This window comes from Nylanderia fulva, unplaced genomic scaffold (assembly GCF_048542155.1).
Source record: "Nylanderia fulva isolate GAGA-0341 unplaced genomic scaffold, ASM4854215v1 Scaffold120, whole genome shotgun sequence".
Classification (NCBI taxonomy): Eukaryota; Metazoa; Arthropoda; class Insecta; order Hymenoptera; family Formicidae; genus Nylanderia; species Nylanderia fulva.
This window is the reverse complement of record NW_028189410.1, coordinates 307,073-369,633: the sequence shown is the minus strand read 5'-3', so window position 1 is coordinate 369,633 and position 62,561 is coordinate 307,073. Positions and strand designations below refer to the sequence as shown.

The 62,561-nt window shown below is 29.0% G+C and overlaps 3 protein-coding genes, 1 long non-coding RNA gene and 1 other non-coding gene across 10 annotated transcripts; 3 read left to right on the top strand and 2 right to left on the bottom strand.

Annotated features, from left to right (window-relative positions):
* Positions 1-7,225: 7,225 nt before the first annotated feature.
* Positions 7,226-15,603, top strand: LOC114936320 (protein sevenless-like). 3 transcript variants are annotated; one of them, XM_085479501.1, is made up of 8 exons: positions 7,226-7,361; positions 7,456-7,917; positions 8,140-9,564; positions 10,362-10,787; positions 11,730-11,947; positions 12,164-12,634; positions 13,486-13,821; positions 14,004-15,603. In XM_085479501.1, the coding sequence occupies exons 3-8, from the start codon at positions 9,012-9,014 to the stop codon at positions 14,043-14,045; spliced, it is 2,046 nt and encodes a 681-aa protein (XP_085335627.1). In that variant the 5' UTR covers positions 7,226-7,361; positions 7,456-7,917; positions 8,140-9,011; the 3' UTR covers positions 14,046-15,603. The 3 variants fall into 3 exon arrangements, with proteins under 3 accessions (XP_085335627.1, XP_085335626.1, XP_085335628.1); XM_085479500.1 differs by lacking the exon at positions 7,226-7,361 and having other exon boundaries at positions 7,434-7,917; XM_085479502.1 differs by lacking the exon at positions 7,226-7,361 and having other exon boundaries at positions 7,545-7,571.
* Positions 15,604-19,716: 4,113 nt separating this feature from the next.
* Positions 19,717-19,837, top strand: LOC114930735 (5S ribosomal RNA). Its single transcript, XR_003819517.1, has one exon. It is a non-coding gene; the product is annotated as a 5S ribosomal RNA (ribosomal RNA).
* Positions 19,838-29,731: 9,894 nt separating this feature from the next.
* Positions 29,732-38,650, top strand: LOC114930724 (tubulin beta-1 chain). The gene is made up of 2 exons (XM_029302575.2): positions 29,732-29,919; positions 36,988-38,650. Exons 1-2 carry the CDS (start codon positions 29,863-29,865, stop codon positions 38,272-38,274), a joined length of 1,344 nt encoding a protein of 447 aa, XP_029158408.1. The 5' UTR covers positions 29,732-29,862; the 3' UTR covers positions 38,275-38,650.
* A 930-nt stretch (positions 38,651-39,580) lies between these two features.
* On the bottom strand, positions 39,581-43,522 carry LOC114930725 (uncharacterized). 4 transcript variants are annotated; one of them, XR_014923995.1, is made up of 10 exons: positions 43,435-43,486; positions 42,863-43,055; positions 42,559-42,750; positions 42,338-42,433; positions 42,051-42,209; positions 41,692-41,927; positions 41,402-41,562; positions 41,122-41,280; positions 40,219-40,512; positions 39,581-40,059 (listed from the first exon to the last, which is right to left on the bottom strand). XR_014923995.1 is itself a non-coding variant. In XM_085479497.1 (10 exons), exons 1-3 carry the CDS (start codon positions 43,465-43,467, stop codon positions 42,633-42,635), a joined length of 315 nt encoding a protein of 104 aa, XP_085335623.1. In that variant the 5' UTR covers positions 43,468-43,522; the 3' UTR covers positions 39,581-40,059; positions 40,219-40,512; positions 41,122-41,280; positions 41,402-41,562; positions 41,692-41,927; positions 42,051-42,209; positions 42,338-42,433; positions 42,559-42,632. The 4 variants fall into 4 exon arrangements, 3 of the variants coding, with proteins under 3 accessions (XP_085335623.1, XP_085335624.1, XP_085335625.1); XM_085479497.1 differs by having other exon boundaries at positions 43,464-43,522; XM_085479498.1 differs by having other exon boundaries at positions 41,789-41,927; positions 43,464-43,522.
* A 16,567-nt stretch (positions 43,523-60,089) lies between these two features.
* LOC114930722 (uncharacterized) lies at positions 60,090-61,079 on the bottom strand. The gene is made up of 3 exons (XR_003819510.1): positions 61,016-61,079; positions 60,673-60,818; positions 60,090-60,236 (listed from the first exon to the last, which is right to left on the bottom strand). It is a non-coding gene; the product is annotated as an uncharacterized LOC114930722 (long non-coding RNA).
* Between the last annotated feature and the right edge of the window lie 1,482 nt (positions 61,080-62,561).

The following is a 62,561-nucleotide window of genomic DNA, read 5'->3' as shown; positions in this document are numbered from 1 at the left end:
GAACCCTGTATTTTGATTTTTTAATTTTAAGGGAATATGCTTCAAACAATATCATTAGACATAATTAGTTTTTGTATGAACAATTTTTGAGATCTTTGATCGTCATTAATAACACTGTTCAGGAAAAAAAACACCGGTACGAGACTAGATGTTTCTTATAGTATTTTTGATGCTCAACACGAATCTGTCTGAAAAATTGCTCCATCACGGCACAATTTAAAAAAAATTGCAATTGTAAGAAAGTGCTATTTTTTCGAATTTTGTCATATTATAACTACAATATATGTGACGTACTAAAGAAGTTTTCTTGCCATTATACAAAGTATGTTGACAATTGATTTTGTATTCATTGTTAGTGACCTAAAAGACCTTTAAGAATAAATAAACATATTTTAAAACTGTCTGTAGTTTGCGTCAACCTAAGAAACCGCTAACTTCTGCAATACCTTATATTCAACTGTGGATATCATAACCGACACCGAAAATTCTTACTGAGAGTTGAAAGTCCTAATTTACTTTATTTTTTCTCGTTCCAGTGTTCAAAAACCGTCATTTCTTTGTTGAACAGTGTTATTAAGAATCAATTTAATTTGACGTTGGGTGTACATAATTAAAGGAAATATATTAATTTTTCAATATCAACAAATTTATAAATTGATGGTAAAAAATCATTATAATCGATTTATGCGAAAAAATTGAAAAAATCACATTCAAAAATAAAATCTCGTAAATTACACGCGCACGCACATGTACATGCACACTTGACTTATTACAATAAATCTATTGGAGAACATAAAGACATTATTCGACTGCATTATCTCCTTCTTTCTCTCTCATACACATACATACAAACACCAAGCGCATTCCTACTTTTTTATTTTTTTTTCTTCTAATTCTTAGTAAAATAAATTTCTTGGTTCCAGCTCCCGCCTTCTAAAAAATTTGAAATGGAGAATCTTAACTGAAGCACAGTCGTATTTTGAACATTCAACCGCCATGATGTCTTAAATGATATTATATAAGTGCATAATCGCTTTTTTTGACCAAACGAGTTTTGAAATCTTTGATCGAGATTAATATCGACCAATTTTATCGTCGTTTGTCGATCTATATTATTATCAATAATTTCCATCTATTTTTTTTTTATCTAATCGAAAAAAGTTTTACATATAGTTTTACATTTTACATCTTTTTTGAAAGAGGCAAGTAATTTTTGCGGTAAAGGAAGAGTATAATAAATTTCCGGCAGTTTCGTCAACGTAAATGACCAATGTGTTGACGTGGTGTCTATAAAAATCATATTAACCGAATATAATCGAGCGTAACTGGATTTAATCGAAGCTTATAAAGTACCCCTTCCCCAAAAATATCAAACCACACTTCCCGCCTTTGACACAATTGTTAGCTATTGTGTTGTCTATATATTCAAATGCCAATTAAAATGATTGAGTGTGCATTAGTCAGTAATTGTTGTTCAGTTAAGATTCTCGTGAAGGAGAATCCAGTAAAAATATCTGCAAGAGAAAAAAGTTATCATGTTCGGAACGTTAAAAATATTATGTATTTTATTAAAAGTGTTAATGCTAACGAGAACGGCCTTCGCGGTATCTTTAGAGACTGAAGATATTCATATAGTACAGGTCAGTCTTCAAAAAAGGATATTTTCATGTGCCTTGATTTAAACTTGGTGTAAATATGAAATTTTTTTCGTAGATAAGAGATAAAAAAAAATATATTTTATGTTACTGTAACTAATGAGAAATTATTTGTGTAATTTAAACTGTTCAATAAACGTAACACGAGAATTTTGATACTACAAAAAATATACAAAAATTTGTTTAATTTTGCGTTAAACACGTACACATTAAAAAATAATATTATATAGCACAAAATTAAAATTACATAATTAAAATGATATATATTTAATCTTAAACGTAACATAGTATAATTGTTTTATTTAAGAATAAATATTTTTAAGAATAATAATTTCGTGTATTCTTTACATTAATAAAAACATATAACATTTTTGTATAATTACGTGATTATTTTTATACATGATTTTTCTTTAACTTTAAAAAATTTTTTTTTATATTTTAAACATTTTTACTTTTTTAAACATGTTTTAATTTTTTTTTTATATTTTTTAATTTTTGTGTATAAAACTTACAATAAAATCTTTTTATTTAACAAAACCAAGTACTAGAGTTTAAATAAGTTGTATGAATAATAAAATCTATTAAATCTCATGTAGAAGATCTGTTTATAATGCCCTTTCAGTATTATTAATTTCTCTGGATCAAATATTTCAAGGTCAATAATATAGCTATAGTTAAAATTATAGCTAAATAGTTATCATTCACTGTGTCTATTAATTTTATTGATTGTATCAATGTATATAATAATGTATATGTATAATAAACGTGAACATATACATATATTAACATATACATACATGCATATTTGAAGCGAAATACAAGTTATGCAAATGTTTATGGCATTATGCTCTTACAATTTCACTTGCGTTGAAACATAATAATAAAACAATATCATGAACCGACTTAATTGGCAAAAATATATCTATTTATTTATCTTTGGTACACACCGTTCTAGCCTTTGGTTTAGGCCTCTATATAATAATAAAATATAATAATAAAAATTAAATTTATATGAAAATGAAAAATAATTAATTAGGTCATAAAAATATAAAAAAAATTTAATAAGAAATTTTAAATACAGAAATGTCAAACATTTCTATGATCACAAAACAATGATAATGAAATTAACATTAATGTTGAAATATAAATCTTAAAATTATCAATGAGATAACAAACGCTTTCGTGAAAATAGAAATCGAATTAAAGTAAAGTCTTACTTGAAGAAATTATTGTTATTAAATAAACTAAAATTCATAAAAACTGAATTATTAAGACAAAACTTTCAATTCAACAATCGAAAAGAAAATTACTTTATTTATGATTTAGTTACTATGAGACACATTTATAATTTTTTATTGGTTTTTATTTTTTATTCAACAGAATACATCATCTTTCAAGTTCTTCACACTTAATAATTACCTGTTACGAGTCCAGAAGATATATATGCAGAAATATTTGAACAACGTGACTGAAGACAGTGTAGTCGGTAAGAATAATTAATTTATAAACATGTTTATATTCTCAAAATTTCCTGATTAATTGCAAAAAATTGTATCTACAAAGTAAAAATAAAATCGAATTGCATAAAATTATTTACTGAATGAAAGATTTTCATTTTTATACAAATTCAAAAAATGAAAAAATTAAATTAAAAAAAATATTTCTCAACAAGATGATATATAAATAAATTAATTAATAATTTTTATTCGAATAAATTAATTTGAATGAATAAATAAATTAATAATTTTTATTCAAATAAATAAATTAATAATTTTAATTCGAAAAAGATAGAGAAAAAGAGCGGTGGATGCACTCTGTTCACAAAATATTTTAAAATAAAATCAATCTTATTCTTTTGCTAGTTATGTCGTTTCTAACTGGTTGCAAGTTTATATTTCTATATTTTTAATCAATAGAAAATTTCGGAAAATACTAAACACTCTATAATCATTAAAATATTTCTATTCAATGTATGATATTTGATATTGCTTGTTTTTCGAATTTCAACTAACTGGCAATCAGTAAAATCAAGACGGATGGTACGTCAGTTTCAAGGAAGACGTAATGTTCGTTGAAACTGATTAGTTGTGCACAGAGCATTTTTTTTCGTATGATATGTCAAAAAAATGAAATAGATCTCAATCCTTTCTTGTCAACTGGACCTCTACAACCTGGCTCTTACTAGTCCGTTAATATTCTAATATGCTTTTTTGAGAGCCTTACTAAAATCTTTGGAATATATGTTTTCGTTAAAAGTCATTGAAAGATCGTTGACAATTACTGTCTCTTCTATTATAAAATATTCATTTTTTGCCAGGACTAGTAATTTTATTTCTACGTCTGAAAACGCATATAGATTAGTTTTATTATTCTTATTTGATTATTTAAAATCAATACTGGTAAGACGTTAATTTTTAGTTTGTAATTAATATTTAATTCTCTTTTGATTTAGAAGTATAATTTTAGTCATCGGATTTTATGTATTATATAGAATAAGTATGGTAGTTATTGTGCCCTTAGTTTATTTTCTCACATAATACTTTCACATAGTAAAATATAGCATAATAAAATTTACCCGACTAAGCTTATTTTTTGTTCTAAGTTGCCAAAAATCCTAAGAAACAGCGAATACGAATTACACATCAATATACAGGGTGTCCGGCAACGTGATGTCCACACTGAAACTGTGTATTCTTGGTGTCATTCTAAGTTGAAAGTCTTAATACACATATGTCCTAAATGTCGACTGTTTTAAAGTTACAGTGAAAAGACAAAATTGCATATAACAAGATAAGTATTATTTATTGAAGATGATAATTTTATTTACTAAACGATAATATATAATATAATAATTAACTACTTTATAAACTGTGCGGTAATGTAAATCATAAAGATGTTTTTCTTGCACTTGTATGGTAACATACACAGTTTATAAAGTGATGTTTTAGGATAAGTAAAACTCACGTATTTATATTGTAAAGATCGAAATAAGTCTTTATTTGACTCAGATACAGAACACGACCTTAGTTTAACCAGAATGCGCCATCTTCTAACTCAATTTAAAATGAACGAAACAATAAGACAGTGATACAAACTAAAATAACTGACACTATTATATTAGACGCGAATTTTTAAAACCTAAATTGCAAAAACATATTGATTGCAACATAAAGTAGTTAATTATTATATATTATTATCGTTCAATAAATATAATTATTATCTTTAATAAATAATACTTATCTTGTTATGCAATTTCGTCTTTTTGCTGTGTAACTTTGAAACAATCGACTTTAGAGCATTTAAGGGCATATGTGTATTAAGACTTTTCAATTTAGAATGACACCAAGAATAAACAATTTCAATGTGGACATCACGTTGCAGGACACCCTGTATAATTGATTAATGTATACCACCTATATATAAAAAATATACTGTTTTATTAAAACTCGTATAGATTACAAAGAAATAATATTTTAAATAATTTTGAAAACTTTCTTTTTATTTTTAATGAATCCTATAACCGCTAAAATTTTTAGATGTGTACAATAACTGTACAAGTTTCTTTCATTTTTTGTCGACGTGGTAGTTACTGTGCCCTCTTATACTGCACGGTATATGGTATAATCGGCATATTTAAAGCACAGTATATTCTGAATTTCCACACAGTACTTGGAATAGTAAAAAATCAAAAAAAAAATACAGTAAATGAGACGTGTTACAGTACTCATGTACTGTAGTACATGAGTACAGTAAATGAGATCCATTTTTGTGATTTTTTGTTATCCAGTAACTAGCTTGAATCTCTTTTAATTTTATTTTAATTATTTAAAAAATTTTTTAAATATTTTATTTACAAAAAGATTCCTTATATTACAAAAAACATTGAATTATAATTTTAATACTTTAAGACGTAGAAAAAAAATTAAGAATCCTTTTTAAATTTAAAAACATGGAGGTGTAGCTAAACGGACACAGTAATCGGCACATTCATCCTACTATTTTTTGTCAACAATTAAACAATTATTTTATTTTATCTTTTATCAATTACCGAAATTGGAAGTTTAACATAATAATTCTATATACCAACTATATTATTTTAAAACTTCTAAAAAGTTTTACTTATTGTATATACCCCATTCTTATATATACATATTTATGATTATAATTCCGTATAATTATGATATTTGAAAGTTCTCAAGGAAGATAGCACACTATATCCAGGAAGCATCCTAAATGAATCATTTCCTCTTCGGACATTCGTAGAATTCAATAATAGACTAACTAAGAAAAACATTTGTGTGACACTAAGGTAAAGAAGAATCCAAATTCTTAGATTGTATATTTTTCATTCTTTTCAATTTAACGACACACACAATATATACATATATCATATATATACACACTTCTATAATTGTTTGAATGCTCTTATATATACATTTGTCCTAAATTCTATTGTGAATCATAAAACGTGTAAAGTGACCTTATATAAAAAACCTAACTCTTAATGTACTTTTTTTTTATTACGTTCTATGCTTTACTTTGTTTATCTTTTATATCTTATATCTATCACGCGCTGACGTGAGGTTTTCACGATTATAATTTTAAGGATTTCAAACAATTTATTTTTAAATAGACCATTTTCACGTGTCCCATTTTAAAAAGCGCACCTCAATAATTCTTCAACAAAGCATTTTCAGCAAAAATGTTTCAGATAAAAGTTGTATAGTTTCGAGGGCGACATAAGAAGGTGCCATTCATTCGACCTTGAAAAGTTATTTAAAAGCCACGTAAAGGTCAACTTTAATTTCTTAAATGGAATCATCTATTTTTCATTGTATATTCTTGTGGCTTATCTCGAGACCTTTCCAAATCCCTATAATAAAGTATTTTTCATGAAGTATTCTTTGAGTTAGAATGGTTTGAAGTTAACAATTTTTTTAAATAAAATGTAAAAAAATCAATATTTATACCTTAAGACTTTTATGCACGGAATGATGAGACCCATCAATTGGTGTAAAGAAAATACATATAGTTGCTTTAAAAAAGATGTGTGTAATTTGTATATATTTTTTAAGAGCAACTATGTGTTTTCTTTACACAAATTGATTGATCTCATTATTCCGTGCATAAATGTATTAAGATATGTTTAACGAAAACTGCATGAATATTTTACAAGATATTTTACATTTTGGAATAAAATTGTTAGCTTCAAATCTTTATAACTCAAAGAGTATATTTCATAAAAAAATACTTTATTATAAAGGTTTGAAAAGCTCTCGAGATAAGCTACAAAAATAAACAATAAAAAATAGATGATTCCATTTGAGAAATTAAAGTTGACTTTTACGTGACCTTCAATTGATTTTTCAAAGTTAAATCGATGGCACCATCCTATGTCCCCCTCAAAACCATACAATTTTTGTCTGACAATGAAACATTTTTAGTTTGTTGAAGAATTATCGAGATGCGATTTTTAAAATGGGACACCCTATATATATATATATATATATATATACATACATAATTTATTTATTTTTTATCATAAATTCGCTAAAATTAAATTTTGCTAAAAATAAAAAGATTAAGATATCTTACTTTTTTATAGATCGGAAGAATTTAAATATCAATATATCATCATACTATATATAATTCAGTATTGGAGCGAAGATCTAAATCGGACAATTCAAATAAATATCACGAATGCTGGTATGACTTTTCCATTAGAATACAAAATATACGATTTAAAAGCTGATACAACTTACTATTTTAATGTAAGAATGAGGAAATTGATTGATCGTAGTTCTTTTGTTAATTTCATCAATGTGTCCACCATGGACGAGAATCCGATACCTCTATTACTCGTCATCCCGTGGTATTCATTTGGTGTGGATATATTGGATGTAGATTTACAGATAGGTATTGAACTTGATACACAAATTATGTATAGAGATATCGTTTACTCAGCATTGGAACATAAAATATATGGAATCAATGACCAGTCAGAGCTAATAACATCGGATTTTAATCCAACCGCAATCCAAACGAATCGAACAATAGCAAAGCTCAATGACACTGCACATCAACTCTGCTTTGATTGGATTCATAGAAAACTTTATTGGGTACAAAAATGTACAACGGGAATCTGCATTATAAAGCTAGACTTAACATTGTTGGAACAAATAGGCATAGTAAAATATGATGAAATAAATATATCCAAGGAACAAGATCGTGCAATGTTTTTACATGTACTGCCATCATCAGGGTACATTAAGTTTTATACATGTAAAAAATGTTACTAACTTTGATTTTTTAATTAAAACTTGAAGTTATTGTATAATTTTTTAATGCTTTAATAATTGTTTTTTTATCACAAGGTATAAAATCATAAACTCACAAAGAATTGTAGAAATTTCAATATAATCTTATATTATTTTCTGATATAATAGATATGTTATTAGTAGTGAATAATATGCGTACTTTTCAGATATATGTATTGGTCACTGTTTGGCTCGTCAGAAGTAATGCGATCGGATTTAGATGGAAAAAACATGAAAACTCTTAGAGAAGACAATAAATGCTTTCGTAACGAACTATATCTAGGGTCCTACATCACCTTACAGACTGATACAACAAATATTGAGCCGCTATTATATTGGAGTAGTGTCAGTGACTTTGTTATAACAAATCTTGATGGTTGTAAATATTACAAGATTTCAAACTTTAAAAATATAAACAATTACAGATATTTAACGTTTGACAAAACAAACATTTACTTGTACGATACAAACGAAAACGTAATTTACATTTTTAAAAAAATATATCCTCTTTTCGAATACAAAGAACATAAATTGGAATATGTACGTAGAATACGTTACCGAGAAAATGTTGCTTATCTCAATAAATTTATATCACTTGATAAAACTTTACAAACATATCCCCAGACGAAATGTTTGATACCTAACATGACAAATTATCGTATTGAAGTGTTAAATAAAACCATACACAGTATCAATGTAAGCCTTCCAGAACCGATTCTCAATGACGGATGCGAAAAGTACGACTTACCAACTACTATATATAACATCTCTAGGAGTTATTTAACATGTTTGGACAATGGCAGTAATAAGTTCGAGCAATGCAATGTGACGACATACAAACGGCATTACGAATTCAAGAATTTAATGCCGTTCACAGAATATACGCTGAAACTAGCACTGAGCAATTTTTACGTCCGCAAGTTATCAATGGACTTGCAATTCGGCTCGGATGTGAAAGTGATAACTACCGGAAAGCTCGACATGGCCAGAAGATGTGACGGTTCAAGTTTTAACGCCAACGTTAGCGATAGTTTATTGGATGCCATCCAAGAAATTAAACTGCGTGACAGTGACCTACGAGGTGCATTGGATGGAATTTTCAAATAAAACGCAAGAAATAATACAAAAATCTTCCATCACAAAACTTATCGATACGCTCGAACGTACAACAGATGGAAAGCTTTTCACGACAATCGGATCGCTGCTGTCAAAACATAATTATCAGATATATGTGCGTGTATATCCATACAATTTTAGTCAATTCTTCACTGACAGTTTAAACAAAACAATCTACATGTCAGAACCGAATAATTTAAGTTTAATCGGAGTCAGTACAAATAGTATGAATATCTCATGGATTTCTGGCGTCAATTTGACGATGCACACGAAATTCCGTCCCATACTGGAATACAAGGACGATGTGATGCGGGAGTGGCAAATTGCAAATATCAGTGAAAGAAATAATAATAAAATAATATATTATATAAAAAATTTACAACAGCAAACTCTATACAATTTCCGTTTAATCCTGAGATACCCCAAATATATGGACTTTGTATGGCCTAAAAAAGGATTTAGATTTGAAACGCATGGTGAGTAAACCATACAATGATAATATGTATATGATATTACATGTATATGGGACGTTTCACGTCAAGTGGAACAGACGTCTGTGTAAAATTTGTGAAGTCGGAACAAGATGTTTGAGGGCTTAAAATTTTCATTATTTTATGTTGTTTAAGAAAAAATACCTTTTAAAAAGTTTAAAGTACCCACTCCAATATGATGGCTAGAATACATGATAAACTTACTGAAAACATATAGTACTGAATAATTGAAAGAGAGTCAATTGCGCCGGAATATCTCCTTCCAATCTTAATTGTTATTATATGACACATGTTAAATATTAATCATTTCATTTTTTTGAACACATTTAAATAGTACTAAAATAACGATAAAACTAGAAAGAAGAAATTAAAAATTTTTTTCAATTTCTGACTATAGATTCTTTATAAACAACTTGAAAACCCCCTAGAGATACCGAGTTTCATTGAAATCGAATGCGTTTTGATCGATAATTATATGTTTTCAGTAAGTTTATCATGTATTCCAGCCGTATCATATTGAAGTAGGTACTTTGAATTTTTTAAAAGGCCACGTTTTTTCTTAAACAATTTAAAATAACGAAAATTTTAAGCCTTTAAACGTCTTTTTCTGACTTCACAAATTTTGCTCAGACGCCTGTCCAACTTGACGTGGAACGTCCCATATATACTTTAAGACTTTCTTAAAAATAAATTTTAATTGGAAATTATAAATAATAAAGTTCTATAATAATATATTCTAGAATAAAACGAAAATATTTAAATTGTACTTTTGTATAATAAAGGTGTACCAAGTGCTCCTGGGAGACCCATTGTAACAAAACTTCCAAATTTGACGTATCAATTAAACTGGGAACATGCGCAAGCTCATGATTCACCAGTGATTTTGTATCGACTGGAGGGTTTAATTGTCGAAAATAATGACAAAGAAGTCAATCGAACCGACAAAATCAAACATTGGAATTTATACTATAATGGAACAAATAATTATTGCTGGATAACGACGAGAGAAATGAATCAGAAATATCTTTTTCGTGTGCAGGCTACAAATGCTTATGGTTCTGGGAATTGGAGCGGCGAATCAAGAGTCGTTGATTTAACATCAAATCTGAAATCTAATAAGAACGAAATATTAACTGTGCAATACGTAACGTTAATATTAAGCATTGTCGCTACCATCGTAATCTATAATGTTTACTACTTTTACTGCTGTGTGTTCATTTTTTACAGATTTAAAATAATTATAATTAAATACTATAATTAAAAATTATTTTAAACATGATATCCCAGTAAGCAAGAAATCATTGCTACAAGGTTATTATAATGATTTTTACTAACATAATAATGTTGTCAAGTATGTAGTTTTGAACATTGAACATTATTATGAACAAACTTTGATATCGATTTAGAGATTTCGGTAATGTTGAAATAACATTTCTTTAAATTTAAAAATAGAAAGTATATTTTAACCTTCTATTTATTACAGTTTATTTTTGTCAAACAATTTGAGTATTTTTATTAAAAATTCATACAAAATACAAGAAGATAATCTAATCTAATTAATTCTTCAATATAATTAAAAATTCGACAAATATCTTTTGAACTTACAAGATATAATATAACATTAATATTAATGTTAATAATACACACTGGAAGAAATCTTACTTTTTATTCTTTTATTCGTTTTTATTTTGTTTTTTTTTATTATTTCTTTCGTTTATTTGCAAAAACTTACTGAAAGATTATATATGGATTCACATTGCATATTGGCACGAGTATATCGAAATCGAAGAACAAATAAACGTGTTAATAACATATAAGGAACAATTTGACTTATGTTATTAAAATATTTTTAAAATATTTTGAAAGCAATATGTTATTAAATAATATTTTTAAAACATCAGTTAAAATATCTTTTAAATATTATTAATACGTTTATTAAAATATTTTAAACATATTTATAAAACATTATATCATAACGTTTAGAAAATTTATATAAAATCAACATTTCAAAATGTTGATTAAATATTTCTTGCTTATGGGACATATAAAGGAAATATAAAGTTTTTAAGAAGTTAGTTCAATTATTAAAAATGGTTTAAATTTCGCAAAGCATAGTATTGAATGTATTATAACGCTTATGTATTTAACAGGTAAGCACTGGCAACGCAAAAAAAGTAAACAAATAATTAGACCTTCAATAATCAATATTGAATCAACAACGGCGAACGAAACACCTTTCGTAAACTATGTACTCCACTCTATGCATGATCGTAAATTGCAAAGGGATATCGATGAATTTGCAAGTATAATAATCGAAAAAAAGCAAATCACCCTAGGAAACTTTCTAGACAGCGGCGCATTTGGAGAGGTAAAATTAATTTTTTATTTTTTTGTATATCCTCAAAGATTTTCCTTAACATCTTAATCAGAAAATATTGAGGCACATTTTTAATAAAAGTATTGTGAAAATTAAAATTTTTCATAAAAAGTTTTGTAATAAATTAAAACATTTTTAGCATGCATTCTATAGATTTGTATTGAATATAAAATATATTTCAGGTATTGAATATAAAATATATTTCAGGTATATCAAGGAATTATCAAAAATGAAGAAGGTTCAGAAATAATGCCCGTCGCCATTAAGATGTTACGAAAAAATGCTTCCTTGCAAGAGAAAGAAGTATTCTTGGAAGAAGCTAAACTTATGAAGGAATTTAACCACAAACATGTGTTAAGATTGTTGGGCATCTGTATTACCGTGGATTCACCATGGTTGATATTGGAATTAATGGAAGCTGGTGATTTACTGAAATATTTGAGAGAGACTCGAACATTGCATCCGGAAGATCCGCACGCCCTGCGTATACAAGATTTGCTTGCCATGTGCGAAGATGTTGCTCGAGGTTGTCGCTATTTAGAAGAACAACGCTATGTGCATAGAGATCTCGCTTGTCGAAATTGCTTAATATCTTCAAGAAATCGCAAAAGCCGTGTTGTGAAAATCGGCGACTTCGGACTAGCTAAATATATTTACACCAAAGACTATTACCGTACGGTAAATACAATGCAATTATATCAAAAAGATAAATTTCCTGCATTAAAATAATATTACACATTATTGAGCTGATTAGAATAAATAAACATACATAAATGAACTAATGTAATATAAAACTATTTTAGTGTATATTTGTATGGAAACGACAGATGACTTTTATCTCTACATCTAACGCTTGCAAAAATGAACAATATTTTTTTCAATATAAGAGTTTTAACAAGGCTCTGTAATATAAATATAAATTTAACGTATAAGACGGGCAACAAGAGCCAAATCGCGGATGACAATGCGTTATCCTAACGAAACTAAATAATTTTCCGTTAGAATTAAATACCGGTGCACAAGGCACCAAATTTTACTTGGACACGGCCAAGATTTTAAATATGAAATAATCTCATATTTGAGATTTAATTTCAATACCCCTTTTAACCCCCTGTGTTTGTTTACCAACATTAATATATATAACAGAGAAAAGTATAGAATCGAAAGGATCTGAATAACTCAGCTGGAAGAGCAGTCGCCCGGCAAGCAAAAGGTCTCGGGTTCGATTCCCGATTCAGCGATTTTCGGATCTATATTTTTCTCTTGCATTCATTTATTTATTTTCCGTAGGGGGGTTAAAAGGGGTATTGAAATTAAATCTCAAATATGAGATTATTTCATATTTAAAATCTTGGCCGTGTCCAAGTAAAATTTGGTGCCTTGTGCACCGGTATTTAATTCTAACGGAAAATTATTTAGTTTCGTTAGGATAACGCATTGTCATCCGCGATTTGGCTCTTGTTGCCCGTCTTATACGTTAAATATTTTTTTCGATAAAAGCTTTTAATTGCACTAAAATTGTATTTTAGGGAGGAGAAGGCCTACTTCCTTTTCGTTGGATGGCACCGGAATCTTTGATAGACCGAATATTTACTTCACAAAGCGATGTTTGGTCATTCGGGGTACTTATGTGGGAAATTACATCGTTGGGACAACAGCCGTATGCTGACTTATATACTTATTATGAAGTAAAGGAGTATGTGTGTGCAGGGAACAAGTTATTGAAACCCTGTCACTGTCTAGAGAAATTATACGATTTGATGCTAAATTGCTGGAATGTGGCAAACGATAGACCAAATTTCATGAGTTGTCTCGAAACTATTGTAACCTTAAGAAGCGAAGTAGAAGACGCAATTCTGCCCTCGGTATGTATTATCAGACATGTACAGATAAATTGGTAATTGTTTTCATAAATCATTTTTATTTCATAAATTCAATCTACAAATCTAAGGTCGAAATTATAGCTTTACAAGTATATTTTTACCAAATGTTTGCGCGGCCCTCTTTCTCTTAAATTTTTTAATATATTGCATTTTCTCTGTCTTAGCCTCCGTCTTCTGAATATCGTCCGTTAGCGGATTTTTCCTGATGCGCAGACGATCGTATTTGTATTTAATGATACATCAAACAATCAATATCATATAAACAAAATCAGTTTTTGAATGAACAATTTTTGAGATCTGTGATTAATAACACTGTTCAGTAAAAGAACACCAGTATAAGACTAGATGTTTCTTATAGTGTTTTTGACGCTAAACACGAATCTGACTTAAAAATTGCTCCATCACGTTACAATTAAAAAAAATTTGCAATTAAATTTGTAAGAAAGTGCTATTTTTCGAATTTTGTCATATTATAACTACAATATGTGACATACTAAAAAAGTTTTCTTGCCATCAAACACAGTATATTGACAATTGATTTCGTATTCATTGTCAGTGACCTAAAAGATAATTAAGAATAAACATATTTTAAAACTGTTTGTAATTCGCGTCAACCTATGTAAGTCATCGCTAACTTCTGCAATACCTCATATTGAACTGTGAATATCTTGTGAATCATAACCGACACCGAAAATTCCTATTGAGGATTGAAAGTCCTAGTTTACTTTATTTTTTCTCGTTCCGATGTTCGAAATACAGTCATTTTTTTGTTGAACAGTATTATTAAGAATCTATTTAATTCGATATTGGGTACATAATTAAGAAAAATATATTAATTACAATCATTTATCAACAAATTTATAATTTGATGGTAAAAAATCATCATAATCGATTTATGCGAAAAAATCTTAAAAAATCGCATTTAAAAATAAAATCTCGTAAATTATATACACGCACGTACATAAACACAACTCGACTTATTACAATGAATCTGTTGCGGGACATTTAAAAGATAGCATTATTCTATACGAATCATTGTGTATGGAACATTATTAACGGCGAATTGCGTGAAAACGATTCGAATATAAATACTTAAAAAAGGAAAAAGTCATCATGTAAAAAATGTTAAAAATATTATGTATTTTAGTAAAAGTGTTAATGCTGTTAATGAGAGCAACTATCGTGTTCTCTTCAAATAATCAAGAGAATCATGCAGTTCAGGTCAGTCTCCAGGAAATTTTTTCATTTTTCATTTACTTGTGTTTTGATTTCATGTATAAGTAAGTAAGAGATATTTTTATAAAAAAATGTTATACTATAACAAGAAATTATTTGTGTAATTAAAACTGCACAAATACCTGTTTGATGCCATACAAAATATATATGTTGTTAATATACAGAGCGTTCTTTTTGTAATCTCTTTTGTTTAAAACAGACATGTGACAGGTTTAATAACATACTTGTCTTCGTTTTTAACATTAGTAATATCACATCTTTCGAACTGACATCTTGAAAGGTCACATTAATAAATTCTGTTGTAATATTTTATAACCACATTCTTATTTTAAATTAACTTGTAGACATGTATATATTAAAATTATAATATTTTATTATATTTTTTCTCTTTTGTCAAATATATATATGTATGATTTTGCAGTAACATTTGAAAAGGGCCCGTACCCAAGGGTCGAAACGTTGTGTCATTGAATAATTTGTATTGGTCAGTTAGGTCGAAGAATTAATAAACTTTCATGGATCAATTTATTTGATGTTCTAAGCTTTGAATTATCACTAAATGTACATATATAATATAATAATATTTTTAGTATAATAGCGCATAATTTTGAAATAATTAATCGAAATATTTGAAGTATCTTTCAAAAGAATAACCATTAATACATTCCTGGAATCTAAAAAATAATTTAAAAAATAGAATACTATATTTTAGGCGCGAAATCAAAATGTCGCAGTTATTTTACGGTCAATTCTTCTCTCAGCGTGTCGCCTTCAAGAAATGTACCGAGAAATCCTTCACATATGGATAGAAAGCGGTCTTGTGCCACTTATTATACGGGTGCCTTTAGGTCCAAAAGAGGACCAGCGCTTTTTCATTCGTTTGTACTGTCTGACGATTGATCTAATGATAATCTCTGCAACCCCAAATAACTCCGTAGGGATTCGTAACCCAGTATCAAACCAGAGATAACACGCTATTATCTAAATTGAAGGCGTGGTTCGTGAACTTTTGATACCGGCCTATTTCGATCGAGAGATAATCTAGCTGTTTATTTCGGAAATTAAAAGTTGGGAAGTGGATTGGAACTTGTTTATACAGAAAATAGCGATAAATATTGCACATTACATCCCAGACAGCACAAAACATCCTCAGGATTAGCCTGTAAATGTCCAGGATGATCCAGGATATTTGTAGGATGTTTTAAGATATTATTATCGATATATTTTATGAAAATTAAAATCCATATATGATTATTTATTTTGTTATGCAAAACAATGTATTTTTTGAAAAAACTACAAAAATACAACAATCTACTAGTATAATAATAGTTTTAATAATAGTGGAAGAATTATTGTTATATAAGTAATTTTTTCATATTATTATATTATACTTTTTTGTATAGGTAAACTTTTTCCGATATAAAAATCAGTATAAATAGCATCCTTTTCATATCCTATAAACATCTTTGAAATATCCCACACAATATTTTGAGAATAATTCAGGGATAAAAAATGAGCGATTATTTGCTCTTCCTTAGGACATCCGGAGGAGGTCTTAGGATTAAAATAGAATATCCTGAGGATATCAGTTATATCCATATTAGATGTCATTTTGGATTTTCAGAGGACATCCATGTGCTACCTGGGATTTAATAAAATTTAATTATCAATGAAATTAAAATTTACAAATTTAAGATTATATAGGTCGCATATTCAGCAGAGAAGCGTATAAAAGATGCGGGCGAAAGAAAGAGCAATAAAAAAAGGAATGTAGAGTCTGCAGCGGGTGTAGCCAAATATGGACAAGTGGTTCCTTGCGTCGATCAAGTAAACCTTCGTCTCTCCTTTTTTCTCGCGTACTATTTCACTTTCTTTTCTCTTTTCGCAAAAAGAGCACTCCTAAAGGAGTGTCAGGATTCGAGCATCTCTCTTCTTCCCTTTCCCTTGTCCTTAATTTCGAGGATCCCATAACGATAAAACACATCGAGTCCGTTCCTCGGACACCAGCATACGGAAACCATTGAAAGTTTTATTATACTGCGGGCGTATAACAATAAATTCATCCGTTTTATTCCGCGACTTTCACAAGATTGCTGAAATTATATGTGTTTTTTAGAGGGTTCTTACGCGTTTGAAGAAATCGCGCGGGTATAAAAAAGTGCTATAAATAGAATACTATTCAATATTAATTGTTGAATAAGTGTATCTAATGTAAATAATAGTTTGTGATAAATTGTTGTAACAATTCTTTTGTGATTTATTAATTAGAAACGTGCTTGAAAAATTATATTCTTGTGATTTAATTTAAAACTTCTGACTTAACTCTTTTTCTCTCTCTTTCTCCCAACAATCGAATGTCACAATGAGTCATTCTTGTATTTTGCCGATATAACAGTACAAAAAAGCGACTAACGAGATCGCCTTGTACGACCCACCCAACATCGCGTGGAACTTCTGGCTCTTGATTCCTTCTTCATTAAGTGGGAGGTCCTTTTTTATTGCCTTTAAATGGCATCGATGGCACCAACGCATTGTGTAATGCTTAGCAATCGATTAAAAAAAAGACAAACTCAATACATAGTTATTATCGACATTTATATCAATTTAATTCGCTCGTAAAATAAATTTAAAAAATATATAAAGTAAAATGAAAAAAAAAAAAAATAGTAAAACTCTAACTTCATCTCTCATATAGTAAAATAATAAGTGTTATACATAAATTAAAAATATTTGCATTGTCATTTGTCACAGCTATGTGTAAGACAAAAAAATAGGTAGATTTTCAACTTTTTTTTTACAGTACAAAAAATCGTGATTAAATCTCTCTTTCTAAGTAGGTTTACGTGACGATCTCTAATTTTTTCGCTATTTTTCTTCTGTTAAAAATCGAGAACGTGTGAATGTGCAATCTCTTTCTTCTCGAAGCGAACGGATATAATTCTACCTTCAGAATCAGATGCCAAGAGACTGATTTATTCTTTCTCCTTCGAGACTTGTACATACATACACACCGTTGACGATCTCCGAGAGCAGAAAATAAAGCCATTTACGGCAAACAAGCGGACGTTGTCGTCTGTTTTCGTTCGACCCTATGAGAAAGTGGTTATGTGTCTCAAAATCTTAGCTTGAATAATATGAAAGAGAAATACCTTCCTCAAATGACATCTCCGAAAACGTCGAATTGCACATGAATAAAATATTATTTCATTATACTTATCTCATTTTTGTATATGGAAAGAAACTGCACATTTATGCAAAAAGAAAAATTGACAATGTAATAAATATGTGTATAATATAAATATTTATTAATATAATAAACTTACAAAGTATACAAAATCAAAAAAATGACTCGTCATAGGCTGCGTTTCGATATTCACTGTTAAATTAGTACTGAAAATCTATAGATTATTATATAACATTTTAGTTATCTGTCTCACTTTAGTTCTGTTATATTTACATTATATAACTGTAATAATCCATAAGTGGAAAATTACAACTTATATTTACGTTATGTATCGTATACGTTATATTATCGGTTATATTTTGTTATATAGTGACAATATGATAATTCCCATACAGCACCGATAGATTGCAAAAACATTACAACAATCTTTTACCGCAATATTGCAATATTGCAAATTCACTGCAAAATGTTGCTACATCATTGCTGTTGAATTGCAGCAATGTTAAAATGTTCGCTTTTTGGAAGATAATAAAATTATTGATTATCGTTAACATCTTTTATTGTACAATATTGCAAAAAATTATTTTATTACAGTATTATACCCAGCAAATACCAAGTTACAGTTATATAATTGTTAGTTGTAATTTTCCACTCAACAATATAATTGTTATAATACACGTATTATATTTTTGAGTAGGAAATTACAACTAACAATTATATAGCTGTAACTTGGTGTTTGCTGGGTATATGTATATACGAGTATTACAATATATAAATTATAGAATTTGGATTACATGCAATATTTCCGAAATATTAATGTCATGTTGCTACAAGTGTGCTAGAATTTTGTGCACCTATATCTCTGCAATGTCTTTATAATGTTGCATTGCAACTTGCAACATTGCAACGTTGCTGCAATATAATTGCAATAATCTGTGCCGTATGGGTTATATATTTGTGTTTGCTTACTTTAGTAACTTTTTTCACAGTTATTTATACAAAAAGGAGAAAACTCGCAACTTTCTTCGTTATTTTTACGTATTTGTAAACAATTCACGAGTTAAAAAAATTCAATCTCTATAACTTACTGTAAAGCATATCTTACTGTAAAGATTCAGCTTGATAAGAATTCATTCTTAAAATTGTTGTACAATATGATTCATAACAAAGTTATAAATGATTAAAGTGAAAATGACATTTTCTCTTCAATTTGCGATGACAAAAGAACGAAATTTAAATTAAAAAAAACGATTTTGCAGGGAAAACTTTAACGTGAAAATGTCACAAAATTTAAAATAACATAAATTTTTTAAAATTGCTTAAAAATTAATCTGTAAAATTGATTTGTAGAAAATAAAAAAAAAATAAAATTTCTGTGTTTTGCATTATTTTATTTATACAAGTCTTAAAATTCTCAAATTATGTACATTTTCACAGAAACCGAGAAAGTTATTTTTGTTAACGGTCATATCACGTTGTTCAAGCACCAGTTCTCGTCCGATCACTGAAGTTAAGCAACGTTGAGCGTGGTTAGTACTTAGATGGGTGACCGCTTGGGAACACCATGTACTGTTAGCATTCTCTTTTTTTGTTTTAATTTCAAATTTTATCGATTTAATAATGTATACTGTTTGTTTTAAATTATACAAACTTTTTATGTAAAAATCTGTTTGACCTGTTCTTTTTTATTTTGTTTTATTGTTAAATCATTGGTTTTAATTATTTTGGTAAAAAATTCAATAAAACGTTAATTTATAATTTTTATCTTTGTTTTAGTTTAATTTCTATTAACAAAAAATTATTGATTTTATATATTCAAATTAATTAAAATTTATTTAAAGAATATTTTATATACGAGCCCAAATAACGTTTAAAATATAAAAATATAAGAAAAGAATAGCAAAATTACATAATTTAAAATGGAATATTTTTAAACACAAAACAGAAATCTTATTTATTACTCTACAAATTAATTTTATAGATTAATTTTTAAGCAATCTTAGTAGAAAATTTGTCATTTTAATGTCCCAACTCGAGCACGCTAAGTTTTTGTTCATTTTAATTTTTTCAATGTCAGATCTAAATCGTTTTAACTATACAGATGATAATATCATAATTTTTTCAAATTTTGTGCGACACGTCTACAAAGTGAAAAGAAAATTTTCCATTTCGTTATGTTCGTCGTTTTCTATACGTAAAAAATATCAGAATTAAAGAAAATGAAAAAAGAGCTATGATCTTTTAAAAGGAGAGACTTCAATTTTGAAAACTCATTTTTCAAATTAAAATTATCATTTTTTGAAGTAAAGTTACAATTATTCAAAATTGGCTATTTTTTGAACAATTGTTTCGATTCCATAATTATTTTGAGAAGTGTATAATATATGTGTATATATATATATATATATATATATGTATATATATAATTGAGTTTAAATCTTAGAACTAATTACTAAAAAATAAATAAAAGATATATATCCACTTGACATTATCTATATAAAGATCTTTTGATGGTCAAATATGTTTAGAGATGTAATAGCACCACCCAATTTAACACCCGACTACCCGACTTTAAGCTAAACTTAATTATATATATAATTAATTTTTAGATTTAAACTTAATTATATATATATATATATATATATATATATATATGTATAAAATTAAATTTAAATCTAAAAATTAATTACTTCAAAATAAATAAGAAATATACATATGTATCCACTTGACATTATCTAAATAGAGATCTTTTGATGGCTCACCCAGACAGCACAGAATATTTATAAAATATTTATAGAATATTTATAATAATTATTTTAATATTTTATAAATAATTATCATAAATATTTAATAAATGTTTTTGTAGATTTAGATTCAATAGATCATAAATATTTATATATCGTAAATATCGGAAAATATTTACGATACATTTTTATGATAAATATATATTATAAATATATTTATTAAATCATTATGATACAGATTTTTTATAATTTATATTTTCTTTAATAACTACTAAGTAAGAAATCATGAGTTAAAAAGACATAATCAATGATTTTTTAATCAAAACGATCGGTTGGTATAGTCTAATCTAAAATTTGATCGATTAGATGCTTTTGTGTTTTCCAATCTCTATTAGCCATTTATAAAAAGTTAAAAATGTGAAAAAAATGTGTATAAGTAACTTATTAAACATTTATTTTAAAATAGAACACAAAATTATAACATACACTGAATAATACTTATATAGGCAACAGAGTAGTTTAACAAATAAATTTACGTACACATCGATATATACGTAAATTTATTTGTTAAAAGACATTTTGTTGCAAAATGTAGCTCAAAAATAGAAATAATTTTATGATATTTATAATTTTATAAATTTCCGTTTTTGCCTTATATAATTCTCACGACAAAAATCAAATACGAGAAAAATACGTCACATAGCGTAAATAAAAAAACTAACAATTTAGTAAAAAAATATATGCAAAATAATTACAATAAATATTTATCTTTACATGCCAAAAATATTATATAAAATATTTAATCTATGTTTTAATAAATTGTTAAATAAAGATTTTTATAAAAGATTTTCAAAATATTTTTCAAATATTAATATTTGAAAAAAATATATTCATAAATATTTATAAATCTTTATCATAAATATTGTGTGTCTAAATTTGATCATAAATTTCTTGCTGTCTGGGCAATATATTTAGGAATGCAATGGCACCACCCAATTTATCAACTCCCGACTACGTCTAGATTACGTCATAGAAATGAGACAAATAAACAGACCTGCGGAAGCATTTAAGTGTGTATCTGTTGCCGTTCACCTTCTTAGGATCAATAAAGTACCAGGCAGGCGAGGCACAAGGTCTGGTCTGAGTCGCTCCTGTCTTCAGCCGTGCCAATCCCTTATATATCACATGTCTTATCTATCTATCTATATATATATATATATATATATATATATATATATATATATATATAATACATATATTTTTATTAAAACAGTTTGACCAAGTGACAAACGTCAAACTCATATTTCACATCTACAATTTCCATCATTTTGATATCCAAATATGGATTTTATCCTCATCCCAACATTCTCCATTATTCTAACATCTTTCATCTTACCGGATTTGTTTATTAATCATCAAGATTGTACATATAATTTTCTAGATTTTCTAAATTTACTTTTCTTTCGGCTCAATTATTCTTAAATGCGCAACATGCAAATGTTCATCGGCCATAATTGCTATTATCTTGATCAAAGCTGATCGACTGGTCCGTAAAAATGGGAAATGGGAATTTCGCACGTGACTCACCCTGCGGTAAATAGTGTATCATATACATACGTATATATGAATAATATCGATTGTTGGCAATGACTCAATGGTCGCCGTTTCCATGAATCAAGGTAGTTTTGTGCAAAACGAACCCCTCGTGTCGCGATGGTTCGCTTCATCGAGGTATGTTTCTGCGCGGTTTGCACGAGAGGGTGGGAATGGACACTTACCATCCATCCATCGCTCGTCAAGGTCGATAACCGTAACTCATGCTGAACCTCCCTTGGTGCGACATGCGTATAAAATGTCGCGGGTTCGCCTGTTGCCAGGTACGAATCCGGCGACATCCGCGATATGTATGTCGACGTGCGATTGATTAAATGTGGTATCAGAGAAGCCGGGAATGATCATAAATCAAGTGTTAAGCTCGGATTGACGTGAATAAACTGTGCCACGATCTAGATTTCTCATAGAGAGATTTGCATTTGAATCCCGATCAAATCGAGCTTAATTAAAGCCAAGAGAGCATGCCTTTTTAATTAGAAATGCATTTGAATATCGCATCTGTTTGAATCGAATCTTTCATAGAAATTAATGAACTTAATTGCGCTCGCGTCAGAAACACTATTAACGTAATATTATTTTGCTATAGCTAATTTCCACTTTGAACTTTTACGCGTAAACCTGTGTAATATGTATATGTATATCTGCAGATACATATAATAAATACAGTAGAAAAAAACAATATAGTCAAAAAGCAAATAAGCCAATTTTTAATCTAAAATATTTTTACATGTAACATGTACCTAATAAATGAAAATTTTATGTAATTATATATCGCAAATATTTGCATAAAATATTATGGAAATTATTATGAATTGCATATTATTTAAAAATCTACATTGAATAATGGAGTACCTAGTAATTTTGCATTTTACATGTACATTAAAAGCGATAAATATTTTTTAACAAGTCTTTTTTTCTGTAATATTAATAAATGTTTTTCTTCATAATTTCTTTTTATTTGAGAAATCTATTATCGCCGTTTTGAAAAAATAATATAGTAGTATATATATATATTAATGGAGTTTCACACTTTATTACTTAATAGCCAATAAAAGTTTATTAAAAAAATAGCGATTAGCTTAAATTTTTTGTCCCGCGTGCGCAAAAAAGTGTGACATTAATTAATACCAAATAGATACACAGATTGATCGCTAATTTTCGCGACACGGCCATGTAATGACGTCACTTTTTTTCCTCGCATGAGAACGTGCTCGGATATGGATCTAAACTGATTCATGATGTCATCTGGCGTTTATATACTCGCGAATCCGCTACTTAATAGCACAGCCAACGAAGGACAATGGACATTAAGTCGAGTGTTTCCACGTGGATCGTTCTCTGTCAGGCATTATGCAATTGCCCGAGGCAAGATTTACCAAAATCTTTTCGATTTACATAAAAACTTCCTCTCAATTGTCACTATATATATATACAATGTACAATATTTTTATCATTTGTTAATTTACTTTTTTATATTTATATTAATATTTAATATAAATTTTTAATATTTATATTTTTTAAATATCTTTTTATATTATTTATTTTATTTTCATACTTTTAATATTTATTATTTTTTATATTTGTTTTTTATTTATATATTCTTTATTTATATACTATATTTATATATTTTTATTTATTTATATGCTTATTATATAATTATATATGTTTAATTTTTTTATACTGATTGATATACGCTTAATTTTTCTATACAATTATTATATATGATTTATATATGTATATTCTTATTAAATTTTTATATAATTAATAAATATATATTATATATTAAATTTATATGCAATATATTTTTTTAGTCTTCCCTGGCGATGACGACGGCGAGCGCAAGATTGAGCCATACAAGGTAACGATCAAGGCAGAACCGGCTACACCCTGCCGTGTCGTCGCCATTGTCGCTATCTCTCTCGCTCGATCGCGTGCATGTGCGTGTCGTATGAAAATTGTATGCGTGCGCGACAGCGAGGAATAAAACGTAATATTAAATGTTGCGCGCAAGGGCGCTTGACCCGGCCATAGGTGTGTGTGTATGTGTTGGTGTGATGTAATGTTTCCTCATTGTAATAAGTGACAGAACGAAAGAGTCTGCGTTGTCGATGTAAATAAGACTTGTTGATGTTGTAAAATAATGTATCAGCCTTCGATTTTGCATATTGGAATTCATGCAATTATAATTCTTTCGTAATATAAACACGTTATGACCTTACCCATACAGCACACAAGTTTGCAGCAATATTGCAACAACATTACCATATTGTACATTGCATAGCAATATTGCAGAAATATTATATAGGCATGAATTTGCAATGTATAGTTTATACAACGTTGCAGCAACGTTTTAGAAATATTATGAAAATAAAATTTACACAAAAAATATTAGGTAGTATTACATAATATACATATAGTAATATTACATATATATTTTATTGCATTATTGCTGCAATGTTATAGAACAATATTTCTAAAAGCGGACATTTTGCCGTGCAATCTTGCAGCAAAATTGCTGCAACATTTCACAATGTTTATGCAATGTTGTAATATAGCAATGAAATATTGCCACAATGCTGCTGCAATCTTGTTGTGCTGTATGGGTAGATTGTCACATCCCATACAGCACCGTTAGATTGCAAAAACATTACAACAATCTTTCACCGCAATATTGCAATATTGCAAATTCACTGCAAAATGTTGCTACATCATTGCTGTTGAATTGCAGCAATGTTAAAATGTTCGCTTTTTGGAAGATAATAAAATTATTGATTATCGTTAACATCTTTTATTGTACAATATTGCAAAAAATTATTTTATTATTGTATTATACCCAGCAAATACCAAGTTACAGTTAATATAATTGTTAGTTGTAATTTTCCACTCAACAATATAATTGTTATAATACACGTATTATATTCTTGAGTGGGAAATTACAACTAACAATTATATAGCTGTAACTTGGTGTTTGCTGGGTATATGTATATATATTACAATATATAAATTATAGAATTTGGATTACATGCAATATTTCCGAAATATTAATGTCATGTTGCTACAAGTGTGCTGGAATTTTGTGCACCTATATCTCTGCAATGTCTTTATAATGTTGCATTGCAACTTGCAACATTGCAACGTTGCTGCAATATAATTGCAATAATCTGTGCTGTATGGGATATATATGTATATATATGTAGGTGTGTGTGTATACTCTATTTCAAAGTTTCACACTTTATAAATGAAATATCTCAGAATAATGAAGATAAAATGAAATAAAAATATTATGAATATTAATGCCCCATCTTATTTCTTAGACGGCTTGTTTCTGCATTAGAAACTTAATTTGCTATTTTCTAATTTGGTATATATTTTATTACCGAGTTTGTGTTTTAATTGAAAAAAAATAATAATCCGAAATTCTTATCTTACACTTATATAAATTTTGCCTTTTGCGCATTTGTTATTTTCTACTACACATTATACAAATTGCCTCAATTTCAATATGTATAACAGAATGATTAGAAAAAACGTCACGTATATGGTTGACTCATCGTTTTTAATGAACGAACCATTAATGTTCATCTAAATGCACGTAATTATAAGTCTCTTATCGTATAAAAGCTTAAATGACGCACGAAAAATTTTTACGATATCAAAATTATTTGTCATATATGTAAATTCCAAAAAATAAGAAATAAATAACTTGTGCAAATAATATATATTAAAAATTAAAAATAATTTAAATATTATAGTTGAATAGGAGAAAAACATAGATGATTCCTGAAAATTGTTTGAATTCCCAGTAAGCAAGAAATATTTAATCAACATTTTAAAATGTTCATTTTATATAAATTTTCTAAACGTTACGATATAATGTTTTATAAATATGTTTAAAATATTATTAATAAATATTTTAAAAAAATGTTAATTGATGTTTTATAAATGTTTTAAAAATATGATTTAATAACGTATAGCTCTCAAAATATTAATAAAATATTTTAAAAACGTTAATTTCAACATTACCGAAACCTCTAAATTGATGTCAAAGTTTGTTCATAATGATATTGCATACAATGTTAAAAAACGACATACTTGACAACAATAATAGCAATGCTTTTTTGCTTACTGGGTTTGAATCTAAATTGACAGGTGTATTTTTTATTATTTCTATATTTCGTATTAATAATTATTAATAATTGTAATATAATTTATGAGAAATTCTGTTTATAGCGTCTTTTCAGCACCGTTTTTATGAATGGACTTTTTCATGCTATTTATGTAATTACGTGTATGATTATACACGCTCATCGTACATACACACGTATAGTACGTAGTACACGTAATGCAACCTAATCTTCTCTTAACAGGATTTGTACTTGAGGCGTTTTTGAGGAGGCGTTACATATGGCGCGCCAACGGATCTTACGTAGAAATAACAAGACAGGAGATTGCCGTTAAGATAATGTAATATCACATAAATATAACCGTGAAACGAATACAATACTGCTTCCCAACAAATCTGCATTTTCGCGAAAAGACACTTTTAACTGTAAATTTCTTCTGCTATATATACAAAACGTTAGAAAAATATAATAATACGAATATAAAAAATATATTTAATATTTTATTATATGATTTATACATTTATATTATAATACATTTTTTAAATAAATATATATATATATAATAATTATTTATTATAATTTATTATTTTTTTTATTAAAAAATATTCGCGAAATAATGCGCCGAAATTATCCTACAAGGATCAAAGAATTAATCAATGAAGATTAATTATTAAAGGGCCGTATAATTAAAATGCATTCCTTCGAAAATCGCGTATAATCATGGCTACATTTTGTTTTTTAATTAAAAAATCCCCCTAGGAATAGATATGAAGACAACTGAACTATTTACAGGGTGATTCATTTTAATGAATATTTCGAAAACTATGAAAGATACGAAAAAATATTTTAAACAAAAGTTTTTGACTTCAAGGGAGACATAAGATAGTGTCATTGATTTAACCTTGTATAATTATTGGAAGGTCATGTGAAGGTCACCTTCAATTTTTAAAATAAAACCTCCTATTTTTTAACCTATTTTTAAATAGTAGGTTCTATTTAAGAAATTGAAGATGACGTTCACGTGACCTTCAAATGATTGTACAAGGTCAAACCGCAATGATACCATCTTATGTCCCTCTCGAAGTAAAAAACTTTTGTTTGAATAAACATTTATTTTTCGTATCTCTCTCATAGTTTTCGAAATATTTTCCTAGAGCGATTAAAATGAATCACCCTGTATATGTGTATATGATTTAAAGGTCCAAAACCTCCATAAAGCTCCAACATAAATATGTCACCTTTTTGAGAAGAGTCACGAATCGAAGCGTTCGTGGAGAGCATTCTGCATCTGCATCTGCATTCGTGCAGTTTGCAGGCCACGCCTGCGAATCGATATACGCTTGCAAACGCGCGCATCTCGCGAGAGATGCACGTCCGGAAACCTCGGCGTAACAAAATGTCAGATGGTATATCTGGAACAAAGCGTTTCTCGCGCTGTGCGAGGCAAAATTATTGACGTCTTGTATCGAACGATCATAGTAACATTCGATCGAACGGTTGTTCTCCTTCATCTTGATAGTTCTCCCTTTAAAGAGATGGAGAAACCTAGCTTTACCTACATTTATGTATCAGGACCGGTGCCCTTTCGGGATATTTAGGGCTCCAGAATTTAAAATTAACGGTCAAAATTCCAGCATTAGAAAATTTATAATCTTCGTGACGTGTTATACAAAAATTTTATATCGTCACATTTTTTTAGGATTTTTTTCATGAATTTAGAATATCGTAGATTTATTAACTGATTAATACGAAATTTACAAATAACTTATTGTACATTTGCAAACTAATATAAAATAATTATTTTGTAAAATTTTACCAAAATTTTAATATTGTAAGTTATACGTACTTTTTTATTCTACAATCTTTGTGACGTTATACAAAAATTTTAATTATATCGACACAATTTTTTTAGAATTTTTATTTATAAATTTGTAATATATTGTAGTTAATGCGAGATTTAAAAATAAATTATACATTCGCAAACACTAAGTAATACAAAATAATTATTTTGTAAAATTTTATAAAAATTTTAATATTGTTAATTTTATAAATTAAACATACATATAACAATAAAATTATGTATAATTCCACAATATTTTTTATTTTTCAATTATTATTTATTATTTTTTTAATTAAAACTGAATCTTCTAATTAAAAAATCTTTTTATTCTATAATTGGCGATATATGAAAGAACGATTGAAATGTCGTATATGAATAAAAGTCAATTTAATGATTTTTTTGTTACATCGAAAACACAAATATTGTATAATGATCACATACATATCTATTTGCGCTGGTGAGGCGTGTTTGTCGAGAACCATGATCAATGAAAGGTTTTATTGTATAAATGAGAAAAAGAGAGAGAAAAAGATATTACCAGAATTATCATTATCCAATCATTAGAAAAGTAGACATAAACTTCTCATTTATTAATTTTTATTTTTATTTTTATACTATTCATTTATTTTTATTTTTTTCATTTAATTATATTTATTTATTTATTGATGTACACGACTATTATTATCATTATATATAAAGAATTTAAAAAATTATCAAGTGACTATATAATGCGAGATATCATTAACCTAACATAACATATTAAACCACATTAATAATTAATAAAAAGGAAATACACCTTTTCGACGAAATCAAGATACTTCTGCATTTAACTTTCATTGCAGTTAATTAGAAAGAATATTTTATTGAAAAAAAAGTTGTCGCGCGGGGCCCCGTGCGACTTAGCGCCGAGCCTGACATCTGGCGTCGTAGCGGTTCCTCTTGAAATTCGCCAAATCGAAGCCGTCATCTCGGCGGCACGCGAGGATCGCGCGCATGCGCGCTGGCCCCGCGCAGAGTCGGCGACGCGGCGGCGCGTCGCGTCACTCGGGCGGCTCCGCCAATCGGCTGCGCGCTCCTCTTCGCTCCCCTCGCGCCTCGCCCTTCTCGTCCTTCCCCCCGCCGCTCGCGAGGCTTGAAAATCTGTAACGGACACCGCAACCGCTGCATACTCGTCTTTGGACTCTCGCGACGCGTTGGTCTGTAAACGTCGAGTCAGTTCGATCCGTACCCAGGGTATACTCCTTCTATCAAGAAGTCAACCGTGTCCGATAAAGAGCCAACATGAGGGAAATCGTCCATATCCAGGCCGGTCAGTGCGGTAACCAGATTGGAGCGAAGGTAAATAGGCAAATTCACACGTGTTCCTTTGTTCGCGAAGTAGGCAAGGGAAGATACTCGTCTGAAATTATCTGAGGTTGTCTCGAGATCGATCGCGGTGGTAGAGTGACGTCATCCTGGAAAGTGTGTTTCGCCTCGCGAAAAAGCGAGGCCTTCAGACCGTCGATTCTTCGTTGATTCGCGACTTCGAAGCGATATATATTTCGAGGAAGTATCCGTGGAGCCTCGCCCGCTCGGCGGTCGAAGACCTGTCATGGCGACAAGAGCTCGCCGGCCGGCCGGCGCAACCCGCCTAACGGATTTTTTTCCCCTCTATTCTTTTTCTTTCGCCGCGTTCCTGGCGGCCATCTTCCCTCTGCGCCGTGTTGTTTTTTCTCGCCTTCCTCGTAACATTCGAGACTGCTCTGCGTCCGTCGAAAAACGCGAAAATCTGGAGGAATAGACGACGAGAGTATTCTGCGAAATTATCTGTCATTTGGGACACATCGAGCCTCTCCTGGGTGTGGCATATCTCTCTTGGCGACAAGAGATCATCGGTTTTGCTCGGCGATATCGACCGGCTGCGCGCGCATCTCTTCTCTCTTGTCCCACGTCATTTGATTTTATATATTCTGCTTTATTGTATTTAATATACACGGAATGAAATCGTCGTATTTTTCCTGTTTATCTTTTTTTCACAACATTTCTCACCGTCTTTTTCTACGTCTCGCGTCACTTCACACTTGCATGTCGCTAAAGGCGAGTACACACCGAGCGACAAATAACCAATATTGATTAATTGACGTAAAATATGTTGATACTCGTGTCGCATAATTTTAATCGGGCGAAATGTTATTACGAGATCGAGATTGATGAGATTGAATATTTGATTATATAACTGCATCGGGAACGAATACAATTAGTGTCTGTGCGGTGTGCACGTCCCTTAAAGCAGATGGAATTCCTACGCTACGTATGTCGGGATCGCGCTAACGGCTACGCGTTCGTCGCATAATGGCGGTATTTTAAAATTTTTATACGACGCCGTTAACGGACGCGATCATATACGTTATCGCGAATCTATCTTGTTAATCATGCGAATCGGCATTTTCTCCTTTTTTTATAGTATTCCTTTATTTTATATATTTTTTATTTATTTATTAATTTATCGATGTACACGATTGTTATTATCATCATGTATAAAGAATTTAATGAAGAAATATAAGAGTTGTATCGATAATTCGATTTTTATTTGAAAAAATTATTTTATGGCACAAGGAAAATTTTTTAGGTTATAAGAAAATGTTCAAAATTTTAATCTTACGATATTAAGTGCGTTCTGCTTTTATTTTATTTAGGATAATATAAATCTTGAAAGATTTTTTTTATTTTATAAGACGCTATTCCTACTCGAACAGTCTGTGAATAATTTACAAGATTACATGAAAATGGTAAAAGATCGCGGGCAGAGAAACTGATCAACGTTCGCCGTCATGCTCCTGTAATTTTTAAGGCTGCTGACGCCAAGTCAATGTCCGTTTCTCGAACTAACTCACAATTAATTTGATACCATATTAACATTAACTATTTTACTTTTTGTAGAAAGTTTGTTAGAGTAATAACGACGACAGTAACAACGAATTTAATTCTTGACAAGATTTTTTTTTATTTATTTATATATATATATAATATATATATAAAATTGTATATATATAATATTATATATAATTGTATATATATAATTGGATATATATATAAAATTGTAACGTTGCATTATTAATTCTGTGCGAAGCATTTTTTATGTTATCTAAATATTGTTTGTGATATTGATAACTGAATTATCTTTAAGGAAACATGAATAATCTGATAAAAAGTGTATAGCATTTTAAAAATCGCCAAAACAAGACTCAATTTTTTTTTTCTAGAAATTAAAGGAGACAGTCATAATCAAGATACATTAAGTTTCATTATTTTATAATAAATTTTAATTTAGTAATATACATAGACATACCCTTTACTCATCAAAATACATTAACAAAGCTGTCGTTAATTAAAAGAAAATATATAAATTTAAAAAATACAAATATATTTAAATTTATTTAAGACGATTGTATAATATCTCTGGTAACTAAAAATCAATATATATTAAGTTTTATTATTTTAAATTTTATAATAAATTTTAATTTAGTAATAAAAAAATTAATAAATTAAAAAATACAAATATATATTTTCCATACATTTTAAATTTATTTAAAAGATGCTTGCATGATATCTGCAATAACTGAAAATCATCGCGATTAATGAATATTTTTTTCTTTTAAGGATAAAAAGCTGGAGCGCGGGTTGTAAATAAATTCTCCTAGACGAACTCGTTGTGTAACGATTATTCGAATGTCCATTCAGCGACGCCTTCGAGTCCAAGGACACCGAGTCTCGCGTAGCGCGGCAACGCGTTCCCAAATAAAGGAAGCCGGCGGCGATATCCTCTCGCCATTTTCCTTCGCATCACCTCGGCCTGTTTCGAACCGTTTCGCTCGTTGTCGACCCTCTCGCTGGATATAGCCAGGTGTATCGATCGCGCTCGGTTTCCTAAGGCTGAATTTCGTCTGCCGCGATGCGACTCGATGACGTTCGTCGTTTTGCGCGACGAAAATTCAGATAATCATTTATCATAAAAATTAAATGCAATTTAAGGACGAAGATGAATTTTCATGAATTTATGAAGTCCTTTGGAAAATATATTTTTTTTTTTTTTTTTTTTTTACCGACGATATATCGATTATTTTAGTATAAAAGTTTACTAGTAATATTGCTATTTTATTTTTTTAACATGTGTTATCGGTTTTAAATACTTTTCATATAGAGTAATATCGCCATTTCAAGATCTGGCTCGTTAGCAGGAAGAATTTATGAGTAGGATCTATTTTCCAGTCAGTGCGGGCAATTTGCGTTCTTCATTTTCGAAGCTTTATGATCTATTTATATCGCGTTGATTATTAATTTTAATTAAATTGAAAAATATTCCACTTTACATTGAAACAGGATGCTTAATTACAGTTAATTATTTCCATTTGCAATGCATTCGTATATTTATACGAATACATTTTTTATGAGATAGGGGATTAATTGTTTACGTGTATTTAAAATTTGTTTAAAAAATATTAATACTTTATATTAACCGATAACTATATTTTATGCCATTAAAATTAATTTATCATAGGATCATCGTAGCATTTCGTAACGGTCCCTCTAACAGTTCTCATTTCCTATATTAAAAGTCAGATTGTTTTATCGCATTTAAAGACTTATCAACAGCTCGCAATATAATGTATGAGCTCATTCAACATTTGAATTCATTAGACATTTTCCTGTCGAATCCTTGAAAGAGAGAAAAAATATAAAAATATTTTTGACAATTTCTAAAAAATATAATAATGAAACAATATTAAAAACAGCACAATTAATCTCTTTTTAAATTTATTTTATTTTTAGGATATGTAATAGACAATTTTTCTAGCTACAAATCTCTTCTGCATGTCTTTATTTAAATTTATTAAAGACATTTTCTCGTCCAATCCTCGAAAGAGAAAAATATAAAATATTTCTGACAATTTCTAAAAAATATGATGTAAAATAAAAAATATAATTAAACAATATTATAAACATAATTAGTCTTTTTTTATTTTATTTTTAGAACACGCAATAGTTAATTTTCAGATTGTCTAATTGATATTTTTTTCTCCTCAGACGCATTTTTTAAGACAATTCTGGCTCCAAATCTGTTCTGTCAAACGGTGATTCATGAAAAGGCACCCTCGGACTCGTTCATAGAACAATTGCATTTATGTCCGCTCGGCGGTTATGCAACGCTTAACTTAAGTGCAACGTCGCATATACGGCGTGGATATGCATTTAGAATAACAATACGATTTCCGCTGGCTTCCGATAGCAATCTGCCTCTGACGTCTGAGAAGGAACGAGAGAAAACGAAAATTTCGGCGAGGACTGACTCGAGAGAAATCGACGAAGGGAAGGAAAATGAGGGCAAACTCGGTGCATAATCGTGCGATCGCTTAATGTTAATTGCATGACCGTATCGTGGTTTTACGGTCATCATCTCTATATATAGCAGTGACATTGGTGACTCATGTATCTGTAACATATATATGTACGTACATATATCGCAGTCGAGAGGAAAAGAGGGAAGAGATCTCTTAGCTTTCGTCGACGATGCTCATATATGGTCACCGCTTAAATACACCCATCGTTTTCACGTGGGACGTGTAGGTATCGAATGGTAGGCGGACTTTGACGGTTTTACGCTGACTTTCACGCGTGTCGTATATGGACTTCTGCAGATTAATCGATGATATCTTCGAGCGAGAGGAAAGTCTCGCCGACAGCGATAGAAAACATTTTAGCGATTTGATTTTTTTCATCCGTCTGCGGTCGTGATATGTATACTCTTTTTTTAATTAAGTATAATTTTGTAAAATCATTATTTAATTACTAAATAATGAAACACAATTTATTTATGTAATTGAGTAATAATTTATATAATTTATCAAAATTATTTTATTACATTTTTGTTAATTTATTTATATAGTTTAATAATATAAGTAATTTTATAATATAATTTTTTAAAAAAAGAAAATATAAATACGGACATAATTTTTTTAAACGCATGATTAGCTAAAGATATATCTTTATAATCGAGATTGCTTATTTTATGATACAAAGTACACGCTTAATTAAAATTGCAAAACGAAGTGAAATCTCTTTCGTCTTATCGCGCGCGTGCCCCTTTTAATAATTAGACATGGACAAATTGTCGGGAATTACAGATTTCCGCAACAGAGTGTCGACTCTGTTGTGAGATTTCAGGAGAATGATGCATAATTTAGTACCTTGTCATATGTCTTTCCGTTATAATCGCGCGATGAGAGGTGTATTCCTGTACCTACAATAAGATTACATTATATAGCTTAAGCGATATAATTACACTTAGTCTAGCTACATCTGTTATCTCTGCACGCTCTTTTGTACTTGAAGATGCACGCGTTGCCTCTTTCGCACGTCGATTTCCAGAAATATACCACGGGGTCTTTGAACCACACCAGGATGGAATAGAGAGGAGATACGTACATCGGGGACCGCACGCGGCGATTTCGTAATTAGCGTTCCCTTTTGTTTGCAAATATAATGTTACAAGCAGATACGCCCAGTTTCTTCTCTCCTTCGCGCATGGAGATCCTCGTAATCGCCTCTTCGTATTTAGTTTTCGACTAGAAATCAATATTCTAAAAAATTAATATTCACTTCAAAATATTTTTTTATTTTTCTTTATTATTTATTAATTTTATTTTTTATTGATTTATTTTTTAATTTACTATTTTAATTTATTAATTTTATTTTTTATTAATTTTTCTTTCAAAGTATTTTTATTAATATAATTTCAAAATTAACTAATGTTCTAAAGAATTAATATTTATTTCAAAATATTTTTGTATTTTTTATTATTTATTAATTTTATTTTTTTAATTTATTTTAATTTATTAATTTAATTAATTTTTTATTAATTTTTCTTTCAAAGTATCACTAATGTAAATTTAAAATTAACTAAAGAATTAATATTTAATTAAAAATATTTTCTATTCTTTATTTATTACTTTTTTAAATTTCTTAATATAATTTAAAAATTTTGACGAGAGGTGTCTCTACGAGCACGGTATCAATTAAATGTTGTATGGGGATTTGTATAAATACAAATTCAGTTTAAATAAAGAAATCTTTATCGCATCACTTTATTATAAAATTGAGGCATTTTACGATTGACATTTCAGTATGAAAACGAGCGATTACAGGCAATTACCGTGACGGAACAAGCGCTTCCGCGAAGATTACATGGTACGAGTGATCGTCGCATAGCGATGAGCTTCTTCGACGTGTCGATCGACCAACCGGCTCCGATAGATGCAAACGAATCTGCGTTTACGGTTACTACCGGGCTAATTAGTCCCTATTATCGCTCGGGCAATTCGATCAGAAGCCTTGCTCTAAAGAAGAGACAGAGAGAAAAAAAAGGAGGATATTTCGCCGTGTGTGCAGACTTCTCGGATGTATTACGATTAATTACACGCGAGCTATTCGCCGCGGAAGGTCGTTGAACCGGCTCCGTTAACGCTTGATACAATGGAAGGCTGGAAACGGATGCGAGGATAATTGCGGAGAGAGAAAACATTGCGGTGAAAACTTCCTTCTCTCGCGCGCATGCGCGCAGATGATGATGCGAGAGTCGGAACGCGTATCTAATTTTTGAGGCGGCGCCGATTGGTTCCGGCACGGATAACTCTTGCTAAACGAAGGAAATATGCGCATGTATTTCCTTGATCGAGCATCTCGCGATTGTCCATTACAATGGATAAAATTTAAAACAAAACTTGAATGTTTTAATACTATAACATGTTAAAATAGGAATTTGGAGAATTAAGGCGTGTTAAAATTTGTCTAGTTTCAGAATAGACTCTCTGAAAATTTCTTCATTTAAATTGAATTATTATTTATACAGAATTTATTTACATTGAATTTATATTTATACAGATTCTTATACAATATTTAATAATAATTAATTGATATCGTGTTCATAGAGACCTCTCGTCAAAAAATGTAATCTTTTCAGAAGCTATTTTGAGATATACATTAATTTGATACGTTAATTTTTTAATTCTATTAAGAATACTTTGAAATAAATAATAGAAAATTAAATTTGTAAATAATTAAATTAAAAAATAAATTATATACTGTATACATAATTTGTCTATTTTTTGGGAGAAACCATCAAATTTTATCGAGATTTAGGGATTTGTCCAAAATTTGAGTACTTAATAATATACAGAATTTATATTAGGTTTCTTGATACTCAGCTATATTAGATAGTGACGTCAGAGACGAGAAAACACAAGCTGAAAATTGTTGTGTGGCATTTTTCCTTTCACGAAGGAGCCTTTTAATCGATAAAATATGTCAATATGTCATATAACGCTTGCTATATCAATAAAACTATTCTTACACGATTTCTTTGTATTGCAGTTTTGGGAAATTATCAGTGATGAGCATGGCATCGACCCGACTGGCACCTACCACGGTGACTCCGACCTCCAACTGGAAAGAATCAACGTATATTACAATGAGGCATCCGGCGGCAAATACGTGCCCCGTGCCATCCTCGTCGATTTGGAACCCGGCACCATGGACTCCGTCCGCTCGGGACCATTCGGCCAGATCTTCAGACCGGACAACTTCGTCTTCGGTCAGAGCGGCGCCGGCAACAACTGGGCGAAGGGCCATTACACCGAGGGCGCTGAATTGGTGGACTCGGTCCTCGACGTCGTGAGGAAAGAAGCGGAAAGCTGCGACTGTCTCCAGGGATTCCAGCTTACGCACTCGTTGGGCGGTGGTACCGGCTCCGGTATGGGTACTCTGCTCATCTCCAAGATCCGCGAGGAGTATCCAGATAGGATCATGAATACGTATTCAGTCGTGCCGTCGCCCAAGGTATCCGACACGGTCGTCGAGCCGTACAACGCCACGCTTTCCGTGCACCAGCTTGTGGAGAACACCGATGAGACCTACTGCATCGACAACGAGGCCCTTTACGACATCTGCTTCCGCACCCTGAAACTGTCTACGCCCACGTACGGCGATCTGAACCACCTCGTCTCCCTCACCATGTCCGGCGTCACGACCTGTCTCAGGTTCCCAGGACAGCTGAACGCCGATCTCAGGAAACTCGCCGTGAACATGGTGCCCTTCCCCCGTCTTCACTTCTTCATGCCCGGCTTCGCACCTCTCACGTCCCGCGGTAGCCAGCAGTACAGAGCGCTCTCCGTACCGGAACTCACGCAACAGATGTTCGACGCGAAGAACATGATGGCCGCGTGCGACCCCAGGCACGGCAGGTATCTTACGGTCGCCGCGATTTTCCGTGGTAGGATGTCGATGAAGGAGGTCGATGAGCAGATGCTCAACATCCAAAACAAGAACAGCTCGTACTTCGTCGAATGGATCCCGAACAACGTCAAAACAGCTGTTTGTGACATCCCACCACGCGGTCTTAAGATGTCTGCCACGTTCATCGGCAACTCTACCGCCATCCAGGAGCTGTTCAAGCGCATCTCCGAACAGTTCACCGCTATGTTCAGAAGAAAGGCTTTCCTCCACTGGTACACCGGCGAGGGTATGGACGAGATGGAGTTCACCGAGGCCGAATCGAACATGAACGATCTGGTGTCCGAGTACCAGCAGTACCAGGAGGCTACCGCGGACGAGGACGCCGAGTTCGACGAAGAGCAGGAAGCCGAGGTCGATGAGAATTAAGAAGAGAGAAGAGGACGTGTTAACTCTCGCGGCGAGAAAAGCGATACTCTGTCACCCTTTCCCTATTCTTCGAGCGATAACGCGAACACAAAACCCTTCTTCACCCATGCTTGTCTCGTTATTTCCTCTTTTGTATCTTTCTTTTTTTACAACATTTCTCTATTTCGAACTTTCGCGAAGCGCGCGCGCGTTTTCAGTTGTCCTTATCGCACTCGGTGCAAAGAATTTTTTTATTTTTCAATGTTTTTCTGTATAAGTATATATCTTTGTTTTCCATTATTAATTTATATACGCGCGCCCCTATATCATCCAGTGTATTATTATTATTGAGAGCGAAACCGCTCTACCATATTTGAATAAATTATTATCATATGAATCTGTCGTCACTTGCACTATTTCTTGATTATTACACAAACCTCTGGATTTCAGTGCTATTGAGTTTTGTATTTTCGGAGACTTTATACATATATATTTATATTCGTCTATTGTCATACGCAATTTTATACTTAACGATAAATAGATGTGAATAAACATTTCATGAAACATACCAAATGAGAGTATTGATTAGACAGTTATTTGATACATATCAAAAATTTTAATATGAAATTACAAGTAATACTTTTACTTAAAATATTTGTTATATAAATTAATATAAGAGTATTTGAAATGATATCAAAATTATATTAATTTACTTGAAAAGTTAATCAAAATAAGATACATAATCGGTTCTCGATGTATTGTAATTTTTTCTTATCAATTTTCCATCGATATAATTTATTTTTTGCAGAAATATGTGTATCAAAATCTCTTTGATAATATATTGAATTATATATTAATTTTTTTGAAAAGTTAAAATGAGATACATAATACGATGTTAAAATTTCAATATTTATTAAGTTTTTTTGTCGTTCATTTTCCACCAATAATTTATTTTTTAAGGAAATATATACAATATATCAAATGGAATTTATATCAATTTACTTGACAAATTAGTTGAAATGAGATGCATAATATATAGTAGATTTTCGATATTTATATTAAATTTTTTTTCTTATTAACATTCATTTTCCATCAATATAATTTATTTTTTACAGAAATATTTGTATCAAAATTGCTTTAAAGTTAAAATGAGATACATAAAACGATGTTAGATTCTCGATATTTATTAAATTTTTTCTTGTCAGCATTTATTTTTCATCAATATAATTTATTTATTTATTTTAGAGATGTGTCTCGAAATCTCTTTAAATTAGCAATATAAAATTTGATTTTATTTACAGAAAAGTACAGAAATAAATTTAGAGCTTATTAGCTGTTATCTATCCAGTCTATTTATATATAAATTTATACAAATCTAGAGCTTAGTGAATATCTAATTTTACATGATATAAATTTTATCCTAATGATATATTCTTGAAAATTTCTCATTAGTATCATTAATTTATAACATAATATATATAAAATAGGACAATTTTCCTAATTTTGCATCGAACAAAATAGAATATACTTTGGCAGTAAATAAACGGAACATAATCATAATATATGCTTACATACTACTAGTTTATAGGAAATCGAAAATTAGAAAGACATGAATATTTTTGGATGGATCTTTGTCTCTTTTTATATGCAGCAACACTAATGTCCTCGAGAAGATAGTCACTTCCGGATTAAATAATTGATAGAGATAACTAATTATTTGCATGTACACCTTTCATGACTGTTGCTTCGGTAACGTTGTTTCGAAGCCATCAGTTTGACGGCTATTATCTGTGGTTCTAAGTTTGTCTGCAAAAATGGATTAAAAAAGATTAAATTAAAGATTAAAAAGATGTCCAAAAATAATAAGATAAAAGAAATACTAGGGCATATTAATTATATGAATATTATTATTCATGTTTGCATAATTATTATGAAATTAATTCATAAATATATAATTATAGTTACCAGCTGAGATGAAGAAATTATGCACAATGTCAAAGAGACAAGTTGATCCTGGTTGATTGAGGCTCAATTCAGATGCACCTTAATATTAAATATGCTTCAAAAGCATTTGGATTTACTAGAGTAATGTAGTGCCACAGCATCATTATTCCAAACTATATATATATATATATATAAATTGCTGTTATGATCTATCATCTTGGAACGTCTTGGAAATACATATATGCAAGAAAGTGTCTTGAAGCTGGTTTCCATCTGGTGGCAAAGAACTGATTGAATCGGTATCCGTACAAATGCCTGAAAAGTAAAATTTGATCTTTTATTATTCTAATAAATGCAAAAGTATTTATCAGTTAAAATTGAAAGTAATATTATACAATATTTTGTTTTTTAAATATATTTTAAAAGCTTTTCGACTTATTAAAGTTATGTAGGGCCATGGCATTGTTATTCCAAAACCATATATGGATTGCTGTTACAATGTATCATGCACCAGTAGAAACCATTGGAACACCTTGAAAATGTGTGCAAGGAAATGTGCATAATACATTGTAACAACAATCCATATATGATTTTGGAATGATGATGGCATTACATAGCTCTATAGTAGGTTCAAAAACTTTTGAAACACATTTAGAAAGCAAAATATTATGTAATTTTACTTTCAATTTTAATTGACAAATATTTTTGTATCAATTAAAATAATTAAGAGATCAAAGCTGGTTGAAGCTGGTTTGCATCCAGTTTAAAAAACTGATAACTTGTATGGATAGATTCCATATCTATCCATACAAATGCTTGAGAAATAAATTTCCTCTCTTAATTGAAAGTATTTGTCACTTAAAATTTAAAGTAAAATTACACAACATTTTGATTTTAAATTGTTTTAAAAACTTTTAGACTTACTAGTTATGTAGTGTCACAGCAGTCATTCCAAACCATATATGAATTGCTATTACAATGTATTGTCTATTGGAACATTTTGGAAATATATGGAAGGAGATGTCTTGAAGCTGGTTTCCATTTAGTATGAAGAACTGATGGAATCTGTGTCCATTTAAATGTCTGAAAAGTAAAATGTGATCTCTTATCCTAATTGATAGAAAAATATTTGTCAGTTAAAATTGAAAGTAAATTTACACAGTATTTTGCTTTTTAAATGTATTTCAAAAGCTTTTGAACTTACAAGAGTTACGTAGCCCCACAGCATCATCATTCCAAACCATATATGAATTGCTTACAATGTATTATCTATTGAAATATCTTGGAAAGATATGCAAGGAGGTGTCTTAAAGCTGGTTTCCATCTAGTATGAAGAACTGATGGAATCTGCGTCCATTTAAATCCCTAAAAAGTAAAAAAAAATTAGTCTTTTAATTATTGTAATTGATGTAAAAGTATTTGACAGTTAAAATTGAAAGTATAAAATTACACAAAATTTTGTTTTTTAAATGTTTCAGAAGCTTTTGAACTTACTAGAGTTATATAATGCCACAGCATCATCACTCCAAAATCATACATATATGAAATGTTGTTACAATGTATTATGCACTAGTAAAAACTAACGGAACACCTTGGAAATGTATGCAAGGAAATGTGTTGAAGCTGGTTTGCATCCAATTGAAGAACCGATTGAATTGTCTTGAAGATGGGTTGTATCCAGTTTGAAGAACTGATGGAATCTGTACATCTATCCAAATATATACAAATGCCTGCAAAGTAAAATTTGATCTCTTAATTATTTTAATTGGTACAAAAGTATTTGTTAATTAAAATTGAAAGTAAAATTACACAATATTTTGCTTTCTAAATGTTTCAAAAGTTTTTGAACCTACTTTAGAGCTATGTAATGTCATCATCATTCCAAAATCATATATGGATTGTTGTTACAAATGTATTATGCACCAGTGGAAACTAATGAAACACCTTGAAAATCTTGAAACTGGTTTCCATCTGATATGAAGAACTGATGGAATCTCTGTCCATTTAAATGTCTGAAAAGTAATATTTGATCTCTTAATTATCCTAATTGATGGAAAAGTATTTATCAGTTAAAACTGGAAGTAAAATTACACAGTATTTTGTTTTTTCAATGTATTTCAAAAGATAGTGTTGAACTTACAAGAATTACGTAGTGCCACAGCATCATCATTCCAAACCATACATGAATTTATTACATCCAGTTTGAAGAACTGATGGAATCTGTCCATACAAATGCCTGAAAAGTAAAATTTGCTCTCTTAATTATTCTAATTAATACAAAAGTATTTGTCAGTTAAAATTGAAAGTAAAATTACACAATATTTTATATTTTTTAATGTGTTTTAAAACTTTTAAATTTACTAGAGTTGTGTAATGCTGCAGTATCGTCATTCCAAAATCATGTATGAATTGCTGTCATGATGTATCATGCACCACTAAAAACTATTGGAACACCTTGGAAATGCAAGGAAATATTTTGAAGCTGGTTTGCATCCAGTTTGAAGAACTGATGAAATCTGCCCATACATAGATGAAATCTGTCCATACAAATATCTGCAAAATAAAATTTGATCCCTTAATTATTCTAATTAATACAAAAGTATTTGTCAATTAAAATTGAAAGTAAAATTACACAATATTTCGTTTTTTAAATGTATTTTAGTACCTTTTAAATTTACTAAAGTTGTGTAGTGCTGCAGCATCGTCATTCCAAAACCATATATGAATCGCTGTCATGATGTATAATGTATCATGGAAACTAATAGAGCACCTTAAAAATGTATGCAAAAGAGTGTCTTGAAGCTTGAGTTTACATCTAGGTTGAAAAACTGATGGAATCTGTATATCCATACAAATGCCTAAAAAATAAAATTTGATCTTTTATTATTCTAATTATGCAAAAGTATTTGTCAGTTACAACTGAAAATAAAATTACACAATATGTTGCTATTTATTTAGTTTAAAAAGTGATTAAGATAACCATTATTACATTGGTAAATATTAAAGCAGATGTAAAAGAGAAAATTATGCTTAAAAAAAAAAAAAAAATAGAAAATAGTTTATCTATAAAAAATCTATGCAAATAAAAAAAAACAATTAACAATTACAAATTTATCGACACGATAAGAGTAATATAATAAACATTTCATGTAATAATCGAAATAATGCTCTCGTTTCATCAAATAAAATATCCCAATTAATATAAACAATACAAATACAAATATCACACACACATACAACATCAATAAATAAATGAAGTAATTTACTCATGGATAAACAATTCGATCAAAAGCAACTTGTAAACAGTGCCATATTGTATCGAAAAAACTTGCGTTCGGAAATCCGTTCGTCAAAGTACAGAATTCGCCCGACCAATCGGAACCCGAGGATCTCTTCGCCCTGATTGGTCGATCAGAGCGCTTCGCCCTAGTTGAATAAATTTTCGAACGCAATCTAGTGTACTGCCACCTGGTGCACTTTCGAGTTGTTCGCGGTCAAGATTTGCGCGCTCGTCGCCGCTCCGTTAAATTACAAGTATATTAATTAGTATTGAATATCAATTAGTGTCCTTGTGTCGTTAATTGTTTATCGTATAAATCGCGCGACGTAAATATCAACATCGTGATCGCGATCGCGCGCGCGAGACGTATCTCACTTGACATATCTCGGCCTCCCGAAAGATCACGTGACATCACAGCAGCTGACTTGAGAACAGCCGGGAGCCGCCGAAAGTTCGCGAGTCGTGTTATTGGGCGCGAAATTTTCCCGGTTTTTCGGTGTCGTCGAGTGTATTTCAAGGACGTTCGTGTGTTTCCGATCATATTATGATAAATAAAGTAACGTGAGTGTTTTTGCAATAGAAGGAGGAGACCCAGGCATCGGGCAACGACGAAACAACGATGGGGTAAATAGAATTTATGATTTCAATTATATTTAACCTTTTATTTGTTATCAGCTAGTAAGATTATCCATTTATATATCTGTTACTGATCCATGATCCACATTTTACATTACTGTGTAATAATAAATGCAAAATACCCGAAATTTTATATTTTGAGATAATTAGAATATTTAATAAATATATATGTATATATATATATATATATATACAATATATACATATATATGTATATAATTTTTAAAATCAAATATTTGTATATGTGTATACAATACAATTTTTATATTATATTGATCAATATATATATTGTATTATATTTAAAAGATATATAATATAATTATTTATGTAATGCATAACTAGATTTTTACTTTTATTGAGTATTTTAATTAAAATATTTAATAATATAATTTTATAATTTAATTTAAATAGTTTTTAGAAGCATTTCTAGCTTTCCTGAAAAATTTATTTATATATTACATAGTTTTTTAATATCTAAAAGTACGAATAAAAAGTATACGCATAATATAATCATTTTTTGAAATATTAAAAGTAGTATTTAAATTAATTTTAATATTTCAAAAAATGATTTAAATATTATAAATGATTCAAATATTTTGATAATTGTTTTATAATATTATTATATATGTTTGTATTTTATAGATCAACATTGTCTACAATTCTTGCTGTTGCGCATCAAATTGGTGAGTGCTAAATTATATTTAAAAAAAATTTAAGATAATATATATTTGTGAAAATTATATCATAAATATTGTAATACATAAGTATACATATGTATACAAGATAAAAGTATTAGGAAAGAACGTTTTTTTCTCTGATAATTATTATATATATAATTTGTTATAATAAATGCATCGGTATTTTTCTTTTATTCTTAAATTATTTTATATCTATGTTTATCAATTTTATTATTTTTATATTTATTACACATTAAAAGAATATAAATATATAGTATATATCACAAGTTTATTATCTTGAAATGAATGAATTAAAATAAATTGTATATATATATGTGTTTAATTTTTGAATGTGTATCATAATAGATATTTTTTCGGATTTTTTCAACGTGCATAAGTTATAAACATAAATAAAAAATAAGAAATGTTTACATAGCTATTTTATAACACATTTAAATTAATGAAACGCGTGTTAATGATTAAATTATATCTATTTTTATAATGCGCTAATTTTATCTTTTCTCCAAATTTATTTATGCAAGTTAATAAAGTTTATTAAATATAAAGTTCAGTTCATTTAAAATGAAGTAAAGTAATATTTAATAAATATTTTGTCTCGAAATAAAGAATATAATAGATTATTTTGAATATTCAATCAATGCTATTCATAAATATTAAAATATTTGATTTTTCTTTGGAAACATTTCTTCTTTCGACAAGAAGAGAAGGTGATTGTTTTTTTTATCACTATTTTTTACTAATGTATACATAGGCCTTTCTACATATTTCTGTCTGCGTTTCTGCAGGTCTCAATGTAAAACAATTTCTTAATCTTAAATCAAGTTAATCTTTCTAAAACAAAACTTGATAGAAAAACTAAATCAATATTTTTCATCTCAATGCAATATTAAAACATTTTTATAATGAACAGTAATAATTATTCGAATTTTAGCACAAACACGTAGTATTAAAACAAATTCTTCTTGTGTTAATACCAATACTAACGATATCTATTCTAATGTAAATTCCAATTATTATTCCATATAATAAATTAATTATAATATATAATAAATTGACCGTATAATAAATTAATCGAATGAAAGGATGTTACATATACATATATTAGTAATAAGAATAAATTAATGTATTTTTATATATGTATAAAAACAAACAAGTTTATATATACAATCTGAGTATATAAATGTGTTTCATACAAGAATTATTGTGAATATATAATTTTCTAAGCTGAGGCATTTTTCAACAGGATCAAATTGCGTACTTTGAATTATTTATTCACTTTATTCAAAATAATGTTTGTTTCCTTGCAATTAAAACCGCATAGCTGCTAGACAAAAGCTAAAGAAAAAATATATTTATATATTGAACCTCTTCTAGATATCATTAATAATGATATTAATACAAGAACGATTTGTTTTAATGCTACATGTTTATGCTATAATTCGATTAATTATATTATTATAATTTTAATTATATTTATATTATTAATTATTACGAAAATTAAATTATTAAGTATTTACATTATTGATTGGGGTAAGTAACAAACGAAAATAGTTTTATAAGTTATCTAATTATATTATATTATTATTTACAATATCATTAATTATTTATTATATGGAGACGTATTATTATATACAATAATGGACTATATATGAATCAGGGAATAAATAAAACATGTTTGCATAAATAGCAGGATGTAGTAGGAAAACAATGTTTTTTTAGGTTTCTTTTCTTTCTCTCTCTTTATATTTCCGTGCGACACCTCGAAATTTAGCCTCCCTTGTGTAAACATTTAGATTTGTCAAAATGATAAACACGACTCCAAAATAAACTACCGCTTCCTTTTTTAACTAACAATCATGATGCATGAATAGTTAGATGCAAGACGTCTAGCTATTATTTACCCGTGAAAATGGCGAGATGGCATTATTGATGCCATTAAATGAATATAAAAAAATAGGAATAAATATTAAATATTTAAAATAAGAATTATTTTAAAATAAAAAAAAATCGAAAAGAACTTTAATATAAAAATACAATTTCGAATATAAAGGGTTAAATTTGTATTTATATAGTATATCAAAGTTTTTTCGATTTTTTATTATTTTAAAATAATTCCTATTTCCAATATTTAATATTTATTCTTAAGTTTTCTATAGCGCGCAAAACCTAATTGATAACCACGCACATATTTTTATAAAAAATAATTATGTTGAAAATAAATATTGAAGCAAGAAAAAAATCTAATTTGATAAACATGCACATGTTTTTATAAAAAATAATTATGTTGAAAATAAATATTGAAGCAAGAAAAAATTTAATAAACGTCAAAAATCTAACGTCATGTATATCTTGTTTTAACTAAATTTTCAAATAAATAGTGATCACTCTTTTCTGCAATATTTGCAATAATTGCAATAAATGCATATATATGTTTATTTAATATAAAACAAATATTGTGTTTCAGCAATAAATGTCACTTGCAATTTCATACTTTAATTCTTTTACATGTATTAGATAAGTCGTTGTCTAAGCAATTTTCATCTCGTATATTTCGTGAATTTTTCTTCATATCTATTTATTATAGGATATAAAATTACGCATATGACAGCTTGTCTATATATGTAATTTTATATCTGTGATAAAAATAGATGGAAGAAAAATTAATGAAATATTCGAGAAAAAATTGACGACTGATGCACCGTATATATACAATCTACATATTTTATACATTTATGCTCTATGCTTGAGTTAATCACTGTCGATATGGCGCGAGAATCAGAAGCAACGGTGCGATGGACTTTATCCATATATGAATCGCCTGTCAAAGGAACCAGCGGGTATAAAATTAACACGATTAGGCCGACGGTAGACTCGCTCGGGGGTAAATAAAAAGAATGGCATCGAATGAGTTGACTAAATTTAGAAAACCGAGGGTGAAGGCGTTTAACGAACCGCAAGAGGGTCGATACTTAGCTAGCCAATCTTCGTCTTAAGACATGTTTCGCTTGACGCTCGCAAAATGCTGGTAGAGTCATTTCATTCTTTTTGTTAATCGCAAATTAATTAAGACAGTTGAAAATTTTGTGTTAAATTAATTTAAATATCACCTGTCTCAAACGGTTCACAGAAATTTTTGTGTTAATTTAACATAATATGGATATGGAGATACAAATACTGTGTTAATATTTTAACACAAAATAAATACAAAACTTCAAATAATTTAAAATAAATTTTGTGTAAAATTAATATAGTTTTAATGTAAAAATTAACTAAAAATATGTTAATTTTAGATTTTATCATCCTCACTTATATTATAAAATAAAAAATTAAATATTTTTAATGTAAATATTAATAGATAAATCTTGTTGCTAATAAAACAAAACATATTTATTAATAATAGATGCACATTGTGTTATTTTTACATTTTTCTCGGTTGTTTTAATAATTTAACATTTAAGTTCAATTAACACAACAGCAATATGTTAAATTAACACATGAATGTGTTAAATATTTAACACAACAATTTTAACGGGGACTATTTTTAACAAGAAAACACAAATTTTCCTACTGTAAACATATCACATTGCGATACACGTCATTGAAAATACTAGGTCGATATATTTTTCCTCGATATTTTCCGTAAATTATTGGTTATTGATATACTTACGATTAGCAGATTGTTAATTATAATTTAAATTATAATTAACAGTTTACTTAAAATAATTATTTGAACGCATTTATATAATAATGAACAATTCCATACATATATTTACACATGTTTATATGTATAAACGATTTTCTGCATGATTGCATGAGCTAATAATAGTAATTTAACAACATGTGCGTTCTATGAATGATTTAAGAATAAATTCTTGCATTCTGTCTTTGGATTAAAATTACTTATAAAACAATAAATGACAATTTCACACAGTTACAAGTTTTTAAAATTTAATTCGTCAGAATTCCTTGCGATTCTGTATATTAAATAATTCTGGAAATTAATTAGTCGGCTCAAATTATAGTAAAAAATTGCATAACAATTTTTTGGTGAATATTTTTCTATTCTGTACAATTCTGTACAATTTCTATGCATATATTCGAATTATAATGATTTAATACCATTAATAGATTGGCTTGACAGGTTTGTGTACCATTCCCGTTATCATCACGAATTTAATTAATAGTCAAGAGTGTATGCATATAATCCGATCAATCATTCTCCATCTTATCAAACTGTTAGTCATTCGAGATGAAGTACAAGTGCTCAACTCTGATTACAGTCGTGCATTTGTTTTCGAGGACTTATCACCTAATGGAATAATAGAATCGAGATAAGCAATTATTGGTTAATGCTTATACAAATATAATTAAGACTATTTAAAATTCTAAAAAAAACTGCTAATAATGAATCATGATTTTGTTTGTCTTCAATTTTTTCCAATCAATGTATGTTTCGGCATTGAAAGATTATCACGAAATGTATTAGAAACAAAAAATATTTTGACTTTTATCGAGTTGAAACAGAGAAGAAAAATATTTTCTGCGTGAAAAGAAGAAATAGTCATTATTTATCAGTCGCTATTATTTCATTGGATGATGAGTAATTATCAAAATAAATAAAAAGTGTTAGGATCTAAAAATGAATAACTTCTGAATATAAAGAATAATTTTATTTTATCATAATAAATATTCACACACACAAAATCTTTTACATCAATTTTAATGAATACTTCGATACATTTCCCTGTTCAGATTTTCATATACATTAACAAATGTCAGATTTTTTCTTATTTTTTTAATTTTTAATTTGCTACTTTAATTTATCTAAGGTATTAATTAATTTGAGTAAACTTTCTTAATTTTTTTTAATTGTCCACATAAATATTGTAGGAATTTAATCAAGAATCCTGTAGATATCTGATGAATGAGAAGGCCATAGAGCAGATATATCACAATTCTCTCATAAAACTTATTATTTAAATTATTATCTGTATATTATTTAAATATTCTCTGATAAGATATCTGACAGACAAAACTGATACTTAAAGATAATATTTGAAATAATTGCCTTATATAAATAATTCTTATAACATGTCTTATGCTTTTCTTGCTCATTTTAATGAGCTATACATACTCAAAATTTAGATTATTAATGTTGAAACACTCTAAACGTACAAAAATATTTTTTTATGACAAAATATTTTAATAATATTTGACTCTACATTTTTCATGTAATATAAACTGATATCGATATTGGCACATATGTAGATACACGCAAATATTTTAACCCCAGATTTACCTCTAATTAATAATTTTTTACCAAACATTTTTCGATATATTCTTATTGAAAAAAATAATTAATTATTATATACTTAGATATACAATATAATATCATAAAAAAAACAAACAAATAACATTAATTTACAAAAAAATACAGAAAACCTTAGCCCAATATATAATCACGTAATTATGTCAACATAGGTCAATATTTATTTATCTATTAGATGTCCTTAGGCCTGTTGATCAGTCAGATCTGCTTTCCAAAAATGTTTATATCTCAAGTTGATAATTATAACAAAAATTGTGATAGGTGAAGCAAGTGAGTAGGTATCTTGATTTTATAATTTGACTCACACTTAAACACTCTAAGTATAGCATCAATAACTCTAACAAGATATTATAATTAAATTTACAGTCAATTCAATAATCACTAATTCATATCCAATTTTTAGTATATAGAAATGAAACTGCAGTCACTGTCTCATTTGCTCATAATGGTTCAGTTTATGCGGATGTTTATTCTATTATAATAACTAAGAACTACATTATTTGAAAAAAACCCAAAGGAAGAGTTGAAATGTTGTAGGAAGATTAATAAATTGCCAGTTGGTTGACAAATATTTCTCAATTATTAATATAATACCTCACCAACACGTTATATAAGCGTTTTAGGAACGTTCGAACCTTAACGTGCATAAAACATGTGAATGTTCATCTAGTCAAACGTTATAATACTTACCATTCATTATTGAGGCTTATTTAATAGAGTTTTTAAAGATTGCAAATTGAGCATATCAATATTCTTTGTGCACTAAAAAATATAAAAACTCACAATTCTTCGAGTGATACAAGTCTTTGGATTTTTATTGTTCTACACGGATGTTCTCATCGTTAAAGGAATAAACCATTTGCAGGTTAACAAACGACAAAACGTTTATTAAACGTTTACATAACGTTAATATGTTGGTGGGGTATCAATTAAATAAAAATGAAATCTATTAATTTGTATAAACAAAACGTAGTTGTATTGTTGTATATTACATACTTTTTTAAAATAATTATTTGATCTCATTATTCCGTGCATAAAAGTGTTAAGGTAAAATTATCGAGAACTACTTAAATGTTTTACCAGATATTTTACATTTTATGTCAAAAAATTGTAAACTTTAAACCTTTATACCTAATTTAAAAAGTACTTAATGAAAAAACATCTTGTTGTAGTGTTTTGGAAAGCTCTCGAGATAAGCTACAAGAATATGTAATGTAATTTAAGAAATTCACACGGTGACCTACAAACGACTATCCAAGGTCAAACTAATGACACCATCTTATATCCCCCTTGAAGCCATACAACTGTTGTTCGAAACATTTTTCTCTGAAATGCTTTGTTTCTGAGATATAAGTTTGTAACGCTTTATTTTGAACCTGGTATAATATAAAAAATGATAGGTACGGAAAGAAAGCCCATTACAGCACCGATAGATTGCAAAAACATTACAACAATCTTTCACCGCAATATTGCAATATTGCAAATTCACTGCAAAATGTTGCTACATCATTGCTGTTGAATTGCAGCAATGTTAAAATGTCCGCTTTTTGGAAGATTGCAACAAAATATTACAACAATATTGCAATATGTTATGAGTTTGCAATAATGCATTGTTATTGCAACCATAAACTAATGTTGCATATACAGGTATATAAATGTAAATAAATCATTAATGAAAATACGTTGTAGTTAATTTATATATATTACAATATATAAATTATAGAATTTGGATTACATGCAATATTTCCGAAATATTAATGTCATGTTGCTACAAGTGTGCTGGAATTTTGTGCACTTATATCTCTGCAATGTCTTTATAATGTTGCATTGCAACTTGCAACATTGCAACGTTGCTGCAATATAATTGCAATAATCTGTGCTGTATGGGAGAAAATTGATTAGTTTTCTTACACGAACAATTCGAATAATTGTTTCGGGAAAAGCGTAATGCTTTAAACTCGCGCAAATCGACACGTCGTGTTTCATCAGAATGAAAACTTTCGGACTTAGTGACCCTCTCTCTCTCTCTCTCTCTCGCTCTGATTTTTGTCGGGTCCTTCCGTCCGTTTTCTTCCCTTATATATGTGTATATACGTCGACGTCGGTGCGTATATAGGTGTACACGTCGTGTTCAATTTTATGAAGGAGAACGTGTAGGGGTGCCGACGGGGGTGGCGACGTTTAATAAAGGGCGTGGGCGTGTGTATGTGTGTGTGTACGCTAGGGGCGCTAGTTAGCACGGCGCTTGGCGCCGGCGACGACGTCGCCGTCTGGACGCGTATAGTCTCCTCGTCGACGTTCTGCACCGACGACCTCGTCTTTTAAAGCACACACTGACACACGCGCAAACGACGCTTCTTTAAACAGCGAGTCAATGTGATACGAAGTAGAGTAACTTGGCGCTTTAGCTGACGCGTATATCGATACACTGGGAAAATTAGTCGAGGGCTAAAAGGAAGAAATTTAATAAACACTTGTCATCTAAGCGAAGATCGAATCCAGGTTTGGGATTCGGTTAACGCGGAGCGGAATTAATGATCAAATTTTTTTCCCTCTTTCTTGTTTACTTTTCCAGCTTGTTTACTTCTTAATTGAGCAATGGTATGTCATCAGGGATATGCTTAGATGATTTTTCAATTAGATACACAGTTGAAAAATTTTTGTTAAATTTAACAGATATCTTACATGATCAAAACGGTCCACAGAAATTTTTGGGTTAATTTAACATAATACGGATATATTAAATGAAGACACAAATAAATGTATTAATATTTAAACACAAAATAAATGCAGAACTCTAAATTTTAAAATAAAATTAATAAATTTTTAAAAATAAAATTAAAAGTAAAATAAATTTTGTGTTAAATTAACATAGTTTTAATGTAAAAATTAACTAAAAATATGTTGATTTTAGATTTTATCATCCCTACTTATTTAATTCCTCCCATGTGGGGATATAATTATATTTCCACGTTCAAAAATAATCAACATTTTTTTCTTTAAATTTTAACAAATAAATCTTGTCACAAATAAAACAGAATTTATATTCATTATGTAAATTAAAAATAGATGTACATTGTGTTATTTTTACATCTTTTTTCACTCGTTTTAATAATTTAATATTTAAGTTCAATTAACACAACAGTAATATATTAAATTAACACATGAATATGTTAAATATTTAACACAAACATTTTAACGAGGATTATTTTTAACAAAAAAAACACAGATTTTCCTACTGTGTAAATAAAGATAAGATGTAAATTTATCTTAGGTAAGATAATGATGATTTTGAATATGATTTTATTTTAAATATATCTAGATAAAAGATCAAATTATATGGGGATTCATCTAGATAATTTTCTAGATAATAATTTTTAAGACTGCTTATATAAACATAGTTATAAAAAAATGTAAATTATAAAGGGAATATAAAAATATATTCATATTTTTATTTATGCTTGTTCATCTACTTTAGTATTTTTATGTGCTAACTCGAAACAAATTATCTGAACATTATTCTAGATAATTATTTTTTCATCGAAGATATGATTGCGCAAATATAAATAACACATAATTTTATCATCTATATAAAGATAAGATGACGCCAAAGTTTCATCTAGATGATCATCTATACAATTTTATTTAGGTAACAGCCCAAACACTGTATGAAATAAATAAAATATGCAAAACTGTCGCAAAAATAAGCTTACTTAATGAGACTAGTACAAATCATGAGAGAAGTATTTGAAAATCATATACTTAAATTTCTACGGTTACGCTAAATATTTTCTTTGATTATAATATTCCATTATGCGATAATATCTTTTTGAGATTTTTTACGTAATTAATCTCCCCCTTCCTTTTCGTTCATCAATCTCAAATTTCTTCGGACAAGGGACTGATTTCTTTATAATTTCCAAGAATACTTTGACATGTTTGATAAATTATTCAATTTCTAGGTCAATAGAAATCCAATATTAATTGAATTTCCGTTTCGTCGGGACGCTTGCTCGATCACCCGATATATATCTATGTTTTCACTCGAACGGGTATACTATTGCACACTTCTCTGCTCTTTATTAGCCGCCAGTGGTAAAGAGAGAAGGTCGGTCGGTTTGCACGTAATCCAAGTTAACATTCGGGGGATTAGAACTTCCTCCCACCCGTTCTCATTCGTATATTCCGTATACCTCCGCTTTTGGCCCGATCCTTCGCCGCAGTTCGCCGTATTTAGTCAGCAGTAAAAGCTTTAATGAAAAGGATCTTGGTTTCACGAGGCACTAAAATCGGTTATATTGGCAGCGAGGAGAGAAGTTCGAAGGCCCTTTATTGAATAAATGCGTTTCCTTCTCCCTCTCATAGCTTCTTCTTTTTGTCTTCTCTCTTTCTTGTGTTTTGAAACCAACAAAACCTTCGATTAAAAACACCCCAAGAAAATATCTACTTTCGATTGATAAAATCTGCACTTTTCGTGTATTATATACGGAAAAACGTCGTAATATGTCTGCAATGTAACGTTACATCATTTTTTTTTTTTTTTTTACAAAGTTTAGGCACACACTTAGAATCGCAAAGTGTCAATTTTTGAATTTTGATTCGTCAGCTAGTTATTTCTAATATTTTTGAAGATCATGCAATAAGTAAAGAAACAAATGGCTGTAGTTTAAAAAATATCCAAAAGTATGATACTTTTTTAAAATCATAAATTAAATTCCTGTCGTTAATTTAAAAGCCCTTTAACAATTATTTCAGTGTGTACTGGGTGTTGAAAAAAGAATAAAAGATTTTATAGAGAATTTAGTATGTCTAAAAACAAATCGAAAAATTTTTATAAATATTTTGAAATAATTTAATTTTAGTTTTTGCTTTAAATTTTATTATTTTTTTATTATTTTATTCATGTGAATATAGGTAAATTAAATTAAATTATAAATTAAGTTGTACAAGGTATTGCAAATATCTCAAAAATGGCTCATTTGCGGACTCATATTTATTAAAACTTTTTAACTTATTTTGAGACATATTAAATCCTCTGAAACATTGTATAATTTTTTCAACATATCCTGTATAATTTCTCTCAAACTTTTGCATTTTTAAAGAATAGCGTTCAATGATAAAATTTCTGATTTCCAAGACCGAAACCGTCGATATTTCGTTCTCGAAGATGGACAATTATGATTATGCAGAAATGATAAAATCACAAATCGGCGGATACGTCAGATATGGCGACCATCATTGATATAGAGGTTGGCATCGAACGCTCATTATCGTGAACGACAGCGTCGTCGTCAGTGGATTGTAGTTCTTCGCCAACCGTTTCGTCCCTCTCTTTCCTTCCCTCTATCCACACACGTGTACTTGCGGATTTAACGACATGTTCGCATCGTTTATTAAATTAACGATCAGTCGTGAAGCTCACCTTTATTGCGAATGCTTTTGGTAGAGGGATACGAGCAAGTGAACAATGGTGAATTTAAAGCAGAAACCCTAGCGAGGCAATATTTAAAGCGATTGATAGAAATCGCTATTTATAACTATTTTTTAATATTTTTTTTTAATATTTTAATATTTTTAATATTTTTTAATAATAAAAAATAGAACTTCTCTTATAAAGTAATATATCGTAAATATTAGATGTAATTTTGGGGTGTTTTGTTTCAATAGTGGGGCTCCAAATATATCTGGTCTCTGTATATAATATTAGCATTTAATCGCAGAATTATTTCAATATACATAACTTTTGCAATTCTGGTTCTCCCTTAAATAATTTTAAAGTTCCTGATTTATTTAAAAAATAATTTTAAATATTTTTAGATTAAATATAAAAAATTAAAAGTTTAATGTTAAAATTAATGGAAAATATAAATTAAAATTGGAGATTACTTTTTATTTCGATAGAAAAGTCTTGCAATTATTTAAAACTCTAAGAACATGAGATTTTCGAAAAATTAAACTTTTACAAAAAATTGAGAAAAATTATTAAGATTTTTTATTATTTCTTTTTAAATTAGAACTCTAAAATTCTTTGAAAAAAAAACTGTAAAATATAGCAAAATTCTAACACTGGAATTAATCTCAGAGAAAAAATAAGCACTTATTTATAGATAGATTTATAAATTCGTAAAAAAATGAGTTATTAATTATTAGAAAGAAAAGATAATATATAAGTTTCTTAGATTTGAGATATTATTTGCGATAGTACACGTTCTAAAAATTTTACAATTCTAAAAACAATATGTGCCATAGTGACAAAGTTATATATGACAGCAGTTTCCGGACTGAAATTAAATCGATTCTTGCCAAATTAAATTAGCAGAGAAAATTTTCAGAATTAAAAAATACAATGTAAAAATAAACGTAGAAATAGAGATAACCCAGATAGCACCATGTCCAAAATGCACCCATAAGACATTTTTAAGATGTTTTCAAGATGTCTTTGGAATATCATATCATAAGATTTCTTAAAGATGTCTTAAAGATTTCTTAATGATGACTTATGCGTGCATTTTAGACATGGTGCTATCTGGGAAGAAAGAGAGAGATAAAAAGGTTGAAATATGATTCGTCAGAAATGTTATAAATAATATAATGTATAGTAAAAAAAACTATTCATAATCAATTATATTTGGCTTTGTACTTTATAACCGTTTAAAACAATTTTTCATTCTTTATATTACCAAACCATTTACTAAAAAATATTCAAGAAAACAGAGTCGATTGTTTCTAGCGAATTGCTTCAGCTGTAAATAAATTTTCTTCCTCAATAGACCTTTTATGTATCCCATCGGCCGGGGTAAAGTGTGTGAAATATGTGTCAGTCGTACCATAAAGTAGAAAGATTAGATTCAGAGCTGAGATTCCATGGTACACATCTGATACTTTAGTCATTCGCCAGAACATTAACGTCACAATGAAATGGTGGGAAGATATCTTCTCTTCTTTTTTTATCTTCACTTGCAATTTTGGAGGTTAGGTTAGGTTAGGTTGGATTCAGAGCTGAGATTCCATGGTACACATCTGATACTTTAGTCATTCGCCAGAACATTAACGTCACAATGAAATGGTGGGAAGATATCTTCTCTTCTTTTTTTATGTTTACTTGCAATTTTGGAGGTTAGGTTAGGTTGGATTCAGAGCTGAGATTCCATGGTACACATCTGATACTTAGGTCATTCGCCAGAACATTAACGTCACAATGAAATGGTGGGAAGATATCTTCTCTTCTTTTTTTATCTTCACTTGCAATTTTGGAGGTTAGGTTAGGTTAGGTTAGGTTGGATTCAGAGCTGAGATTCCATGGTACACATCTGATACTTTAGTCATTCGCCAGAACATTAACGTCACAATGAAATGGTGGGAAGATATCTTCTCTTCTTTTTTTATCTTTACTTGCAATTTTGGAGGTTAGGTTAGGTTAGGGTTTGTAAAAAAAAAAGATGGCGTAAATTTGTTTCACGTATCTAACACGGTCTGCTAAACCGAGTGCGAGTATTTCAAACGCGACATACATACAAGAAACGGGCGACTATCTAGCTAGCTCAAAGACAGACAGACAGCTCGTGAGATAAGAAAGAGGAAGACCTCTCTCCACGCGAGAGGCGAGTATTTCATCGTTCTTTCGTGGAATTTTTTGCGGCGGAATTCTTGCCAAGTCTCGTGGCCGGGTATTACCTCTCCTTTGAATCCACCTCGAACAAGGCTCGATCTTTAAGACGCTCGGAGGTTAGTAATTTGTGGATTATACGAGCGCGATCTCCTCTCGCGAAGGGCGACAGGGACCGATAGAAGGATGAGGGATGAAGGTGGAAGGATGAGGAAGCTCGAGGCGATATATAGGAAAGGGAAAAGAAATAGTGTCGCGTTGGGTGAACTCGGGGGGTAGCATGTGCACCCTCTCTGTAATTTTCTGACCTCTTCTCTTCGTCTGATCCCCCCGTGGCCTTTTTTCACCCTCACTTCTTCTTAGTCATCGCGATTCAGCCGCGAGACTTTTCATTTGCGGATATCACTCTGGCAATATGTTATTTACAACGGAAAGTAATTTTTTGCACGTCATCTTTGATGATCTTAGATTCTGAATAGACCCAATAAGCCTGAAAAGATTATAAGGTATGTGCAAGGGTTCGTTTTCTGAATATATATCAATTAGTAAGAGAAATCTCGACACGTGAAGCTATATCTTACCAAGTTGCTATAATAATTGATTTTGTAATATTCATTTTTTTATACTAAATCGTAAAAAATTAATAAATAAATCTGATGATAATAAATCTCTATTGTTATAAATCTTCTCTTTTCTTCTCATTAGCAGATATTTTGACTACTAAAAATTTAGTAAGGGAAATCTCGACACGTGAAGCTATATCTTACCAAGATGCTATAATAATTGATTTTGTAATATTCATTTTTTTATACTAAATCGTAAAAAATTAATAAATAAATCTGCTCGTAATAAATCTCTATTGTTATAAATCTTCTCTTTTCTTCTCATTAGCAGATATTTTGACTACTAAAAATTGAACAATTGCTTTTTTTTAATTATAATTCTTGTTAAATATTATCTTAAAGTTTTACATTTAATTGTTAGCATTATCACATTACATTTATAACAAATTTAGAATTTGTAATCTATTAATATAAAGCTATAAATATAAATAATATTTTTGTATCTTGCAGAACCACATACACAAAAAGAATGGTTTTTTTATTAATGTATGTTTAACGTTTTTAGCAGTACACACATCAAAATACTTGATTTTTTCAAGAAAAAGAAAAATAAGGAATTGATACGAATAACGGATGCGAGAAAGAATTTTTTTGTTAAATAAACACTGATTTATATTTCCTATTTTCATTACTATTCTACCAATAATTTAAATCTTTAAAGAAAATCTTCGACGGAAAAAAATACTCAAGTATATACACGTGAAGAAATATTCAAACTGCTATATAACAAAACATTGTTAAATATTAACTTATACAAACAGATGTGAAAGTCTCATTCGATGCCAAGAATATATTATTGTTACTTATAATTTAATTATATTGTTTATTATCACATTTGTATTATACATTGGGTTATAGAGAAAACAATAAGTTATATAATAGTACATAAATGATTATAAATTTAAATACGCAAATTAATCGCTAAAAAGAACTTTTTTTAAAAAATCTAGCATCCACAAAATATGCATTTTTTATAAATTTTATATAATGTACATTATAAATAATTTTAAGCTTATTTATTGCTTTATATAATGTATATTAAATAATAAATAAAAATTTTAATTATAAAAATATATATATAATATACATTATATGTGGCTGTAGAAGGCTGAATACAGCCGAAACGTTTATACATTATGTAATCAACGATTAAACAAACTCATTTTTTTTTAATATAATCTTTATCTTTGCTCGTGAGTTGGCCGTTTTTACTTATTAATTATTGTTTAATAATAAAGTAAAAAACGTTGAAAAATAAAATAAAATTTAAGATAATTTTAATTTTGATATCTTCAATAATTTATTTATCACATTTAGCATAAAAAATTTTTCTTAACTATATATTATATAGAGACGCGCGCACATACACACCACACATACATATATGCATATACACATTGTGTGTGTGTGTTTATATGTACAGAATATTTAAAAAGTTGCAGGACAGAGAAATATCTCATAACACGTAAATTTTATAAAAAAATGTTTCAGACAAAAGTTGGAAGTTTGAAGTGCATAATTTTTGTAAATGGTTTAAACACTTTGTATACTTTGTATATGCAATTACTTATACAAATAAATTAATTAAATATAAAAGTATACACATAATTATTGCAAAAATTGATTTACCTGCAATAGATGAAAATAAAATAAAACAGAGAAAAATGACGATACTAAGAATAATTATATAAATAATTTTAGCAAATATATTCGTCTGAGGATCGTTCTAATCAATGAAATACAGTACTTTTTTTTCGTTATATCCGTATTATTTTTCAATTTAATGTAATAAATGTTTTTTCTTTGTCAACTGTTACATGTTCATCAATGCGTAACGTTGGTAAGTTTTGAGGTTTTGTCGTAATATCTGAAAAGATAATACCAATAACAATTCATCTAATTGATTAACCTTGCTACAAAAAGTAGATTAACTTTGCTACAAAGGTACACACACATTATAAGTTAAAAAATATTCTAATAATAAACAATCTATTATAATAGGGAATTAATTTTGTTTTAGAGATAAGTTATATAAATAAATCAATTTATATTAAAAGTAAAAGTACATTATTAGTCAATTATGTTTACTATTTCTGGTAGTAAAAATAGACATATATTATTATATTTTATAAAAATAATATTCAATTAGACTCTCACTTCTTGCGTTACTTTCTTTATGTGATTAATCTTAAAACGGAAAAAATTCAAAGCAAAAATAGAGACAAACATTTTTCACATTATATATTTAAAATCGACAGAGTAATCACATTTATATAGAATTTTGATATAAATTATTATCTTACTTGAAATTAAAATTGCAAAAATAATAATGCATGTTTGTGTCATAAAGTGCATTGTGAGAACTCTTCCTGTAAAAAAATGAGGTCACAACATTCTTTATCTAAACAGTCGTTATTAGCCTCGCAATATGACACCAATTTTCTGAAATCTGTAACGTAATTATATTTAATATCAAAATTATAAGATGCGACATAATACTTTTTTGATAGCTCAGATCTCAACAAAAAGAAAGATTAAATATAACAATTTATGATAGTAAAGAATTATTATATGATAAAATAAATAAAAATAATATTAAATGATGATAAATGATAAAGAAGATAGAATAAAAGTTTGAGCTTATACCTGTATTCGATATCGATGATAAAATTTTATTACCGTGTGCGTATTCGTCACAATGATAGAAAAGTCTACAGCACCCACCAAATATTTAAAACATAATGATATAAAAATGATATGATTATACGAGAAAAAGCACAAAATATTTATATTTATTACTAAGCAAGGTTATATCAACAAAAGGAATGCTAAATATCTAAATCGAACGGTATACTATATCACAAAAATCATTTGACTCGAGTTTATATTATTATCGAATTTATAAATCAATAATTTAATGAATTAATTTGAAAAAGAAACTTTATATAATTTACTATTATCATTTAATTATATTACACATAAAATTTAATTATTATAATTAAATTTTAGCTTAATTATAATAAATTTAATTATAATAATTAAATTTTAGCTATGATAACTAATATTTTTTTAGCTGCAGAAATCTCCGTTAAACTATAGCTAAAAAATATTAGTTACCATATCTAAAATTTGGGCATGATAACTAAATTTTAGGTTATAATAAAAGGGACAGCTTTTAGTTATGGTAACTAATGTTTTTTTTCGTGCGAAATAAAGTTATAAAACAATTAAGAGTTTCAAATGATTTAAAAATTTTTGTCCACATTTTTTGTTCGGAATTAATCAGAATTAAGGATACGATATCGTCTGTAAATTATTTTTTTCCCAAATAACGTCTCTAAAGAAAAAGCCATTTTCTCGTTTAAATTGACGAGCGAGTTTAGATGCGTCAGAGAGATTTCGTTTATCACTTTTACAATCAGTGAATTTATGGATTATTCGGTATAGCGACGTTGGAGGAACAATGGTACTCGCGGGAATATAGCGCGATAGGCGTAGGAAAATGTACAGATAACTCCCAGCCTTATAAATATTGCGATAATTAATGTATCGGAAACGATGTACTATATACACTCGTTCAGCATTAATTTCGATAAACATAATTAACGATAAAGTATGCGTGTTGTTATTTTCTAATTAATCTTGTATTTTAAGAAATATTTCAAACAGTAACTTTTTTACACTGTAAAAAAATATTATCTCTTTACTTACTTATGTATATTTAATATTTAATATATCTATATTTTTTACTCGAAAATGTGGACAATTATTATTATTTAAAAAATTAATAAGTATCCGCAACTATCACCTGATATGATTCAATGATTGCTAAGGATTCAAGTTCAATATATGCATCTTTTCCAAGATAAATTTACATATTTTCCATCTCGACTCTACTTAGATAATTTAAAAATCATCTAAGCACAACACTGGATAGTCATAAGCCGCGCCGTCTTGAGACGAGCGATCGCAACAGCAGAAAAGAACAATCTTCTCGGAAACATGTCCATTACGCCTTGTTAGAGAATAGTGGTCATTTCTCCCTGAGATATCCTGTAGGCGGTGCGACTGGTAAATAGGTTGCATTTAGAGGCACTCAACGCCCAGCGTGTGGTCCGTCCGAAACACGCGAGAAAAGCCGCGTGGAGCCCGGATTGACATTATCGGCAGTCTCTCCCTTTCTCGAGTTGCA

Coding starts and splice junctions, on each gene's coding strand:
- LOC114936320 (XM_085479501.1), top strand. CDS start 9,012: ATGCCATCCAAGAAATTAAACTGCGTGACAGTGACCTACGAGGTGCAT. Junction 10,788..11,729: donor TGTTTACTACTTTTACTGCT/GTGTGTTCATTT, acceptor TGTATTTAACAG/GTAAGCACTGGCAACGCAAA. Junction 13,822..14,003: donor AAGACGCAATTCTGCCCTCG/GTATGTATTATC, acceptor TCTCTGTCTTAG/CCTCCGTCTTCTGAATATCG.
- LOC114930724 (XM_029302575.2), top strand. CDS start 29,863: ATGAGGGAAATCGTCCATATCCAGGCCGGTCAGTGCGGTAACCAGATT. Junction 29,920..36,987: donor GTAACCAGATTGGAGCGAAG/GTAAATAGGCAA, acceptor TTTGTATTGCAG/TTTTGGGAAATTATCAGTGA.
- LOC114930725 (XM_085479497.1), bottom strand. Junction 42,751..42,862: donor AACTTTAGTAAATTTAAAAG/GTACTAAAATAC, acceptor TTTATTTTGCAG/ATATTTGTATGGACAGATTT.